This window comes from Amblyomma americanum, chromosome 3 (assembly GCF_052857255.1).
Source record: "Amblyomma americanum isolate KBUSLIRL-KWMA chromosome 3, ASM5285725v1, whole genome shotgun sequence".
Classification (NCBI taxonomy): domain Eukaryota; kingdom Metazoa; phylum Arthropoda; class Arachnida; order Ixodida; family Ixodidae; genus Amblyomma; species Amblyomma americanum.
In genome coordinates, this window is record NC_135499.1 from 97,076,176 (window position 1) to 97,148,050 (window position 71,875).

Genomic DNA, 71,875 nt, shown 5'->3' on the forward strand with positions numbered 1-71,875 from the left:
CATACAAAGAGTTGTAACGTAAATAGCAGCAGATACGTGCAAAGTTCAGTGTATGGTATTGATGTAAATAGTTGTAAATATATGTAAATAAATGCACGCAAACGTCCCCTTCTTTTCTATAGTCTGTGCAGCGAAGTTCCTCTGGTCCACATAAGCCAGCTTAAAAATGCCCACATCCCACAAAAAACTGTCAGCAGCAGCCGTACAGGATATAATTAATCGGCGCCATTGTAGTGCTGCTGCGAGGACACCTGTAAAGCGCCACAGACCCAGCGCTAGATTAATGGGGGGGGGGGGTGGAGGCTAAGGGGGCTGCAGCTCAGGGCCTCACCGCAGACAGTAGGAGAAGGGGGCCCATTTATTCTAACCTGCTTATTATATGGAACCATGGGCAACCGAACTTCGAGCGACGTGTATGAAGCGAGAAAACCAGCAAGAGTAGACGGGGCCCCCCGCCTAAAGTAACAGCATGCGTTTAACGTGATCATTTGGGGAGAGCTTGTCGAGGTGCAAAAACAGGAATCACCCGCCACACCGGCGGGGCCCTCTTTCTTACGAAGCCAGGTGCGTTTGCTTGGAAGAGTTTTCGTGGTTTCCTGTCAGTCCGTCTGTCCAGTGCTGTCTGGAGAGGAGGGGAAAGGGGCAAACACCTAAAACATGTAATGTTGGATGAGGACCTAAATCTCCCTTGCCCCTTGTCACCACCACGCCACCCACACACTCGGAAAGAGCTCCACCGCTGTTCTTCTCATACAAAGGATGCGCTGCAGTACAAAACAGTGCTTCCCATTCGACATTTCTTCATCGTGATGGTAATTTGGGGGGGGGGGGGGGATGAGTCTGATAGCAGATGATGATGAGTCTGATGGCAGAGCCTAGGCAGGAAAGGAAAGAAGTCGTCACACGTGCTTTTTGTCCGCGTGTCATGGGGCATGGAACATTCACTGTTCTGGCTAGGATGGTGGAAGAGTGAAGGGGGAAGTAGGAAAGCTGGACGCAAAGACCTGTCTCCAGGGCCCATTCCTGCAAAGTGGCTGCGCACTCTCGCCCGCGCTCGACGGAAAAAGTAGGTCAAACTGGCCACCGAACTTTCCAGAGAGAAGTTCAAAAAGATGGCTCAGAGGCGACAGAGGGCGAGTAACTTCGCCCGCGCTAGGAGTCACCTTCTCCCCTTCGTTCTCGCGCTCGGCGTCAACGGGCGGAAGAAAAATCGAGAACCTCCCAGCAGAGACGATTGCTCCTAGCCTATAGGAAGACGAGACCGAAACCGGAGAAGGAGAGAGTTCTTACGGAGAAGGAGGGAATTTGTACAAGGAACTCTATGCGTATGTGAACGCCTGCTTTGGCGCTAGTAACAAACAGACGCGGCGCGCGTCCGTGAAAGGAAGTTGATCGCGGGCTGCGACTCAGCCCCGAGCCGCCAGTTAAGCTTGCATAAGCCCGCTCGCTGAGGAGCTCCCGGGAGACGCACCACTCTCGGCCAGCCGCGGACCATCCAGGCAGCGTGCGCCAGTCATCGGGACGGCCACCGTTAAACACCTGCGGTCGCATTTGACTGACGAAGTGCCCGGTGCGGTTCACAGTTAGCATCCATTCATGGGAAAATGCTCGATCGGAAAGTGGTGCGTCTAAACGAAAGGCGAAGTTAGAGAGAGAAGGGCGTGAAAATAAGCTACCAAAGATGACAAAGTACCTACTGAATGCGCCTTTCGCGGAGCAGCAGTGTGATCGCTCTACCCAGAGTCCGTTTCAAACTCCCAATAGTACCGACTGCGCTTCTGTGGAGGACCTGCGAACTCCATCATCACGGTTTCCTGGCAAGAATCAAGGTTTGACTCATCTTGGTTTTCTGGATCCTGTAAAAACGGTGCCAACTTCGGTCGTCCATATTTCTGAGCAACCGATGCTGACCGAGCCCTGTCCTGTTCCTGAGTCAGCAACGTCTATGCTACTCGGCCGGGCCCCTGCCACAGAGCTCCAGGTGTCCGGTCCACCACGCCCGATGTCTACTACTGCTGATCAACAGGTGCCAAACCTCCCCGATGAGCTTCCTTCTACTGACGGGCGCCAGGAAACAACACTCCAAGAACCGACTCACTTGTTTACTGTTAGTTTGGCTTCAAATAATCATGTTCCCACCCACAAAGTGTGCCTCGAGGGGACGAATGAGACGGCTTCTCGTTGCGGCAAAAGAGAATTACAGACACCCCCGCAGCAAGAGGTACGTTGCGAGATTCTCTGAAATGACCCTGCTAAGTGGCCGGGCGGTATAAATGACACCTTTTGGAGTGTATGCCTTGAGAAAGGGCCATTGTATTTTCAATATCGGGCAGAAAGTTTTCGGTCTTCCAAAAGGTAATACAAAACTCAGAAGCACTATATGTCACCTCATCTTTTTGTGCGAAAGGCTGTAAATGGGGAAGCGTACGAGCGTACACTGGTTAATGTACTCGGAGTCCAAAGGTTCCGTTTACTCTTTCACATGAAAACTATTTTCGATTTCAAGCAATCCCAGTGCCTTCACCACGCACGGCTTTTCTTATTGAAAAAGAGCAGAAAGAAAGGTTTGCGCGCATGAGCGCCGAGCACCGGAATTACGTGGCAGCATGGCTCGCCCGCTCTATCTCGAGCAGCACAATTGCCAAGGAACAGGTTAAGCATTTTGTCACGGAGACCGCTTACTGGACAGAGGCGTTGAAGCGCGTAGGCGTTGTAGTTAAGCTTCTAGCTGAGCGCAACCTAGCGTTTAGGGGCAGTGAGGAAATTTTTGGCTCACCGAGAAATGGCAATTATATGGGAGTGCTTGAGGCCATTGAAAAGTTTGATCCCTTTTTAGAGGAGCACCTCGAATGCTACGAGAACAAACGAAAAGTTCACCCATGGTATCTGTCAAAAACCATTTGTGATAAATTTATCGAGCATATGGCAAATGCTGTCAAGGAACATCTCGTTGACGAAGTGAAACGCACAAAATACTTCTATTTAATTGTTGATTCGACTCCAGACCATACTCACGTTAATCAGCTGTCAGTTGTTTTACGATACTATATAAATGAGAATGTGTACGAACGCTTCATTGGATTTGTTCCAATCGAACCGCATGCCGGCTTGTATCTTTTCGATACCAGGTTGTTCCTCTTGACGACCAATGGCATCTCAATTGATGATTCTTGGGGCCAAGTTCATGAAAATGCGAGTAATATCTCAGGAAAATACAAAGCACTGCAAGCTCAAATCAAACACCTTAACGAATTGGCAGTCTACGTCTCGTGTGCTGGTCGTTCACTGAACTTAGTTGGCGCGTGTAGCGTTGAGAGTTTCCTTGAGGCAGTCAAATTTTTCACTGTAATTCAGAGACTGTATGTGTTCTTTTCTGCCTCACCTAAGCGATGGAGTTATCTTTTGGACAGCACGTGAGTAACTGGCCAGCACCTTGTTTTTAAAAGTCTCTCTGAGACCAGGTGGTCAATACATGCTGAATCATGTAAGGCCATTCTGAAAAATTTCAATGATGTCTTGTGTTGCTTCGAAGCTATATTAAAGAACGAGGAATAAAACGGTGACACTAGAAACGAAGCGCACTCTCCCTTCAAGAAAATGACAAAACTAGAGAATGCATTCATGGCAATTTTCTGGAGTGAAACCTTGGAGCGCTTTGACAAAACGAGAATAGCAATAAAAAAACCAGGCCTAGACATTCCAACTGCTGTAGACATGCTGAGCTCTCTAGAAGGCTTTGTTAATACTTTGCTACCTGTATATGATACCTTCGGAGAGAGAGCACGCACACTAAGTACCAATCAATGTTATCAGGATGAGCGCCAACGTATCGTTTTGAGTAAGCACCAGGACGTAAAAAGCGATAGTGTACTACAAGGTAGAAAAAAGTTTATTGTAGACATGTTGTGCTTGACAGCCTAGGCTCTGCTTTGCGAGTGCGACAGGCTGCCTACACTGAAAGGTTCGGATTCTTCAAATTGCCGACAGAAGTTGGGAGCGAGGCCTCTGTGGCACAGCAGGCTGAGAAGGTAGTGAAAACCTACAAAAATGATTTGGAGCCAGCATTTTCCGCTGCAATTGTTCAGTTTGCGAACTTTCTGCACAACTCTGTGTGCCAGCTAGGACACGAGACCACTGGGAATAATGAAGTTGCTGCACGAAAGAAAGCTTATTGATGTGTTTCCGAAACTTTCTATTGCTTTGCGAATTACTTAAGCATACCGTTCGGTAAATATCGACGATAGAATTCCGGACCATAAAATGATAATCATCTCATGTCCATTCCATATTTCACACAGCCCTGTAAAACCATCCGTTACCTTTCTCAAAGATTACAAGCGGGCTGATGATATTTCTGTTTTAGCTCACCTGGAAGCTTGTTGCCCAGAATATGAAACGTTAAGTGACATTTGCGCTTTATGGTTCTATTTCAAAGTTGTTCACTTCTGCGAGCAGGATTATATTCCTTTGCGAAAAAAACGCGTCAAGCGAGAATATCCGTGGATAACGCGAGAAATTATTCGCCTGAAAAGAAAGATTAAGCGGCGGCGCAAGCATCGCTCGTCAGCCGACCGTGTACACCTTATCAGTACGCTGCACGATATTGTTACGTGGCGGCCAGCCGAAGAAAGAGACACGATGATCGATGGCAATGAGATGATTTAATGGCCGGTAGCCTAGCGCGAGCGCTTCTGCCCGCGCCACTGCACAGTTCGTCTTCTTCGTCGCACTACCCGGGGCCACCGAGCGATCGTCTCGATCGGTGACAAAGAGACGCGCGAAGTGATTACTGGCTTAAGAGGATGGTTGGACAGGAACGAGAAAGGGGTGAGGTGCTGGCCGCCACGATGAATAAGATGGCTGAATGATTCCTGGCCTTGAAGCTTCCGGGCCGCAGGTCGCCAAGAGCTGACGGTCGAGTTCCCAGGACGCGCCGAACGGCCTGGGCAGGGGATCGGAGTCTTCAGGTGTAAGCGCCATCTCGGGTCGGTGGAGTCGATAGGTCAGGTCCTTGCGTCGGGTTCAGTCCGTCGTGTTGAGTGGTCGGGGCGGGGGACGGGGCGGGGAGAACAACGGCGAGGTCGGTTCGGGTCTGAAAGGCTGGGGCACGGCCGAGCGACGCACGCCAAGAACTCACGGCTGACGACCACGGCTGACGCAGGACGCCGAAGCTCCCCGGACCAGGATGTCGATGGTACCCCGCAAGCTCCACCAAATGTTACGTGGCGGCCAGCCGAAAAAAGAGACGCTATGATCGATGGCAATGAGATGATTTATTGGCCGGTAGCCTAGCGCGAGCGCTCCTGCCCGCGCCACTGCACAGTTCGTCTTCTTCGACACAATATAATTCGAAATGCTAAAGCACGGTTCTTATCGGAGACGCTGAAGTCCTTTATGAAGCATGAGCCACACAAGTTTTGGCGCTATCTTGCAAGCCAGCAATCCACAGCTTCCCAAATAAAAACTCCACGCGTTATCATTAGTGACCCAGACACCATTGCTACGAATTTTAACTCCTTCTTTCAGTCTGTCTTCTCACGTGAGGCTTCGGAAACTTGCCTACAAGCATACTCCATCACTCATCCTATGCCTGAAATAAGGATAAGCGAGGATGGCATTCTCTGCTCACTGCGAAAACTAGACACAAAGAAATCTACGGGGCTGGATGATATCTGAAATAGTTTTTCAAGTAGGTACACATAATTGGTTTCAATATATTTATTTAGAATATTCACACTGTCAATGCAAATCATAACAATTCCGGATTACTGGCGCTGTGCTGAAATAGTTATAATTCATAAGCGTTGTCCCAACAACGAAATAAATAACTACAGGCCGGTCTCGATAACAAGCTCTAGTTGTAAACTGCTAGAACATATTATTTACAAAGCACTCATTAATCACCTAGAAATTAATCATCTACTCTACAGTCGGCAACATGGCTTTCTATCCCAATTATCAACAACCACACAGTTGGAAGAGATAACTTACGGTATCGCAAATGCTCTCAATGTAAGGAGTCAGTTAGATGCCATCTTCTTAGACTTTTCTAAGGCATTTGACTTATTTCCTCATCAAGACTTGCTTACAAAACTCCAGGCTATAGGTATCAAAAATGACGTAATTTCATGGATTGACTGCTTTCTGAAAAACCGTAAACAGTGTAACAAACAGAAAAATTCCGTATCTGGCAACTTGGATGCTTATTCAGGAGTACATTATGGTTCAGTGCTTGCACCCTTGTTATTCTTAAATATATATATCAATGATATCCATTCATGCCTTGAGCCGGGGGTACAAATCCGACTTTTCGCGGATGACTGCGTAGAGTATAAGGTAATAGATTCTGTAGAAGATCAGATTAAACTAAACGATTCTTTATCATCCATTAATACTTGGTGCAATAATTTGGGAATGAAACTTAATGCCGTGAAAACAAAAAGCATAGTTTTTACCAACAAAAAACGCCACTAGATTTTTCATACACTTTAAATAATGTCCCACTCGTAAAAACCAATTCTGTAAAATACCTAGGGGTGACGCTATCAAGCAATCTGACCTGGGAACAACATGCAAGTAGCATATGCAAGAAGGCTCAGGGAAAGATGTATTTCCTCAGAAGAAGATTACGCAATGCTCCTCCTGCTGTAAAACTTAATGCATACAAAACCCTCGTGAGACCATCCTTAGAGTACGCTGATATTATTTGGAGTCCCCACCAGAAATATATAATAGGCAGATTAGAACGAATTCAGAACCTTGCAGTACGCTTTGTATACTCGAACTATTCCAGGCACTCCAGCATCTCTAACCTACTAAAGAAAGCCGATCTACACAGCCTAGCTCAGCGAAGAGTAGTATCAAAACTGAAGTTCTTGTACCTACTTTATCGCAGACACTTCAACATAAAAAAAGAAACATACCTTCAGGAACCATTCTACCACTCTTCAAGGACTAACAATACGAAAGCACTTCGTCAACCCATAAGCCACATTAAAGTTCACAAATATTCCATGTTCCCTTCAGCTATCCATTACTGGAATAAGCTACCATCCACTGTTGTGAACTGCAGCACAGTCGAATCTTTCTTACAGCATGTTAATCACGTTGATCCAACATTCTCACCGTGATGCTTCTGTAATGATGAAATTGTATTTTGTATTTATTTGTGCATATACCTGTCTGCCTTGTTCAATCCGCCATTGTAATTTTTTTGCGCCTTGTATCCACTTCTGCATGGGCCCGACAAGGGTCTGCAGTGTTCGCAGATAAATAAATAAAATAAAATACACGTCGCAAATTGTGAGACCGAACGATCGTTTTCAAAGTTGTCGCTGATAAAAAATCGCCTTTGTTCGAGCATCTTTGACGACAAGGTGAAAACTCGCTTTCTATCATGTCCATTTAAAATGACCTCCTCCGCGATCTATCCTTCGAACAGACTATATCTGATTTCGCCAACGCGAAGGCGCGAAAGCCATTTTATAAGAGGACTGTTTACGCTATACATGAATAGGTCCATTAAGTTCGTTGCCTCGCCTCCCAGCCTCCACGTTGCCAATGAAACGATCAGCAGTGTAATTCAAGATATGCAAATCTTCGTTGTTCGTTTCTTGTTTGTTCTTCTTGTGATATTTAGCGTGCTTATAAAGAACTGTATTTTTGTTGTTTTTGATAGTGCCACGTTTATTTGGTGTCATCCTTGCTTGTCTTACCTTTAACGAAAATATTTCCAAATAACGTTTTGTAATTACAATTGGTAATTTTTCTGTATTCTAGAGCATTTTTATGGTGTTCGTATTGACTAAAGTATTGTATATATCTATTGCATATTTATAGAGTAACGTTTATAACGACTACTGCAGTCTGATGCTTCAATTTTAATAAAGAAAGTTTTGGATACATTTATGCGTCTTCTCACGGGATTAAACTTTTATTCAGATACCCTAAAGGCCCTTATGGGCATTACATAGGGGAGGGGGGGGGGGGGGTTAACAACAGGATATTTCAAACACAATTAGGGGGGGGGGGGGGGCAAGGCAATATAGAACATCGCGGTAAGGATCACCGAATACAACAAGAAAATATAAAAAGAAAAAAGGAGAGAGAATTGCATACATGATGAAAAAAAACAAACAACAACAACACTCCGTACAAAGCATGTAGATACACTTACAATGCGTCAAAGGCATAAAGTTCTGCTTTTACCCAACATGCGTAAAACTGCGTTTCAAATTACTTACAAATGAGTCATGATCACGTATAGAAGCAATTTCTTTTGGCAGCTTATTCCAGTGATGAATAGCTAGAAAGAGCGGTGATTGTCGCAGGAGATTCGTACGCGCAAACATGGGACGCACTTTGAAGGGATGGTCGAGGCGGGAGAAAATTTTTTGTGGGGGTTTGATATGGATGCTGTAAAGGATGACGGGGCATGATACAATCTGTGGAAGTGGGAAAGTAGTGCTAACAGTCGTCGTGTTTCTAGGGACGGTAATTGGAGGGACTTTTTGATAGCCGTGATGCTGGATGTTCTAGAGTATGTTTTAGTGACGAAGCGTGCTGCTTTATTTTGTAAAGATTCCAGCTTGTTTATTAGGTAAGTCTGATTTGGTTTCCATATTATGGAAGCGTATTCAATCTTTGAGCGAACTAGAGCTGTGTAAGCTAATAATTTAGTTGACTGATTTGCTAAATATAAATTTCGCCTAATGAAACCAAGTGTTTTATTTGCTTTCGAAATTATTTCATCAATGTGATCATTCCATGTAAGTTTAGAAGTTAAATGGACTCCCAAATATTTTAATGTATACACATTCTCTATGCATATGCTGTTCATAAAATATGAACTTAAGTGAACGTTACTGGCTCTGGTAAATGTCATAGTTTTTGTTTTAGAAACATTAATTTCCATTTGCCATTGCACGCACCAAAGTGAAATTTTGTTTAGGTCGGCCTGTAAAATATTAGCGTCTTCAGAGGTGATAATTTGTCTGTAAAGCACGCAGTCATCTGCAAACAATCGAACTGTTGAGGTCAGGTTGTTACTGATGTCATTAATGTAAATTAAGAATAAGATTGGGCCAAGTACGGATCCCTGGGGAACGCCAGATTTAACTTGTGCTAAAGCGGAAAAGTGATCATTTACGGAAACAAATTGGTAGCGATCGGTTAAAAAACTTGAGATCCAATTAACAATTTTTACATGTATGTTAAGCCGGCTAAGTTTCGTCATTAAGCGAGAATGGGGAACTTTATCGAATGCTTTCTTGAAGTCAATAAATATGGCATCGATTATTATGGAATCGTGAACAGCTTGATGAAGATCAGTTATAAGTTCAAAAAGCTGCGTTTCACAAGAGCGTCCTTTCTGAAATCCATGTTCATTGTTAGAAAAGAAGTTATGTTCAGATAAATATTTCATAACTGCGGAAGATATGATATGCTCAAGTAATTTACATGGAATACTAGTTAAGGATATAGGTCTATAGTTTGAGGGCACTGATCGGTCACCTGATTTGTAAATGGGAGTGATACGACCGACCTTCCAGTCATCTGGTACGATTCCTGTATCTATTGCTTGCTGGAAAAGGGTGGCTAATACGGGAGATAATATAGGTTTAGTCATTTTAAGCATCTTTGTGCAGATGCCGTCTGGACCTGGCGCTGAGTTATTAGAAAGTCGATCGATGGCCGATTCTATTCTCTCTGGTGTAATTTTGAGATCATTCAGTGATGCAAACAAAGCCCAGCTTCATAAGGATCGACATTTGAGCTGTGTTGCCGTTTCTGCGTTATTCTTCGTCTTGAGTGCACTATACTTTTCCTTAAAGCTTAACTTTTGCTGAGTACAGAAGGCAGTCTAATGACAAAGTGACCATATGCGTTGGTATTTACAACAGCACGCGTTTCAAGCAAGTTTTGTTGTTTTCCTTATAATAATGACTATAATAATAATCCCGTTGATCGCACTTCGTTCTTTTTAATGTGGTGGAATTAAAATGAAACACGGCATATTTCCATTAGCGTAGCAGGCGACAGGGTGGGAGGGGGTGTCAGTATAAGGAAAGGGGGCCCGCATGCGCATTAGCCCAGGGCCCCCATTTTTCTTAATCCGGCCCTGCACGAAAAACAGCATTTACCCGCGCAAAACCATTTTCGCTAACTTAGCTTTGGTGGCACGAAACGAACGAACGTAACAACTTACAACACTCTGCCTGGCAAGGAACAGCATTAAGCGGCGGAAAAATCTGAAGCAGCACCTCAATTATGCCAGCCGCCACCAAGTGATAGGCGGAGCGAACGCCTCTGCCCACCTCTGCAAATGGCTAGCAATGTTGCTGCTCCACACGATTGTCGTAGGGAAAGGCGCCGCTCCACGGATGAAGCGAGAGTTCAAGAAGGGGTAGGAAGCAAAAGTCTGACAGACGCGTGGTGAAGGAGTAGGAGAGAGCTATCATCAGAACGCAAGCACCGTGCGATCAGGCGCAATACTGACGCAAACAGTCGTACCATCTAGGTAGCGCCGCAGAGCAGCAACTAACTGAAATGAGGTGTACCTGCGGTTGCTATTGTGAAGCCGGCGATGCGGCTGGCATTGTACCCGGAGCATGCGATACCAGCAGTGTGTGACGTCACGGAGGGCGTAAGCAGCACACCTGACATGCCTCCTTTCCTCCTCTCTGCAACGCGGTGACGGAGCGCACATCAGCCGCTCTCCATGGCAGGCGTGGCATCCATCACACCTAGAGTTCCGCTGAACGCATCAAAGTGCAGCGGCGTTTTAATAATAATAATAATAATTGGTTTTGGGGGAAAGGAAATGGCGCAGTATCTGTCTCATATATCGTTGGACACCTGAACCGCGCCGTAACGGAAGGGATAAAGGAGGGAGTGAAAGAAGAAAGGAAGAAGAGGTGCCGTAGTGGAGGGCTCCGGAATAATTTCGACCACCTGGGGATCTTTAACGTGCACTGACATCGCACAGCACACAGGCGCCTTAGCGTTTTTCCCCCATAAAAACGCAGCCGCCGCGGTCGGGTTCGTTTTTATGGAGGAAAAACGCTAAGGCGCCCGTGTGCTGTGCAGAACGCAGAACCCACTTTCATGAGCTGCGCATGCGACGACGGCAGACGCTTTCCCTCTCGACCGAAGGTCAAGGTCAATGTCAAGAAAGTTGCTGTAACAGCCGCTGGTGTCCCTGCCGTCATGTGTCGAACCTTACTACCACCAGTCATGCTTAAGCTTCGACCTTTAGCTACATTCAAGGTCAAACTTGCAGCCCCGCTGACGGCTCGAAAAGCTGGCGTAGTGAAGCTGTATAGGACAAGTTGTCGGGCTAGTTGGTGGTGAACCATTCTTTTGTTGACAGCACTTAAAAGACACGGACAGAAAACATGGAAGACGACGTAACAGGCGCTGACACGTGACAGTATATGTCCGTGGTGAAAGACAGGACAGTATATGGCCGTTGTGAAAGAGATGTGGCCTGCATGCATTAGCGCTGGCGATGTTGTGGCAGACGCGTGGTGGTGTTGGTGTAAAACATTTATTTATACAATTTACCAAAGAGGCATTGCTTGTTCCGGGCCTTGAGGGCCCGGCCGTCACCATCACTAGAAGGGATCCATAGTCCGGGACACCTGAGGCCTCCGCAGCGGCCCAGTCCTCTCGGGTGGGGTGGGGGTAAGTTCGGAAAGTAGGATTCGCAGAGCGTGCCCACACCATGTGATATGCGTCCGCAAACACTTCCGCAAAGTGTGGACACTCGCCCGAAAAGGCCGAATTGTAATGTTTAAGCACTGCCGGGCACAGTACCGTGTTGGTGTAGAGGCGAAGAAGCCAACGCTCCTCCGCCTTCTTGAGGCCTTTACAGGGGGGTGCGGGGTGGGTATCGGCTGTAAGCGGTTTGGTATAGGAGAGAGATCTCCCGAAAAGTAATCGCCGAATTGATATCAGGAGGCGGATCAAGCAGCTAGAGAGGCAATGTCCGGTGGTTAAGCGCGCGGGCGGTAGCGTCTGCTACCTTATTTCCCTCTATCCCCGCATGTGCTGGAGACAGATGATGGTGCGCCGGACTGGGAAACCCGGTACTCACAACTTGGTAAAATGTGGAAGGCACGATCTGTAATTTGTTCCTGTTCGAAATTGCGGCAAGCTCCCCTTGATTCGGTGTAATTACTCGGGACGCTGGATCCACGGCTCTAAGCGCGATAGCAACTTCCTCCGCGAATGTACTGTTGGGGGCACGGAAGGTGAGGCCCTGAACAGAGGTTTTTCGGTGGACAACGGCCGTCGGGTACCAACCCCTGTAGTGTGGACCGGCCGCGTCCGCGTACGCTGTGCAGCACCATACTGCTCGGAAATGGCCTCCGCTCGCACGAGGCGGCGGCCATCATGGGCATCATTTGTCATGTTATTTCGGAGGGGGCGAACGTGCAGGGCGAAGCGCCAGGCCTCGGGCCGGGAGATACGCTTCTCCAATTGGGTTGTGTAACTGATGTGAAGGCGGCTCAGAAGGCAGCTACCCGCACGTGTTTTGCTTAACCGCAAGTATGGATTGTTGAGATGTGCCTCGCGCAGCTCCCAAAAGTGTTTGTCATCCGAAGGCCGTGACACCCGGCGTGGTGGCTCAGTGGTTAGTGCGCTCGGCTACTGATCCGGAGTTCCCGAGTTCGAACCCGACCGTGGCGGCTGCGTTTTTATGCAGGAAAAAGGCTAAGGCGCCCGTGTGCTGTGCGATATCAGTGCACGTTAAAGATCCCCAGGTGGTCGAAATTGTTCCGCAGCCCTACACTACGGCACCTCTTACTTCCTTACTCAGATTAAAGGATGGCGTCCGTACAGGGTGCGTGTACACCAGCACTTAAGCCCAGCAGACAAAGCCCAGCGGGTCTCATTCTGTCGTTCAGAGCAGCAGAGACTGGCAGCAGATCCTGGACGCCTCGATTTTTTTATGTTCAGCGACGAGGCTGTTTTTCACCTGGACGGCCAAGTAAACCGGCAGTGCACACGTTTCTGGTCGAAAAACAACCCGCATTTCACTCACACCAGGGCCGTGAACTCGCCACGGACTGTTGTCTGTTGCGCAATTTGGCGAGAGGGAGTGGTCGGCCCGTTCTTCTTTGAGGACACTGTGACTGCTGACTCTTATCTGCGCCTGTTGAAGGAACGATTTCTGCCGGAGCTGGTGGAGTACCACATGCAGCAGCAGCTATGCATCTTCCAGCAAGATGGCGCCTCTGCTCACTACGCAAGCAAAGTTAGATAATGGCTCAATGAAGAATTTCCTGGCCGGTGGATGGGGCGTGGGTCGCCCAATATGTCTTGGCCACCGCGATAGCCAGGCTTGACGCCGTGCGATTTTTTCGTGTGAGGATACATAAAATCGCGCGTCTACAGGGCTGGACGCCGTCACAGTGTTGAGCGTCTTCAGGATCATATAAAAAAAGAATTCGACACGATAAGCGACGACATGAGAGCTTCAGTGTTCAGCGAATACGCTCACAGGTTGCTGCGTTGCATAGACGCTGCAGGAGGCCACTTTGAGGATTGATTGCTTTGCAGACTGAACGTCATTTACTTGCCAGCTTTCCAGCCAATGCAGCTGCAAGGGTGAGTCGGTGGCAGATCATTCTTAAACAGTTCAGAAAGATACGGACACCGGAACGTACACACGAGCGTACGGCGTGTACTGGCAATAAATTAGTATTGTTTCTTTCAACAGCTGACACCATTCCCCTTCCGACGACGGAGCGTCCTGCGAGAAAAGAGCCGTTTTAATAGGGCAAATGATGAGATACGCTTGGAATTGGTTTGTTTTTTAGTGCTATAATTTGAAAATACTTCACCATCATCACCATCATCATCCTTACTACACCCACTGCAGGGCAAAGGGCTCTCCCCATGTCTCTCCAATTAACCCTATCATTTGCCAGCTGCATCCACCCTTTGCCTGCAAACTTCTTAATCTCATCCGCCCACCCAACCTTCTGCCGCCCCCCTGCTACGCTTACTTTCTCTTGGAATCCACTCCGTTACCCTTAAGGACCAGCGGTTATCTTGCCTTCGCATTACATGCCCTGCCCAAGCCCATTTCTTTCTCTTGATTTCGACTAGGATGTCATTAACCCGTGTTTGTTCCCTCACCCACTCTGCCCGCTTCCGATCTCTTAACGTTACACCTATCATTTTTCTTTCCATGGCTCGCTGCGTTGTCCTTAACTTAAGCTGAACTCTTTTCGTTAGCCTCCACGTTTCTGCCCCGTAGGTGAGTACCGGTAAGATTATGCTGTTGTACACTTTCCTCTTGAGGGAAATTGGTAAACTGCCACTCATGATCTGCGAGAGTTTGCCATATGCGCTCCACTCCATTCTTATCCTTCTAGTTATCTCCCTCTCATGATCCGGATCAGCTGACACTACCTGCCCTAAGTAGACGTATTCCGTCACAATTTCTAGGCTCTCGCTGCCAATTGTGAACTGTTGTTCTCTTGCTAGGCTGTTGAACGTTAATTTGGTTTTCTGCATGTTAATTTTTAGACCCATCGATCTGCTCTGCCTGTCTAACTCATTGATCATGATTTGCAGTTCACCTCCTGAGTGACTCAGCAAGGCAATATCATCAGCAAATCGCAGATTATTTAGGTATTCTCCATTTATTCTTATTCCCAACTGTTCCCAATTCAGGCCTCGAAATACCTCCTGTAAACATGCAGTGAACAGCATTGGCGAGATTGTGTCTCCTTGCCTGACGCCCTTCCTTATTGGAATTTTATTGCTGACTTTATGGAGGACTATAGTAGCTGTGCAGTTGCTATATATATCTTCCAGTATTTTGACATGAGGCTCTTCTACCCCCTGATTACGCAATGCCTGTATGACTGCTGATGTTTCCACTGAGTCGAATGCTTTCTCGTAATCAATGAAAGCTATATATAGAGGTTGGTTATATTCGGCGCATTTCTCTATCACCTGATTGATAGTGTGAATATGATCTATTGTGGAGTATCCTTTACGAAAGCCTGCCTGATCATTTGGTTGATTAAAGTCTAACGTTGCCCTGACTCTATTAGCGATTACCTTAGTAAATACTTTGTAGGCAACGGATAGTAAGCTGATCGGCCTGTAATTTTTCAAGTCCTTCGCGTCTCCCTTTTTATGGATTAAGATAATGTTTGCATTCTTCCAAGCTTCTGGTACAGTCGAGGTCATAAGGCATTGCGTATACAGGGAGGCTAGTTTTTCTAGCACGATGTCCCCTCCATCCTTCAACAGATCTGCTGTTACCTGATCCTCCCCAGCTGCTTTTCCCCTTTTCATTGCCTCTAAGGCTTTCTTTACTTCATCTTTCGTTACTGGCGGGATGACGCATTGCTGTGCACTGCTGTCTTTCTCATTAACGCTCTGATTACATTGGCTACTGTACAGGTCTGTGTAGAACTCTTTGGCTACGTTAACTATCTTATTCATATTGCTAATGACATTGCCCTGCTTGTCTCTTAATGCATACATCCGGTTTTTACCTGTGCCTAGTTTCCTCTTCACTGTTTTTAGGCTACCTCCATTCTTTATAACATGCTCGATTCTCTCCATATTAAACTTTCTTATGTCGGCTACCTTGCGATTATTTATTAATTTGATAGCTCCGTTAGTTCTATTCTATCGGTAGGGTTAGATTCCCTCATGTTTTGGCGCTTCTTAATCAGATCTTTCGAGAAAGCTTCCCGGTATCCTTTCGAGCTGTCCTACCGCCTACTTCTACTGCGCACTCCGTAATTATTGATGTCAGATTATCGTGCATTGAACGAACATCAAGATCATCTTCCTCAGTTAAAGCCGAATATCTGTTTTGCAGCGCTATCCTAAACTCCTGTGCTTTCCCTCCTACAGCTAACTCGTCAATGGTCTTCTTCTTCACCAGCTTCTTCCGTTCCCTCTTCAAGTCTAAGCTAATTCTAGACCTTACCATTCTGTGGTCGCTACAACGCACCTTTCCGAGGACGGCCACATCCTGAATGATGCCAGGTTTAGCGCATAGTATGAAGTCGATTTCATTTTTAATCTCACCATTGGGGCTCTTTCAGGTCCACTTCCTGTTTTCTCGTTTGCGGAAGAAGGTATTCATGATCCGTAAATTATTTCTATCCGCGAATTCGACTAATAGCTCTCCCCTGCTATTTCTAGAGCCTACCCCATAGTCACCTACCGCGTGGTCGTCAGCCTGCTTCTTGCCCACCTTCGCATTGAAGTCGCCCATCAGTACAGTGTACTGCGATTTTACTTTATTCATTGCCGATTCTACGTCCTCATAGAAACTTTCAACGGGCTGGTCATCATGGCTGCATGTGGGTGCGTAGGCCTGCACCACTTTCAGCTTGTACCTCCTATTCAGCCTAATTACTATAGCTGCTACCCTCTCGTTAATACTGTAGAACTCCTCTATGTTGCCAGCTATATCCTTATTAATGAGGAATCCCACACCTAGTTCTCGACTATCCTCTAACCCGCGATAGCACAGTGTGTGTCCGTCCTTTAGTACTGTATACGCCTCACCTGTCCTCCTAACTTCGCTAAACCCTATCACATCCCATTTAATTCCGGCTAGTTCCTCAAACAGCACTGCTAGGCTGGCCTCACTAGCTAAAGTTCTAGCGTTAAACGTTGCCAGGTTCAGATTCCAATGGCGGCCTGTCCTGACGCAGCGATGGCGTAGAGGTAGAACATCCGCCTCGCGTGCAAGAGGACCGGGGTTCAAATCCTGGTGCCGCGCAATTCTCCACCGGGTTAAAAAAAAAATCCGCATGTCGATGGAATTGCATAACCAGGCCTGGAGTGCGGCCTGATCTCGGTAAGCAGAACCGAACGCACTCTCTCACCAGAGCAGGATTTGGCCACCCTGGTGTAGTACTTGGCCACAACCTTCTATGATCAAACCAATTTGAAAATACTTAAGATGATTGATTGATTGTAAAACATTTTATTCACCGGGAAGAGCTTGGCAAGAGGTCGCGTTAAGTGGTCGATAGTACATAGCCCTCGACGACTTTGTCAGCCCACTCCACCGCCAAAACTTGCGTTCTGGAGTCAGAGCTAGCCAGCACGGTCTCCCACAGCTCGAGAGAAGGAGCTGTAACTAGATCACCCGGAGGTGGCTCTATTTTGCAGTCCCACAGGATGTGATCGTAGGTAGCACGTTGGCCACAGTGTTTGCAGTTTGGGTTGTAAAGATCTGGATAAATGTGCGAGAGGAGTGATGGGGTGCGTATCGATCTCGTCTGTAGACGACGCCATGTAACCTCTTTTTCTTTAGTAAGTCTTTTGTCTGGAGGGGGGAAAATTCTCCTCTCTAGTTTAAAATGATTGGTGACATCATGATATGTGATCATTGAGTCCTTCGTGAAATTCAGGGAGCCAGACTCATCCACTGCCCGGTCGACGAAACATCGGGCTTTATTGTGGGCTGGCTCGTTCCCCGGATTCCCCGAATGGGCTGGGACCCATATCAATTCGGAATAATTTGGTGAGAATTTGGTTGCGTTAAGGATTCTAAGGGAGGTGTTTGTAATTCGCCCTTTAGCGAAATTATTGATACCCATTTTGGAATCGCTGAGGATGATGCTCCCTTGGGTATGTGCTAGGGCGAGGGCTATAGCCGCCTATTCTGCCGTTTCAGAGGATTTCATTTTGATTGTCGCCGAGACGATGTGGTCACCATTCTCGTTCACAACCACAACTGCAAAGGCATTTGTATTTTTGTATTCTGCCGCATCTACATAAAGTGTTGCAGCGCACTGTCTGTATTTCTTATGTAAGGCTTTGGCTCGTGCTTGTCTTCTACCCTCATGGTGTAAGGGGTGCATGTTTTTGGGGAGTGGTTTGATTAGTAGGGCCGTCCTATAGGCGCGGGGTAAGTCTACTTTAGCATCGTTATTCGTAGGTTGAAAGTTAATTCCGAGCCTGGTAAGAATACTCCTGCCAGTTCTGGAATTGGCTAATCGCGCTGTTTGAGCCATTAAATGGGCTTCTTTCAGTTCATTGTAGGTGTTATGTATTCCTAACCTCATAAGCCTTTCGGTTGAGGCATTTAGTGGGAGTCCTAACGCAGCCTTATAGGCCTGCCGTATCATGCTATCCAATTTGTCCTTTTCTGCTTTCGAAAATTTCAGATAAGGGGTGGCATAGAGTATCCTGCTCAGCGCAAAGGCCTGCACTAGGCGGCATAAATCTCTTTCCCTCACCCCTTGTCTGCGGTTAGCTATGCGGCGGAGTAATCGCGCCGTCGCTTCTACCGTGCGTTTTAGCTTAGTGAGTGTGTCAGTATTTTTTCCATTTGTTTGTAAATACAGCCCCAGTATTCTCATGGTCTGTACCTCTTTGACAGATCGTCCATTAACATAGACGTTTATTTGCGGGGGGGATGTCGTGGTACGCCTACCTCTTTGTTTACGACGGATCACGAAGAGTTCAGATTTTTGCTCAGAACAAGTGAGGCCGGAATCCCATGCGCATGCCTCGATGATGTCCACTGCTGCTTGGAGTGTGTCTTCTATGTAGCCTTCGCATCCTTTGGTTACCCAAAGTGTGATGTCATCTGCATAGAACGTGTGATGTAGGTCTGGTATTTGTGCCAGTTTGGGGGGAATTTTGATGAGGGAGAGGTTAAAAAGGAAAGGGGACAGGACGGAGCCCTGTGTTGTTCCTTTACTTCCTAGTTTGATTGGGGCAGACTCTATTGTTCCGACCGTTATCACTGCAGTTCTGTTAGTGAGGAAGGATCGGATGTAGTTGTACGTCCTTTCTCCGGGGTTGATTTCTGACAAGTTTGTCAAGATGGCTTTGTGGGTGACGTTGTCGAAAGCTTTAACAAGGTCTAAACCCAATATTGCTTTCGTTCCTGTTCCCTCGTCAGCTTCAATTATGTCCTTGTTAAGCTGCAAGACAATGTCCTGGGTAGATAGTTGGGCCCTGAATCCTAACATTGTTTCAGGTAGGAGGTTCATGTCCTCCGCATAGTTTCGGAGCCTATTGAGGATGACATGCTCCATGAGTTTGCCTAGGCATGATGGTAATGAAATTGGGCGTAGATTCTCAGTGCTGAGTTTCTTACCCGCTTTAGGAATAAACGTGATTTTCGCGTGTTTCCACTCTGGTGGTATGTTGCCTGTATGCCAGTATTTGTTCATAAGGTCTGTAACCGCCGCGATCGACGTTGCGTCTAAGTTCCTGAGAGTCTTATTTGTAACTTTGTCTGGTCCTGCCGCAGATGTTGTCCGCAGTTTTCCAATTGCGTACCAGACCTCTGCGTCTGTGATGTCTGCGTCTAAATTTGGATTAGGAGTCCCCCGGTAGTCTGGTTGTGTGGTACTATCATCCGTGTTTAGATAACGTTCTGCTAGCTCTTTGATTAGGTCTTCAGTTGTACCCTCATATTTATGTATGAGTCTGTACAGTTGACTTTGTTGCACGGGACGTGTTTGTTCTGGATCGAGCAGGTGTCTTAGAAGATGCCATGTCTTCTTATTTCCGAGCTGTCCATTGACGCTTTCACATATTTGGTTCCTTTGTTGTGTTTGGAGAGTAAGTGTATGTTCCTCGATTCGCCTCTCGATTTCAGCGATCTTTTTGCGTAGTCGCTTGTTGTGTTTTTGCTGCTTCCAGCGTTTTTGGAGGCCTTTTTGTGCCTGCCACAGGTGTAACAGTTTTGAGTCTGCAATCTGCTCCTCCTTCTCAACTGGCACCACAACGCTAGTGGAGCTGACATCCTCATTCAGGGAGATAACCCAGTCGCTAAGGTTAGAGATCTCCTTTGGAGCTGTTTTGTCGCGAAGTTGCCTGAACTTGTCCCAATCCGTGGTTCGTATTTCTTTTGCTTTGTTTTTAAGTTTTGTCGTGGGGAACGTGATGCTAAGGATGAAGTGATCACTGCCAAGGTTTTGCCCGGTGTTGACCCACTTTGCGTCCTTGACGTTTTTAGAGAGGGATAAGTCTGGAGATGTGTCTACACATACACTGTTACCCATGCGTGTGTGGTCGCTTGGGTTGTTTAGCGTTGTGAGCCCTAGTGACTGTATGATTTGCCAGAGCAGGTTCCCTTTCGGAGTTGCTTTGGTATATCCCCATGCTGGGTGTTGAGCGTTGAAGTCTCCCACAATTAATAGTTGAGCCCTAGCAGCCAGCTTTACTGTGTTTATCAACAAGTGTGGGAGTCCATTGCCTTTGTTTCTGGGAGGGTTGTATACATTAAGGATGAAGAGATTTGAGCCTCCTTTTTGCCTTGGTACTATATCAAGTAGGGTGTAATCTTCTTCCGAATCATTTATAAAATGTTGAATTGCGGTGATATTTCTATGCACCAGAGTGGCTGTGAAGGAGCCGGCTGCGTTACTAGTATCATAATGAGGTGGCAGATATGCTTTATAGCCTGGCAGTGTAGCCCTGCCGCTAGCTTCGTGCAATGCAATCACGTCTGGGGTTGGAACAGACGGTGCTTGTTGGATGTGGAGCTGCAAGTGGGCCCGCTTGCGGCGGAAGCCTCTGCAGTTCCATTGCCAAATTTCAAATTTTTGGCGTGGTGCCATGTTGGGTTATAGATGGTTGTGGCATCGTGGACAGATCCACGGTGGGGGGTAGACGGGCCTCGATAGTTGTAAGCCTATCCATTATTTGCTGCATGCAGGTGGCTATTTGGGATACCTGTCCCTCTAGTGTTGCAAAGCGAATATCTATCTCTGCAAATTTGGTAGTAACGAGGCCTTGGAAGGTAGCTTGTTCTGTTGATATAGCGCTAGTTCTCTCTGACAGAGTATTGATGTCTGCCCTGAGTTTGGTAGGCGCTTTCGACGGCTGCGGGGTGTCGGCTTCCGAAGCCTCGGCCTTTCTTTTGGATTCCTCGCCTTCTTTTGTAGGATGCGGTCTTTTAGTTGCTATTCTGGCGTCTGTGTCCGTCGCGTTATGGGCTGAAGACTGGGACGCGTTGGAGGGAGTGTGGCAAATAGCGTCTGTTTCCATCGCATTATTGGTCGAATCCTGGGACGCGGTGGGTGGCATTCTAGCCGCAGTGGCATTCTGTACCTGATGCGCTTGTAACAGGAGTTTAATGTCAGCCAACTCTTTTTTAAGGCTGGCAATTTCTGTCTCGGGATTGTAGTTGGATCTGAAACTCCTTCTCTCGAGCGTCAATAGATTGGGAGGCCTCTGCTGGCCAGCTCACCTTTTTATTGGAGCGGCTATCGCTGCGTCCGCGGCTTGAGCTTCTCTTGTCTTTCCCTGCAGGGTTCCCCAGGGGCGGGAAGGAGCTGGAGTTGTTCCGGCTGTGGCTTCCTCCTTTTCCGGTAGCACCGTGTTCCTTCTTCCTGGGCCTAGACTGGTGTCCGTGTAGTGATGAGTCGTTGTCCCCTTGCTTGGGTGTCTGGTTGCCATGGGGCGTTCCTTGTTTGTTCTTGTTGATCAGCCGGAATTTGCAGTTCCGGCTGCCTGTGTTGTGGCCCCCGTTGCAGACGATGCATACGGGTTGGCAGGTTGGCTGTTCTCCCTCAGGTGGAGGCGAGTGATTTTCTCCGCAGCGGCGGCAAAGGTTCGTTGTAGGTTTGTAGCAGACATCGGCCCGGTGTCCTACTCTCCTGCAGTTGTAGCATACCTCATGTTGCTCCCTGAAGGGGTGGACCCGAAAGACGCCGCACTGATAGATTACTTGGCTGGGTAGCTTCTTTCCAAAAAAGGTGATTTGTATTGTTCTGGATTTCCCGATCCTTCGGGCATCCACAACTTCTATTCCTTCGTTTCGGTTTCCGAAGCCTTGGCGAACCGCTTCGGGCGAGTCTCCCGCGTAGGCGTTGTAAATGACCCCTTTTACCGAGTCTTCGGGCGCCGCCACGTACGACGTTACGTTATAGGTTTGATCTTGGAGGTTCAGTTTTTCAATATTGGCGTATGCAGTCGCCCGTTGACGATCGGGCGTGCATAGCGTAAAGGTGTTGTTGGCCGTATTGACTCTGATAATGTCTTCATTCTTCACCGTATCATACGGCAGCCTGGCCACCTCGCAGGCGCAGAAGAGTAGTAGTCCGGGCGCAAAGTCCCTCAGATTCCAACCTTGTGGTCGGCAGACGATTTTGTAGTCGTCGGTCGGTAAGCGCGGGAGAAGGGCTTTCTTGCTGAGTGCAAGTAGCTTCTTCCCGTTCTTTCGCGATGGAAAATTGGAATTAGACTTGCCTTGGCCGTGCCCCTGCGCAGGCTCGTCGTCGGTTGATGCGGGCCCTTTATTCTTCAGGCCTCGTTGTCGGTCGCGGTAACGAAGAATGGTTTCCCATTTTCCGGCCTCGAGCTCCGACAGTGATATTTTCTCGCCTTCCACGGCGTACTCCATCTGTGCGGGTCCCTGAGCGCTCAGTTCCCGGCGGAGAGGTGACGAGCTAGGTCGAGCTCGATGGCTAGGCCGGCAGTCAGCCGGCAAAATCCCTAGGTGTCCGTAGATTGGCAAAATCCGGCTGCAGCAGGCACTGGACAATGGCCCGGATGTCGTCCAAAATATTCGAGCCCGAAGGCTGACTCTTTCTGCCGAAAAGTGGCTTCGAGGCGGGAGCCCATGCGAGACACGTCAGCACAGCTCCGTGGATTGGATTGGATTGATCGGAACAGATGAAGCAAATGCCGAACGGCATATTCAAACGGCCCGCGCTCCTTGCAACGCTCGCCACGGCGGCCTAGTCGTGACGGTTTCCGCTGCCGAAAACAGATGGCGCCACTGCCGGTTCTCAGCGAAAAAGCGTCGTCTGCGGGTTCAGGTGTCCAACGATATATGAGACAGATACTGCGCCATTTCCTTTCCCCCCCCCCCAAAAAAAAAAACAATCGCCGATCTCTCGTAGACGCTTACGTTTTCGCATCATGTGCACCTGAACTAAGTAAGTACCATTGTCAAACTTGCTACGATACAAAAGTTACCATAATACGCAAGCTCTGTGTGCAGTTTCACCCCAAAAGAGCAAACGGTTGAGGCGGGAAAATTTTTGAATGTGTCAGCGATAAAAACGCACAGCACTGTATAAGACATACGGCGCCATTTCCTTTCCCCAAAAAACCAATTGTTATTATTATTATTATCCCAGGCGGAGGAGACGTTGGTTGGCTGTTGCAATGGGTAGGTCGAGAGCTCTAATAGATTCTGCGGAGAATCACTTTGAGAGCTTTCTCGTAGCATTTGCAGCCGAATACAGGATTCGGCTGGTTACGAATGCATTGGCCAGCCGCCGGGCGTCTTTGCATCGCAGCCCCCCCCCCCCCCCGGCGTTTGTTTGATACCCGGCGGACCATTCGGCCCACCTGATCTTCCACCTTGTGGAGATTTTTCTGCGTGGTGTCAATCTTGCGGTTCCTCTATATGTAGGGTCCCAATACTCTGATTTCCTCGTGTTCAAGTATCGGGCCGCTAAGCATGGAGAGGGCATTTTTGGTTGTGCACTTTGGATTGGGGCGTATGTGCACGAATTCCGATTTTCTCGCGGAGCAATCAAGGCCGCAGCGGCGTGCATAATCGTCCACAATATCCGCCGCTTGCTGCAGGTTGGCCTCGATTTCTCCAACCGATCCGTGCGTTGCCCAGAGGGGGATGTCGTCTGCGTACAGGGCATGCTACACACCAGGGACTTTACCCACCAGGGTAGGGTGCATCATCATGCCCAGATTGAGGACAAGAGGCGAGAGGACTGCCACATGTGGAGTCCCTCCCGTACCAAGTTGATGCGAGCCATTTTCAGTCTTGGAGGCGGATATATGAATGCCGATCTGTGAGGAATTGCTTAACGTATTGGAATGTGTTGCACTCACAGTCCACTTGGAACAGGTGGAAGAGGATGATATGCGTCACATTGTCGAAAGCACCCCGCAAGCCCAGTACGAGGACCACCTTGTCGTCGCTAGGGTGCTCGACAGGATCAAGAATCTGTCTATGAAGTTGCAGCAGCTCATCTTGTGCGGACCGGTGCAGGCGGAACCCATACGTGGTGTCTGCAAAGGCGTTGAGCTTTTCTAGGTCGGTGGACAGTCTTTCACGGATCATGGCCTCCACAACTTCCACACACAAGTGAGAGAGATGAGCCGGAGGTTGTCGGTGTTGAGAGCTTTGCCTAGTTTAGGTATGAATGTGACGAGGGCAGTCTTCCAATCCACCGGGAAGGCGTACCTCTCGTCCAGATGGTAGTGAAATATTCGAGCAGCCGCTCGTAGGCCGGTTCGTGGAGGTTAGCGAGAAGTTTCACCGTCACCTTGTCCCTGCTCGGGGCTGTCCGTCGTTTCATTTTGGCCAGGGCCGCTTTGAGGTCGTGAAACTGGAACGTTTGATCCAGCTCTGCGTTCTCAGAACCTGCATACGAGTACGCCAGACCACGCGAATCCTGATCTGTATACAGATATTTATCTCGAAGCGCGTCAGCCAGTTTGGCTGTGTCTTCGTTGATGGTGTGAATTGTTCGTTGGAGATGTTTTTGGGTTTCGGTGCGGGTTTGGGTCGGACCAATGCACGTTCTCCGGTTCGACATTTGTCGAGCAGCGGTCTACAAAGTTCGAGTCGGCAGTTGGGCCGCGTATCTGCCGCTTGTTGGGTGAGTCCCGCGAAGCGGATTTTGAGTTGCCGATTATGCTTCGGCCGGCGTCATCACGGACGAGGCTGTACTGGGCCTCTCAGAGGTGAAGAAGGCGGTTCTCTACCGCCTGGTTCTCCTCAGAGAGCTGAACGTGCTGTTCGGTAATCTTTGAGTTGGCAGATGAGGTGTTGTGACCAGGTAGCGTAACGTTGATCCACTATAGGGGTAGGGTAAGTGTAGTTTGATCTGAATTTGGGCCAGTCAGGAAGGGTTGCTTTATTGCGAGGTCCTAGGGGTTTGGTGCGGATTGTGGCCGCAAGAATGCAGTGGTCGCTGCCCAAGGTTTCCTCGCTGTTGTGCCTTCTGCATATCTAATACTTTTGGCAAAGGTGAGATCTCGGCACGTGTCGCGTGCCACGGGGCTCCCAATGCGAGTGCGCTGTGCAGGGCCCATGGGAGAGTAAGGCCCAACGTTGACGCAAGTTCCGACAGTTTGCGTCCTCGTTTTTCTTCACGTATGTACCCCCCTAAGGGGCTGGATCATTAAAGTCCCCAATGATTATGAGCGGGTCCCTGTTCGCCGCCTTTACGCGCGACTGAATAAGTCTACAAGTGTGACGCTTGGAAGTTTGGGAGAGCTGTAAAGGTTGAGTACGTGTGATGGGGGGTCCTGTTTGAATAGCGGAAGGACCGTCACCATCACATACGAGAAAATCGCTTTGTAATCCAGGTCCACGGAGGAGGCCGTATCATTTTATGTACGCAGAGGCAGCTCTGCGCATCCTGCTGATATACTGAGTAATTTTTTAGAGTGGCTGCGTCCCCTGCTCTTGGAAGGCCAGGACAGCAGGAAGAGTTAGGAACGTTGTTAGGAAAAGCCGGAAGTCGGCCCGCTTAGTGCAGGCCTTGAAACCTTTGCAGCTCCAATGTAAAGTTTGTACGAGGGCCGAATTGCTGCGTGAGTACCATCGCGGTTCAGGAGTACCCGCCATGATTATAACTAGATTTTATGCTTACTAGGAAGGGGCCTACCTCTGACTCGGGTGCCCCAATGACAGCAGGTTCCGTCACGCTGGGCAGGTTCAGGGCAGGCTCCTGTTCCTTATGTGCGACTTTTGGTCTACCAGCCTTAATATTGTGGCTCCTTATACGATTGAGTGGGCCAGTGCACCTGGTAGTTAGAGTTTGCTTGGTCATGTGTGCGGCTATAAAGGTCAGAATTATGTCTAGAGCCGCCATGATGGTGGCTTTGATTTGATTTGAATTTCTAAGGCGCAGGATGCGGAGTTCATCTGGGGCTCCAGTGCGGGAGCCCTCGCCTCAAGCGCACACTGCACCGTTGCAGTCTGCGCGTTCGCCGGTGTGTCGTTGTGCATTTCCTCCGCCGCGGGGGGAATGGGCCTCAAGCAGAAAAATTTTTGGCGCGCCTCAGTCAGGGCAAGACGCTTCTGTAGGCTAGTGATTTCGTCTTTGAAGATGGAACTTTCGGCTTGCTCGGCCGCTTTCATCGACGGTTTGGAACGGGGGGTGGATGAGGAGGATCTGCCCTCCTCTTGCCGCTCACCTGGGATCCCTGGATCATGGTTCCGCCCACGTCCGCGAAGACCCTGGTGGGGGAGCACCCGTTCGTTTCTCCACGTCGGCTCGGGGTGGCGGCGGTACTGTCTGAAGCAACTCCGTCTTACCTGTAGATGGACCGCCTGGCTTGTTCGGGGGCTGGACAGCTGGCTCCCTTGTCGTTCGTTTGGCGGGGCCGCTGTTTCCGACATTTACGGCGGCCCTTCATTGGCCTCGGTGCCTGCTCCGGGCGCAGGGGCTGAGGGTTTGGTACTTTGCAACGCACGCGCTGGCCCTCGTAGGATGGGCTCCACCGCACAGAGAGCATTTCGGAACACACTCGTGAGGGACCCGTACCGCATCAGCGAGCTGGGCTTGCTGGCCGCACACTCCACCTGTGTCCGGTCTTGGGCCGGGGCAGGAGTCCATGCGGTGACCGACAACACCGCAATGACCGCAGGCCGGGATGGTGCGCTGATATTCATGGACATGAACGAGCATCAACTCGTAGTGGACGTAGCGCGGCTTCTGCTTCCCGGAAAAGGTGATTTGCGCTTAATTCAACGTCCCGAACTTATGTACCTCCAGAATTTCGCCATGGCGCCACTAGAGAGTTCAGCGGAGGGATTCCGCTGTGTCTGAGTTGCGTACGGTGATTACGCCGCAGCAGACGTTGCCTCCGCTTGCCCCAGGTGGCCCGTAAGTGGCACTATATTATTCTGTATACTGGTGTCGAAGTTTCCGATAATCTTGTCTGCAATTTCGACTTTTGTGTTTGGATGAGAATCAAGTTCTGCTCCCGTACCGGGAGAACTGTGTTGAATTGCGAGGAGTGCGGTCCGAGGTAGACTATGAACGCCGGCCCATATCCGTTCTCCTGAAATACCTCGTGCAAGGATACTCGAGTTCTCGGTTTGATGACAACCGCTAAGTCTTCGGGTGCCGGTTTGGGTAATGACCGAGGCATCCGCGTCGTAAGAGGCCGGTCTGTGCGGCCCGCTGTGCGTTGAGAGGACGCCGGCGATTTGGCGGACCGAGCGCCGGCGGCGGGAGCGGCAGGGGAGGCCGCGTCGACGGACGCCGTTGTTAGGGCATAGCAATGCGCTCGGCGACCTAACGCGGCAGCGAGCGCGGCTCTCTTGAAGCTTACTGCTATCGGCTCACTCACATTCTGGGGATGAACGGTGCCATCGCCTCCGGGTCATATCCCTGGCGGGCTGCAAGGCCATATCGTCGCAGAGCTGGAGGGGCTCCGCCGCCCAGCGTGGTCGAAACTTCGTAAAAGGGTGATCCCAACTCTTAAAAAGTTATCCGCTGATCCCCCGTGACATCCGGCGCACGGTGGTGCCGGTCTTGTTGGCCTGGGGTGGAAAAAATCCGCGGCTCCAGCACACAATCGGCAGAGCCGATGCGCACCTGCTGAACGCTCCCCAGGAACTTTTCCACTCGCGCGCGCTGCAGCAATAGGCCGCAGCGCTCATTGGGTGACCTACCACTCGCGATCAACCATTAACTGCCAGGGAAAACGCGCTGCCTAGCCAGTGTGCGGAATACACTCAACTTTAGAGACGCCAATTCGCCTCTACATGCCCCATACACCACAGCTATCGCTCTCTATCTACGTTCAGCAGTAAACTCGCAGTGTGTCACCTAATCTGTTTTTTTTTTTGGTCAATAGCGAAGTGGGTGTCCCGGCTGCCACCCGTTGTGGTGGGTAAGTGGTGAGAGCTCTCGGCTACTGATGCGGAGCTCCCAGGTTTGCCTGCATTTCTGTGGAGGGGAAACGCAAAGGAGCCTGTTTGTTGTGCAGTGTCAGTGCACGTTAAAGACCTTCAGGTGGCCGAATTTTTCCGGAGCCCTCCACTACGGCACCTCTTTCTTCCTTTATCCCTTCCCTTAGGGCACGGTTCAGATGTCCCTCGAGATGTGATGTGGATACTGCGCTATTTCCTTTCATCAAAAACCAATTTCCTTATTTTTCTGCCCGGTGAGAACGTGTTGCGCGACCGCAGTAATGACGAACTGCTTGCTGACATATCATCTTTCATTGTTCATAGGCTCGATATGGCTGGTCGTAGAGGTGGTGGATTTCTCGTGCTTACAAAATCGGGTTCACCTTCCCTCCCTCTTGATATAGGCGATCACCGTGAAATCCTGTGTGTAAATTTTTCGCCTCCCGCAAGCAAAAATATACTGACTGCCCGGTACCGCCCACCGGATTGTGATACCTCTTTTACCCGCGATCTGCACTAGGTCCCTCTTGAATTTAATTTTCGCCTTCCCCACACCGATTATAAAATTTGTGGCGATTTTAGCTTTCCTGATGTTGATTGGACCAGCTTATCTGCATCCTCCTGCCCCTCCAAAGAATTTATTGACCTGTCTGTGATGCTTAACATGCCAAAACAGTCAGCATGCCAACTCGCAATTATCACAAACTGAATTCATTTTTTTCCACCGATGCATATTTGATACAGTCAGTGCAAATGGTCAGTGGTGTGAGCGATCACAAAATGCTGTTATCCGACTTTTCTTTCCCCACCCCTGTTCGAACACCATCCATCAAATATATACGAGACTGCAAACCGGCAGGCATTTTGGTTTCAACAAACAGAAATATTTTATTATTCCTTTCGCGAATCTCGCACTTTAAAATCTGTGAACAAAAACTGGTTTTATATGCACAAACTTTTATCTCTAATTAAGAAGTAGGTTCCTCTCGTTTCTTTCGTGGCAATGCTGGAAAACACTGGTATTCAAACGCTTTGAGAAAGCTATCTCGAAAGAAAAAAATGCCTTTTTCTTGCATCTAGGACATCACATTCTGAACTTAAATGGAAAAAATACTTTACTTGCCTGAGGCAGTACACAAAACTTTTGAGACGCTCAAAGAAAAAGTTTCATCAGCAGGACCTACTCTGCATCCTCTGTGCCAACCCCCAAAAATTTTAGAATATATTTACTCCTCGCGAAGTAAAATCCACAAAATTTCCTTATTTAATTTGGACAGGTCCCCTGTGCCGACTGATTAGCGTTCCGATGTCATGAATTCATATTTTTATTCTATTTTCACATGTGTACCTGCCTTCAGCACACATACCCTGCCTCCTGTAAACATGTCCAGATGCCCCCCATTCATATCAGTTCTGAAGCAGTCGTAAAACTCATTTAGAACCTTAAACTCTCAAGAAGCCCTGGCCCCGACAATATCCCTGCAAAGGTACTTCAGTCCACTAATATTATTTTCAGCCTTAACCTAAAGATCATATCCACCCTGTCCTTGGCTAGCAGTTCGTTTCCGGATTACTGGAAAATAGGCAGGGTAGGCTCAGTGTTCTAATCTGGACACCGCTCCAATCCATCCAATCATCACTCTGTTTCATTAAATTGTCTGTAATATCCTGGAACACGTCATTTACTCCGAAGTTGCAAGCCACCTTGATAGTTTTTTAACGAGTCAGCATGGTTTCAATCCTGGCCTTTTATGCGAGACCCAACTTATTAAATTCACTTCTGACCTTCGCTTTAACCTTGACTCGTCTTTCCAGCATGGCGTCATTTTTCACGATTTCTCCAAAGCATTCGATCACGTCCTCCACCAAAGAATAATTTTTAAATTGCCTGTGTATTATTTAAATGTCTGTGTATTGGTCCGCTGATTTTATCCTGGATTAACTGTTTCCTCACAAGCTACTTTCAATACACAGTCATCCAAGGGTATCATTCCGCCACTCACCAAGTAATCTCGGGCCGTGGCTTTTCCTAATCTTCGTAAATGACCCTTCTGGCATAGCATCATCCAGTAGTCTGTTCGCCGAAAGCTGCATGCTATAGTGCCGCATTTCTTCTCACGTTCACCAGCTAACCCTTTAGAACGATTTACGCAGAATTGAAAATTGGTGCTCAGATTGGATGATGAAACAGAGCATAACTAAATGCAAATTCATGCACGTCTCACGTAAAGGTTCCAACATTTCCAATGCATATTCCCTCAACTCAACTATCATATCACAACTTGAGTCAAGGCGAAGTGCTGATTAGTTAACTAACATGGCATTAATGTGCATGTTACACGCTAGCTGCTGACACTTCAAGAACGCTGGGCTTCATTAGAAGGTCACTTTCACTATCACCCCATCCATTGGTAAACTTGCGTACGAAACTCTCATTCTCCCGAAGCTCGAATACACATCAGCAATTTCGTCCCCTCATCAGGCGCACCTAGTTAACGAATTTGAATCCATACAGATACCCGCTGTCTGTTTTGTTTTCAAATTATGACTTTCGCTACAGCATCAGCAGTATTAAGACATCTCTCGGTATCAGCCCACTAGCCCTTAGATGCATAATTTCCTGCCTTTGTCTGTTCCATAAACATTACCAGACTGCGCAAATCTCCATGATTCTGTACTGTAGTGCCACCAGTTCACACATCATCTTGTCTGTTCAACTTGAACACCATCCGGCGCTTACATGAATCTACTAATGCATTTAACGGATATTTTTAACAGCCGCAATTGGCGAGTGGAAAGAGATTTCTGAAAATGTAATCGAGCATGACCCTGATAGATTTAAACAATGTCTGACATGTCGTCTGACTTCATAGTTTGTTACTTCCTCTTTCTTTTCATCGTGGCGCCTGTATCATTCAGTGTGATTTTGTACAGACAAGAAGATGGTCACTTCGATGACCAGGTTTCCGCTGTAGGCGAAAAGCTGGGCCATGCTGCTGTCAAAGACGAGGCAGTCGCTGTTCACGATGACAGCCTGGACACCCTTTCGGATGATGCGTGGCGGGGCCTCCCAGGTGAGCCGCCGTTTGTGGCCGTTGAGCTCGAGCCGGTAGATGAATTTGTCTGCCTGTGCTTGGGACCCGATGAGCTGGACCATGGCGAAGAACTGCTGGTAGCCGTCGTACTTCTCCTGCTTCTTCAGCACCACCATGAAGCGGTGGCCAAAGCATGACTGCACCATTACCCAGTTGAGGGCGTCCGGCACGTTGATGTCTGCCGCCTGGAACACAATGTGCTCACCTGGCAGAAAGATGGACAGGAGAACACATTGTGGTGCATCATATTCTCTTAATTTCGGACTTGTTAGCACACGCTTCAAATCTTATGGGTGTTCACAGACTGAAGCCCATCTTCTAGAGCAAGACATTTGTCAATGTCCACATTAGAGCACTGCACGGGCCACATTGCGAGGCTCGAGCTCGCGACTCAAAGCTTGAGCCTTGGCCGAGCCCGTGGCATCAAGCCCGGGCCCAGGACGGGCCCGCTACATTAACACTTTACTGAGCCTAGGCCCGGGTCACCAGGCTCGATGCAAAGCCTGGGCCAGCCCGGGCCCGTTCCCTGAGCAATCGTAAATTGTTCACCTAGTGCGGATAGTAGACAGTGGTAGCGTAGTTAGACAGCCGTCCGGTGAATTCAGCAAAGCGTTGACGTTGCCCAGCCACAATTTGCGTACGGCAGCAGTTGCCGTGTTTACGGTACGGTGGTGTTAAACTTCGCCTATCTCAGGCTTCGCGAGTAAAAAAGCGGCGAGCAAAGGCGCTAAAACCGCTGTGACCATAAATAATAATGTCTAGGCAAATACAAAAAAGAACATAAAGGCGGGCTCGCCCGCTTTGTCTTTTGAACAGTAGTTTTTTTTCTGTGGATAGCGCCGAACTTAAGAGAGTCAAATGAAAAAGTTTGCATAAACGCGCGGTAAATTTTGCATTATGTCCAGATTTTTCATCAGTCATTTAATTGCCCGGGACGTCTAAATAATAAAACGATCTCAAAGCCGTAGCAATGACATTTCCTTTTTAATGAGCACGAATTAGTGTGCTGAATAAAGACCACGCTGGGCGCTCTTCTATCATGAAGGAAAGTAATAAAATCGTCTCTTTATTGGGTAGTAGGTTTGTATAGCCGATGTTCCCTAAACCAATATACTCTCCTCAATGGCGTTTCTCGTAGGGTAGAGATGTGGTTTTTGGGAGGCGACAATCGAAGATCATCTTGGGACAGCCACCCGTCGACTGTCGAACGAAAGCCCTTTCCAGCGCTTCTTATGAGACTTGAATTGCTCAAACGTGAGCAGTAACACAAAAATGAACCGACGGAGAGCACCTTCTGACAGATCTGATGGCGTCTGCTACTGGTAGCTGAAACAGCCAAGTCAGCGGTATTCGGAACTTCAGTACGCGAGCGCATTCGTGCCATGAGCTGTCAGTCACGCGTTAGAAAGCTTCGACAAGAACGCCGCTTAGTGCAGCGCACTGCTGGGTTCTGCAATTTATATTCTTATCTTTTGTATCGTTCAATGTGGCAAGACATGCGCGTCCGAAATTCTTTAGGCATAGCACAGTGAGTGACGCTGATAAAAGTTTACAAACGAGCTGAGCTTTCTCTCCTTCCGTGAGGGCAAAAGAAAAAAGGAATAGCAATAGAACAGCACTCGGCAGCTTGATATATTCGTTTTACGGCAAAACCGCGTCCGATATATAAAGAAAGATTTGAATAGGTTTGTTACATCGAGGTTTGACTATACCTGGCGGCAGCTTTTATTGGCAAAGAAGGAAAGGCTACAGGGGTGAAGCATCCGAACTGTGTCATTCCATCCAACAGTTCGGCCACAGAAAGGTGCGTGTAGCTGCCTGGCGCGTTGTTCTCTCCTCCACACAACTTTAGCATCATCGATGGGGCAGCTGGCGCCATCAACGGAGGCTTTTTGTAACTATTGTGCCTAGCAAAATTCTTAAGATATCAAAAACATCTTTCTTCCTTGGCTTTCAGCATTGAAAGCTGGCAGTTGCATAAGAAATATTGCAGAAACGCATGTAAAGGCCGGAGCCTGTATTCCAGAAGGAAATATTTAAAAAAAAGATCCCTGTAAGCGCCACACCCAAACTTTTCACAACCCACACGGAAATAGCCTTTGAATTGCACAGGCAAAGGCATCCGCGATCAGCTCCGGCTGCGACGAACGGTCCGCCCGCATTGTGGCCGCGAGCTCCCCCTATCTACAATGGCATTGGTATCACAGATCCAGCTTTTGTGGTTGCCAAAGGCACGGGAGTTGTGGTAACATGTTAGTTCAACGTAGTTTTGGCTTTTGCATGCTGCCGCCGAGCGTCACAATTTTAGCATGAAAGGCAAGCCCATCAATAGCTACACGGCTGGAAGTTTGCTCTCGAACACGGCAAGCGTGAGGCGGGCAGAAAATTTAACGTGGCCGAGAAGTGCGTCCGACGATGGTGCAATGAAAAGGATGCATTGAGGAACACAAAATGCTAAGAATGCACGTTCCGTGGCAAGCCGTGCAAGTTTCCCTAAATAGAAGAAACAGCTACGCGTTGACAGCAGACATGCTGCGCGACTTCTCGTGGGATGAGCGTACACCAGAGTTCAGCGCCAGCTCAGGGTCTGAAGACTCCGCGAGCGAAGACTGAACGTATAATAAATGCCGCTCATTCCCCGAGTGGTGTGTTTTTACTTAAAAAAAAGGGTATGAACATCGCGTGTGTGGTTCGCACCTCGAAATTGGCCCTCGAATCTGGGGAAAAAAAGTGCGGCCCTTACACTCCTTTGCACAGCAAGCCTTAAATAATGAATATTGAAAATACAAAGCAATCCACTTATAACGATACCAGATATAACTATATATCACTTCAAGAGAAAAGTAGCGCGAACACAAGACGATGGACGAAGACAGAACACACTGCACGAGCGCTCGCGGTGTTTGTTTTGTGCTCATCCGTCGTCTTGTGCTCGCGCTCTTTTTCTCATGAATCGATACCGCCTCGCCCAACTTTCCGCCCTTTTTCAGATATACCACCTATAGCGATCAAATTCTTTAGATTTATCAATTCTCCCATTGCGCTGGTGTAAAAATAAACCTATATAAAGATACAATTACTGGCGACATAATGGATACAAAGATAGGATTCTGGCCGCACGGATAGTGTTTACCGGCAAAATTTGTCTGAATTAATGCTTGATAAAAATCGTCTACAGTGAAGCAAATGAGGTAAAAACTGCCCGTAGGAACCGGCGTGGCGAAATCCGTGCGGGAGGGTTAAAAACAGCCTTGGGTACCAAGCGCTGTCTTAGTCACAATTGCTTTAGGGAGCAGCTTGCTTGGCCACTGCTGAGCAGCCCTCTAACACAAACGTACTAGTTTATGACCGACATGGCTGAGAATTTACTTTCTTTTAAGTGTTTGCTTTTGCGCGTTCCCGCGTTTCGCTCAGTCCGCATCGCAGTCCTTGGCAGCGCGCCAAGATGCTCTAGGCCGATAACATCGCGGCCTATTTATCTGTTGATGGGAGCTTCGGGGAAGGTGGAGGTGGCTCGCTCACCGAACTTGGCAGAGCGCCAAGACGCTGTGCGCCCTTGACAGAAGCACAGGTGGTGGTGGCTACATGCATGGGCCAATGTCTACATGCATGGGGGAATACAAGGGTGTGTTCCTTTTGCTTTTTTTCTGCTGGTCCAGCTAAAACGATAATCGGTTACAACGATCGGATTTTCCGATTTTCTCAATATTGTTAAAAGTGTATTGCACTATATACCGTGTTTTAAGAGGAGAGCAATAAGCAAGGATTATATTTCGCTCCGTAGGAAGAGAAAATGAATTTTGTGCTCAGTGGTTCCCACTCCACAACCAGAAAAAGTTGTCGTGGAGCATAGCTGCCGATGATTTCCACTAAAGTGACAAACCTAGTCAACAGTTTCTAGCCATGCAGGCATGATGAATGTAGCTGGTTCTACTCACTCACCTTCACATATCGGGGACTCGTGCCAGTGGACGAGGTGTGACGTCACTTGGTCGAGCGAGCCTTGCCACTTACATGATCCACCGGGGAAGGGGCACACGTACGGCCTGCGTCCGCATAAGGACAGAAACAGTAGAAGAAAGAACATGATCAGTTTAATGTCAAAGATGAGCCTTTGCAAGTTGTGACTGGTTCGTCATGTGCTGCTTCATGGTCATATGCAGCTCAGTCATAGTGATGCAGAGAAAGCAGACTATAAAACGAATTCCGCAGAGAAGGAAACAGAAGTGCCTTGCCTTTAGGCAAATTTTATTTTGTGTGTTCAACAGTGAAATAGTATGAGGCCACTAATGAATTAAAAAAGTCTGACATTTCAAATTACATACCAGTACCTACTTTGCAATAACAAAAAATGAAAAAAACTCAATCCTCAATGTTGACAAAGTAGAAAATGTAAACGTTCTCCTCTGTGAACATATAAAAAAACATATGCAGGTTTACAAACATCAAGCAAATTGCTGGCTTCGTGATGTCAGATTTTACTAGCATGTTAGCTTCTGACCAGGCTGAAAAAGAGAAGGATAATCAAAATACATTTGAGTGATGTGATTGGATGAGGTCCCTTTGCAGCAGCTTTTGGAGCAAGCAAAAGTGCCTTTTGGAGCAGAAAATTGAGCATTTGGTGCAGATATATGCAGAATTTTCTGGTGCATAAGTTGCGTTATTTGTTAGCTATTGCATCGGTGCGACTCACATACAGAGAAAAATGACACGCACAGTTTTTCGCCGTTCAGTATCTGTGTTTGAAAAGAAAATCGGTCTGTACAAGAGAAGAAGCTTGTTTAGGTTTAAGGGGGTTTAACGCCCCAAAGCGAATCAGGCTATGAGGGACGCCGTAGTGAAGGGCTCCGGAAATATCGACCGCCTGGGGTTCTTTAACGTGCACTGCCATCGCACGGTACACGGGCCTATAGAATTTCGCCTCCATCGAAATTCGACCGCCGCGGCCGAGATCGAGCTCGCGTCTTTTAGGTCAGCAGCCGAGCGCCATAACCACTGAGCCACCGCGGCGGCTAAAAAAGAGAAGCATCGAGTTGTTAGTTTTAGCACAGCGTAATCCGTTACCGTGATCCGAATCGACGGTGAGTTGAGGACCCAACTACGTTTGTGCAATGGTCGGTGTGTGTTCCTCAGCGCCATCTGCGCATGTGCATATAGCTAACCGTGGATGCTGTTAACAGTAGTGGAACGTATATTGCGCTATGCTAAAACATTTTTAGGTATTATCCTTCGGCTAGAATCACATAATTTCGCAAACTCCGGACAGAATTTGGCAGCGTAACAAAGTGCAAGGCAGTAATTACTCATGGGTATCTACCGAAGTGCAGCCTTACGGCTACAAAGGAAAGCTAGGCAGCTTTCTCAGGAACTTATAGTTAAAAAAATTTGTCCTGGTCCAGGGTTCGAACCTGGGGCCACCATTTCACCGGAGCATTCGCTCTACCAACTGAGCTAACCGGGACAGCAAGCCTATGGTAGGGCGAGAGAGAATTGATCAATAACTCGAATTCGTACAGAGTTACAAATCTACTCCACCTAGGGGTATTTCCTTAAACAATTGACCAGAACAAAGTGTGTGCTGCTGCTGTATCTAGTCCAGTTAGAGTCTCAAAAGTTTCGAATTCAGCGTCGCATCCGTATGGCTTCGCGCACATTAGGAGTTGTTCTTACTAACACGATGCTACCTGTGAGGCAAGGAAGCTCCAATGTAAAACTGAAGTTGAGTGCCGTTGATTAAGAGAACAACGCAGCAGGGATACAGTTTGAGGTGAGTGAGAAAAAACTTACCCGGACTATCCACCTCTATTTTATAGAGCAACAAAGCGAACCCCAGAATCGGCGCCCACTGACAACTCCGCGGTAGCGTGCTGTTTCCCCACTTCAGCCAAGCGTGGAAGTCAAGACCGGCGCTGTTTGCACACGACTCTGGAATGCGCATTTTGAGCACGGCCTCCACAACAGAGGATAAGCATACTAAATTCTTGCGAGCAGCAAGCCTATTTCACTTCTCTGTTGGTCTGGCCAGCATGACATGCAGCATGAGTACGTACGTTCACGTAGGGTCACACGTGGCGCCCGATAAGTTTGTTCTTAAGGAAATACAGAACATTGGCAAAGCTAGGCGCAGATTACTCGTAGTTTGTCATAATGTAGCAGCATGTAGCAGGCTTTGTCTTCCAGCACAATGGGCACAGCAATAACGCCACTGAAGGCATGCCTACCAGCTGTTGGCTACCTGAGCTCATTAACAGATGCCGTGAAGCCTGGCCGCTGTTTCCGCCACTCGAACCCTGACCAGCCACCTGGTTGCACCATGTGTGCACAAGTCAAGGCAAACATCCACTCCTGGAGAACAATGGCGGCCACAAGAACAAAAAGTTGGAGGTGAAACAGACCTGAACTCGCAGGCCTGCTCGTGTTCGGGCTTGTCGATGTATGAGAGCAGGGCAGCGCAGCCCTTCAGGGAGAATTTGCAAGGAAAGACCTTTCTTGCCAATCTGTCCATGGCCAGGTTGGGAATGTTGCCTGCACAGAAAACAGTTATACAGAAAAAGGGGGACAATTTTATTTTATTTATTTATTTCCGGCCCTCGTCACGAGGGTATTACATAGGGGGCGGTAAAACTTTGAACATGAAGATACACGAAGGAACATCTAACGTGAGGAACAGAACAAAAAAACGAAAAACGCAATACCTGATAGTCAGAAAGTATCAAAATTTGGCAGAACAACAAAACGAAAAATGGCCGACCCCAATGGCCGACAAATGATGCCTAGTGACAAGTCACGGCGAAGCACTTGCTTTTCTCCTGCAATTACAACGGTGCGCACACAGCAAAACATACAACATGTACAGTCTTTGTCAAAAGTAAACGGGCAATGATGTAAAAAAGAAGCAACCGTTTCAGCATGTTACAATGGGCCTCCTACTGCATTTCAGTGGGTCTCCTGTTACAGTGGGTCTCGTACTTCTCCACACACACAAATGGCGGCCACCAAAAGTAGACAGGGCACATGGTATACGAGCAAAATCAATGCTATCACTATGCCTAGCAGTGGGTGTGCGTCTGCGTTTCTGCACTGCACAGACAGCGAACAGTCTCTGTATATAGCGCTGCAGCATTCAAGCAGCAACACTTCCCAGCTGAACAATCCTGCCATGCTTACTAAACATGCATGCTGTTTATGTGGCGGCCAGAGTGGCTGTAGTTCTCGTCGCCATGCTTTCAGCCGAGAAGCAGCAGTAAGACCACACTGGTTTGTAATGCAGAGCATTACCTGACAACATTCAAAGCACTGCTACAAGACTGAAATAGGCAGTCAATGTCTCGTGCACGATTCCGTACTTTAAAAGGCATCAGAAAAGGAGGCCATCATTACGTATCTACTGCTTATGGTCATTAAACCCATCGTTACTAAGAAAAACACATTTCCACGCACAGTTTCCAGTTGACATCTATCAAAAAATACAATTACTGGCGTTCTCTGTGGCAGGCTAGCGTAGGTAAAAATGCGATTGGATTGGTATATTAGCACCTTCAGTCGAACGGATGTTTAGCCTTTACTAAAGCACTACATATCATCACGTGCAGATGAAACTAGTCAGAAGAAGTAAATGCAGAACCATTTTTGACATACAAGCTCACAAAAAAAACCAGCTTCGCCAACATTTCAAGACATTAACATAAGTAACAAAGAAAAAGATGACTTGGCACCACGGCCTATATTTTTGAAGTTGTTTCTCAGCTGCTTGTGAGGATTTATACATAAAAAAAGTTAATACGAAACATAATCTAGTCACGTTACAAGAAATATTTTATAGTCGTAGCTGTATTCGGGACTGTCTTTGGGGTTGGAAACGATGTAACGAGTATTAACTGAAACCACAAGGCGCTGCGTTTCACCCAGGGGCATTATTGTGCAGGCTAGAGACAGATACAGATTACAAATAGATGTGCCTAGAGATAAATACAAGACTAGAGATAGAGGAAAGATCGACCCGACAGCGGCGGCCACCTGTGCGTCTGGACTTGTAAGAGGGGGAGAGTTGAAATATCTACAACTTCATCATCAACTCCTTCGTGCCTTCATCGGCAATATCACTGTGCCACGTCAGTGGCCGGGTTGTATAAAATCCAGCCCGTAATAAGGCGTTCGTTCTGTAGACAGGCTGATGATAATTTGCTGGTAATCTGCCCAAGCATTTCAATGTATTCGACAAATGCTCCCACTTTCGGGTCAGATGACGTCTTTTTATTGACTTCACGTGCAAGAGCAGCAAGCTCAATGTCAATACCTGCGAACATATTTGAGTCTACTGAATCATGTCAACTTGAATGCTAATAGCGTCTCAGGCCCTTTCGCAAAGGAATGAATCGTCATCTGCAGTTGTGTTCAGTAATGCGGCTTACCAAAGCTAATGTTCGGTTATGAGGCTTACCAAAGCGAATCTGGCTATGTGAGACGCGTATAGGCCTCTGATAATTACTATCCAAGTGGTTTTTGACGTGCACGCGCATCGCACAGCCCTTAGGCATAACGGCATTGCATCATCCATCGAAATGCAGTACCCTCTCGCTGATCAGCAACCTCAGTTTCGGGGACTGCTGGCTTCGCTCTTTTATATTATCCGGAATCAGAGCGGATCCAGCACCAGAAAAAGCGACCAGCCTGGCAGGCTATTACAACGCTCTATGAATAGGGTCCTGTGAGTGATCGCTTGAGCTTCCAAATGCATCGTCACACAGCCCGCTTAATGCTGGAGTCAATGACATCGATATAAAGCAAAATTTCGTGATGAGTTAAACATATTCTGATTTCTTTCTAACTTATGCCAAGTGTTGATGATGTTTATCAGTTTTTTAATAAAAATGGATGTTGAGTGGCGCAGTCTGCGAACAGTTTCCCGCGAGACTCATTATGAGAGAACTGTGGTCAAGAAGAATGACATTGATTTTATCGGTCTCCACATAGATTAGCAGCTGCAGCAAAGTATCTCATCCGCCTCACACCGCACGCACATAAAATGAAGTCGTTCTCCGCTATCCACGTCAGTTGCATGGGGTCATTGCAAGCCAAACATCCCTGACGTTGCGCTCGACCATCTCCAATTTGTTCTAAAAAATCATGGAAACTTATCCTAATGTGCGTAATGAAACTCTGAAACACTTTTGCCGAAATAAAAAATTTCTTGAGGTGAGAGCGGTGTGAATATTTAGAAAAGGCGACAAAGCAGGCGCTGCTCAATAATTACTAAAAAATTGAAATTTTTGTAAAACACTTAACAATTGTTTTCATTGACATTTGCACCGATCCTGGCTTTCGATATAATTCAAAACATGCAGTTTATACGGTATATTTAAAAATCGAAGTAAGAAAATGCACCATTTTCGTCGTTTTTTGTTATAAATATCAGCTTCCTCTCGAAAATTCAGAAACCGCCGTTTTAATTCTCTAGATGTCTGGTATCTGTAATAAATGTTACAAGGATTAAACTGCGTACATCGAAGTAAAAAAAATAATAAAGTTGCACAAAGTGCGTTTTCAGCCAAACATTCGTTACTTTCACCCTTAGGTGTTGTAAGTAAAAATACAAACGATGGCGGTTTACATAGAACAGTTTATTGCCATTCATTTGTGAAATTTTTATCGAGTTATTTTATTTTAAGGCGAAAATTTTTTTTTGAATTTCAACTCTCTAGCCGTATTTTGCTTCACCTTTCAACGCCTTTTCATAGCAGAACACGCCACGTGGTATGGCACGACACTTACCGCCAGAGAGCATCTTCAGTTTTCCGTCGTTCGCTGTCGTGCATTTTTAGGTCTGGAGGTAAAGAAGTTATCTCGTGACATTCGGCGGATGGTATGCAATAAACGAGATCGTTATTGCTTTCGAAGTTCGAACAGACCTGCTTTTGTACGGGGCTGTCAAGAAAAGAAAAAAATGCTGGCAGTTCAGGTCCGGTTAACCCTGGTCGAAAGCGCAAAGCTGCATCTCCCTGGCTACGTTTGTGGACGAGCGATTGGCGGTTTTCACATTTTTTTATTTGTTAAGCATCTTCTTTTCATCCAAACGACATTGAAGGCGCTCACACAAGACAGCATAAATATTTAATATAGCTTCGGTGATATTTACAACTGTATTAGTGCTCGTTGTATGCGGAGATATGGAACCAAATCCGATTGCAAACGACCCCCAAAGCCTGCCGAAAATTTCAGACAGCCAAATTGAAAAATTCGCTTTTTTTTGGTGGGGGGAGGGGGGTAGATGTGGCGCAATGTGAGGCAGGCGTCATTTTCTTTTCTTAAAACCAACCTTGATTTTACTTCGCTTACGGCGCAGTTCGCGTGCCCACCAGGATACGTGAAACAGGCGTAAATTCCTTGTTTGACCTCTAGCTACAATCAAGGTCATGTTTGCGGCCCCGCTGGCGTCTCAAAAATCGGGCTTAGTAAAGCTTTTCGCTTCAAAACAAGGATATTCCGCGTGCTGTCTCGCATGGAAAACTTGGAGGGATGGCGAGCTGGCATTGCAGCCGTATCACAAGTCCTTTAGTTATACCCGAAAAATATCGCGAAGAGCGCGCGCCTCGGTCGGCACGTGAAGGAGCGAAGTGCAAAGCTCTGGCGAGTAAAGCCCCAACTCGATGGACACATCCTAAGGGTACGGCCTAGCGCACCTCCATGCACCCTCTGCTGGCGCGTTCACCCTCTCGAGCCGACCGAAGGAGTTTCAAGCGTGAAGAAAGGGGATTTGGGGGGCGATGAAAGGACCACTTAAACCGCGAAGTTCCAGGAACCTGAGAGAGCTTCAAGCCATGATGAAAAGAGTCCCCGAGAGCCTCGCTATCCTCCTATTGTTGTAAAAATTGAAAATTGGTTTTTGTGGAATGAAATGGCGCAGTAACTGTCTCTGATAACTCGGTGGACACCGGAACCGCGCCGTAAGAGAAGGGATAAAGGAGGGAGTGAAAGAAGAAAGGAAGAAAGAGGTACCGCAATAGAGGGCTCCTTAATAATTTCAACCTCCTGGGGATCCTCAACATGCACTGACATTGCACAGCACACGCGCTCCTTAGCGTTTGGCCTCCATCGAAATGCTGCCGTGTTCCACTACTACCTTTTCGCTTGCTCACCTCATGATCCGGCTCGCTTCTTTGCCTCCCCTTTGTAGACGGAGAGAGCGAATAACTTTTATCGAAGAAAAAAAAAAGAAAGTGTGGTGGGGGCCTAAGCCCTCAAAGGGAGGGAGACAAAGCTCACTGGTTGAGTGGTAGAAGAAAGAACGCTTATTAGGCGAAGACACCCATATTTTTAGCATTTAGTCTCATGACACCTATATAGGCCAATTACAAAGTGCACACCTAAAAAGGCAAAACAATCGACTCAACTTATACAAGAATGGAAACCATCTAAACCACACATACTGATTTGGTTGCAGTTGTTCTGTTGCCTTGACTATGTCTGCTGACTTGTCGCCAGACGCACTTCTGATGCGGACGGCGTTGCATATGTCCTCTCAACAAGATTGTACTACTGAGTCAAACACCGGAGCGTCCGCCACTATTTATTATGCGTCGCAATGCGGACACCCGTCTAGAACATCACTGATTATCCCGGTACCAATAGTGTTTCACGGACTCTCAAAGACGCCACTCCCATAATGAACTGGTCGCAAGGTCAGACGCGGCATAGTATCACGCGTTCACTAAGTCCCGCAGAGCTGTAACATACTCAGAAATTGCCCCCCCCCCCCCCCCCCCCTGGCTCTTGCCATCTGCGTTGAAAACGGTGGCACTCATGATGAAATGTGACGATAGGGAACATATCTGCTTCAGTATGGTGATCGTAGCTGTTCTTCTGTGGCGTCCGGGCTTGTTGCGTTAGTCGTCGTTACAGGTGGCTGAGTAGCTTTTCGTGCATAATAATTGACACCACCCTAATCATCGAGGGGATAAATGAGGAGTGCACCTTAGTGCTCTGCTGGCAGTCGTGAACCTCCTTACAGCGACGTTTGGTACCAACTGATGAGAAGGCCGGCCCCGCTTCAGTATGAACGCAGGTGGCGGCTACTTGTTGAGTTTCGGTTTTACCGCGTGGTGAGACATTTCCAGAAAACTCTGGAGTATTCCTCGAAGAAAAAAAAATGAAAAGTTACGGTTTTTATGAACGCTGACTTCCCAGTCTACTATGAAGCGTAAAACTCTTTTGGTTCCGTTAGGCCTCGCGTCTGACCGTTGCCGAAATGCGCTCTCTGCCCGTCGGGGAAGTGGACGCCGCTGTCGTGGACTTGCGATTCATGTCACTAAAGATATTTTTTGTTCCCCACAAAACTACTATGTTCTTGGCCCTATCCTTCCACGTGTCCCTCCATTATGCCATGAATTAAGACCGCTTGGCTGTATTTTGTGTCGATGAGAATGGATTGTAGAACTGGGATATCGCAAGCCCGTTCTAAGGAGACACCATATTGTGCGCAGTGAAGAAAACGTGTCCACGGACGACAGCTATTGGAATGAAGCACTCAACATTAATTTCGAGGTTTCCATTCAACATACTCGTAGCTAGACAGTATAGGCTTTCTATATATTCATTAGATTATTCAATTTATGCTGTGATTCGGATCTACTTCTCGATGTTCATCGATTTCGAAGTGATGCCTTCGCACCGTGGTTACCACCGAGTACGAACTGTGCTCGCCAAGGCAACCATGAAAATTTGAAGAAAAAAAAACTCCATCAAAAGAACAATGCCGATGAGCATGCCACATGAAACGGAACATCGCTGTAATGAATCATTTTGATTCCTGCTGGAGGGCGACGCTCAGTCCAGTCGAACAAAGGAAATAGACATTAAGGACTCACATTAGCTGGAGTTGTGTCGACGAAGCTTGAAGTGGCACCCCAAGACTACGGACCCAAGGAATACGTTGCCATTATTTTGCAGCGGCTTGTGCAGTACGACCAAATTATATAATTCGGGGCCAACGACGAGATTTTGAACGCAGGCCTTCGTGGTTAACGCGCTTTAGATGTGCGCTGCGTTGTTCGCCACTCACTGCCTGATTACTGCGTGCCCCGCCATCCGCAGACAAAATTTAATTTCAAAATTGGTTTTTGTGGAAAGGAAATGACGCAGTAACTGTCTCTCATAACTCAGTGGACACCGGAACCGCGCCGTAATGGAAGGGATAAAGGAGGGACTAATAAAGGAAGAAAGGTGTCGTGGTGGAGGGCTCCGGGATAATTTCAACCACCTGGGGATCATTAAAGTGCATTGAAATCGCACAGCACGTGGCGCATTTGCGTTTCGCCTATATCGAAATGCGCCCGCCGCGGTCAGGTTTAAACCCGGGTACTCCGGCTCAGTATAGCCGCGCCTTAACCACTGAGCTACCGCGGCGGGTGGCAAAATTTAGAAACTAATAAAAAATAAATGCTAAGCGTTCTACAGCGGTCATCGAATATGATGAGCTGAGCCGCGTCCGCGTGTATTTTTCGAGCGGCGCGTTTCTCCAACGGCCGCTTCTCAAGAACACGTTAAGCATTCGCGGAAAGCGTTTGTAACTGAACAAATCTTGAGCTCTTCTGCTATAAACGCCGAACCAGCGCCTCCTTTATCCTTTCAGAGGAGGCGCTGGCCGAGCACGATCAGGTTAACAGACAAGAGAAACGGCGATAAAATCCACAGCACACGTTGCTTTTGCTCAACACGCTCACCGGAAGCGTTCCCTAGAGCAACAACATCGTTGGAAAAGAAAAACACTGTGAATTCAATCATGGGGTTTTAAGGTTTTAACATCCCCAGCGACACATGGGCTACAAAGGATCCACGTGAAAGGTTCCGGATTAATTTAGACCATGCACCTAGGGTTACGTGCACCGACATACGTGCCTTGCGCGTTTCGGCCACCACGGCACGTAGTGACCCTGTTCCTCCAGCTAAAAAAAATAACAAAGTAAAAAATTCATGTGGATTAGCTCAGCTAATCCAGGATATACGAAGCGAAAGATGTCTGCGTTCACTGTGTTCATTGGCGTTGACAATGTTCTAGACGGCGATGTCTTTGAGGAATGGAAGGGCGCATAACTGGCTCACTGGATATGCGGACTCCTCATTCGTGCTTTGATACAAGGTCGAGCTCACTCACCAGTAGTAGTTGTCTATCAGCGGCAGACTAACATCCCTGCGGGAAGAATATGAACCTAGGAAGGGACGCATTGAAGGACCCGAGCCAATGGCACAATGACGGGACACGCGCGGGCTGCGGCTCCTATTTTTGCGGGAAAAAATTACAAGCCGATAAATAAACCTGGAACTGATTTCGCAGCAATCGCTATAGCGGAAAGTTGATCTGTTAATTTGCGGGTGAAATGTGTAATAGTTATCGAGGCAAACAGGTCAAGCTCACTCACCAGTAGTTGCTGTCTGTCAGCGGGACACCAACATGGCTGCCGGGAGAACCCGAACGCAAGACAGATGGATGCATTCGAAGGACCCGAGACGGCGCGGTTCGGGTGTGCACCGAGGTATGTGAGACAGTTACTGTGCCATTTCCTTACCTCAAAAACCAAACAAAACAAGTGAGCCGACGGCGTTCATTGGCGTTGACAACTATGCAAAAGCCGTTAATTTTCACGAAAGGATAGGCGCACAACCAGCACCGTGAGTACGTGAAAACCTCAATCACGCTTTTATGTACATGGCGTTGGTGTCCACCTGCAACAGCCTGCTTTGATTGCGTTCCGTACACATTGGATAGGCAGCGCGCCCTCCCTGCCACCCTGGGAGTAGGCTTGCAGTTAATGGCTGATCGCGAGAGATTGATCACTAAATGAACGCCGCGGCCTAGCTATTGCTGCAGTGCCGTATGTCAGCCACAACGCAGTCAGTGCTAATGTATTCAGGCCACAGCTCGCTCTCACCACCGCCACATGTTTCAAAGCACGAATGTGGCGTCCGCATATCCAGGGTACAGCTATGTGCCTTTCCTTTCATCAAAGACATCGCCGTCTAGAACATTGTCAACGCCAACGCCAATGAACACAGTGAACGCTGACATCTTTCGCTTTGTATATCCTGGTTTGGGTGAGCTAATACACATTATTTTTTTTATTTTTGCCGATGTGACCAGGGACGCAAGCTGCATGGTAGCTCCCGAACGCAGCCATCGAAGGCAAGCCGCTAGCACTTTGACGTCGTTTTTTTTTCGAGGAGCAATATTGGCGCTTGGTAATATTGTTTAAAATAAGGTTATACAGCTAGTGGATTTTCGCCTCGCTATCGGTGAAGTACCTATCTGTCCATTACCAAAACAGTGCAGGTCTGGTAGTGGTGACGGAGATTGACTTGATGACGCGCACGCTGACAAAGCCATCAGTGTACGTAGCAGCAATTAATTCCTGGAGTTGACAAGCATACAGATGGTTTTGACCATTTTCTGGAAAAAATGGTTGACACCATCTAGAATGCTAGGTGTTGCAGGCTGCCAGGAAACTTGTGAGGAAGTCGCACGCGCTGTATCGCTGTCTGACAAGCGATAGCAATTGCTTTAAAGCTTTCTATACCAGAGTTTAGGGGGTGCAAATTCGCAAGCACTCATTTCTTTTACTGTACTACAAGTCGTACTAAAAAAAGCCCAGACCACACATATGTGTGGGTTCAGTTTGAACATAACGAAGTAAATATTTTCATTCTTTGATCATGGAGGTTAGTTCCGAGGCCCACACAAGCAAAATACTCCCAGGAAAAAAATGTCATTTCTCCGGCTGTTTTTGCACTAGCAGGAAAGGGTTATAAGTTTCCAGCAACACATATATGTCACCAGCATCGTGGCACTGAGAAAACAGGCCACTGAGTTGCAGGCCGAAGCGAAGACAACGCGCTGCAATGAGATAAGTGCGCTTTCCCTCAACGCCGTGTCGGTGGGCTCGGACGCTGTCTCCACACAGTCTGGTGCGCTTCACTGCAATGCAAGCACAGTGCTCTTCTTCACCGTCGCAGACGACACGAAGCACTCCTCAGGGCCACTGAGCGCCTGCACCGCTTTGTTTAGATGCTCTGACGCTCCGCAGAGCGCGGCCACGCGGGGCCGCATTCGCAAATATTTTTGACGACCCTGTGCAACACATGCACACCTTGTGCCGGCTTCTCTACTACCGCACATTATTACAACCTCTTGACACAAAACCCTGAGGGCCTTTTTGCACAAGATGAAAATTACGTTGATTATAGCTTACCTTCTAGAAGGAGGGAACTTGAGCTTGATGATGTGTATCCTCGACCACGTTGTGACAGCTCGCACACAGATCGAGGGGTCGGACAGTACTAACACCAAACGCTACCTTCACGGCCTTTTTATAAGCACGGGCAAGGGGGGAGAAGGTTTCACCGAACGCCATCAGCAACGCGGTCTGAAACGCGAGCGCTGCAACCGGCGTCGCATAGAACGCTGAGTAGCGTTCCACCGAACGCGTGTAGACCGCAAAGCGCGGATGCAGCATATGTACCTCAGCACAAACTCGTGGAACAGCTCGTGGTTCTGCAATAGGCCACCACGGTGGAGAAGCGGAACATTAGAGCACACGCCATATCCCAGTAAACCTTGAATATTCAGAGGATATCAACAAATGGTCCTAACGTCCATTGTCCATGTATCGATATCCTCTGCATCTTAAGGCGACTATTGGACTCAAATATCCTCTGCATGCTAAGTGGAGAGGATATTCAAATATGCATCATGTTCTTACAGCCCATTGAAAGATTTGGAAATGTGCTAACAAATTACCAGAAACAGATATGTTTGTTTTTGAGGGTATGAACAAACTGAAATTGTTACCTTTGGATTTTATTTATTCCTGCGTTCGCAGTCCTGCATTTTCAGGAAGGAATTATTTCAAGCAGTCAACTATTACACGCTTTCATCCCATTTTATATGTGTGCGAATGCATGTACGACACGATTATTTGAATAATTTTCTCAATTTAGACCCACAGCCACAAGCGCGGCGATTTCAAAGCCAGAACAATAAAACACTAGAACATCTGCTCCTTCGCTGTCCCGCGTTCGCCGATGCTCGTCGCGATATGCTCGCGGCCTATAGGGCGCAGGGCATACTACCAGACTCCATCAAGACGCTATTGTGGCCGCAGGGCAGTGCGCGCACTCGTGAGCGAACTTTGGTGAGCCTCTGTGCATTCCTCGAACACACGGGCTTGACGTCCCGTCTGTTCTCCGTCAGGTAGTTACACGCAGTGACCGAACGCTCCGCGAGTTCTACCTTGAACGATTAATAACTGGACGCCCCACTCTAGTTGTAACCAACACTGTGCTGTGCGCGTGTGTGATTTGATTCCTCTAAAATGAACTAATCACGCGCACAACCTGGACACATTTCTTATTGTGTAAATAGTTTGTACATATTACTTCTCCCCTTATCCTCTATTCCTGTCCCCTCACCTCTTTCATTTCATTTCTCCATTCAGCCTGCTGTCCTTTATTTCCGCTGCCCCAGCTCAGGTGCTTCAGTATCGATGGCAGATGCAGGGGCTAGCAAAAATCTTTTCCTTCCTTTTTACTATTATATTTATTAAAACCACTACCACCACCGCCAGAACAATAATTAGAACTCTCTTGACTCTGGGCTGCCTAACGGCCATTGGCATCGCCATTACCCGCGTCATGAATCGTTAGTCCTACATCCAAATCAATCCAAGCGCCTCTACCAGGGGCCCTATTCTCGATATACGCCGATCCGCCCTGAGCGAGGCGTACCCGTGACGCGTACATCGGGGAGGTGGCAAGGTTCGTAAACGCAGAATCGCATGACGAAAGTGGAAAAGAAAGAAAAAAAATGTGTATTAGCTCAGCTAATCGAGGATATACAAAGCGAAGGATATCGGCATTCACTGTGTTGTTTGGCGTTGGTGTTGACAATGTTCTAAACGGCGGTGATTTTGAGCAAAGTAAAGGCGCATAACTGGCTCTCTGGATATGCGGACGCCTCATTCTTTGATACATGTGGCGGTGGTGAGAGAGAGAGAGATGTGGCCTGAGTGCATTAGCGCTGACAGCATTCCGGCTGACATGCGGCACTGCAGCAATAGCTAGGCCGGAGCGTTCGTTTGGTGAATCTCTCGCGATCAACCATTAACTGCAAGCCCCCTCGCAGGGTGGCAGGGAGGGCGCGCTGCCTATCCATTGTGCGGAACGCAATCAAAGCAGGCTTGTGCAGTTGGGCACCAACGCCACGTACATGAAAGCGAGATTGAGCTCTCCACTGACCCACGGAGCCGGTTGTGCGCTTTTCCTTTCGAGAAAATGAACGGCCCTTGCAAAGTTGTCAACGGCAATGAACTCTATAAACGTCGTCGGCTAACTTGTTTCGTTTGGGTTTTGGGGATATGAAATGGCACAGTAACCGTGGCACATATATCGATGGATACCCGAAACGCGCCGTAAAGGAAGCGATAAAGCAGGGAGGGAAAGAAGAAAGAGAAAATTGAAAATTGAAAGTTGGATTTTGAGGAAAGTCGCGCAGCGGCGGAACACCTTTGGCTTGGTGCTACTAGTGGCGCCTGCGCAGTAAGGTCTAGGGAGCGAGAGAGAGAAACAGCAGCGAAAGGTCAGGCGACGGAGTCGGCGGGGGTCACCTGCACCGTGCGTAACGTCACTCGTGCTCCGACATACGCCGGCTCGCGCGAAGCGCGGTGTTGACTAGCGTAGTGAAGCTTTTCGCTTCAAAAGTATGACAACAATCGATACTGTCGTCTGCTACTTGGCGCCAAGTTCAAAAAACACCGATGTCTTAAAGCGTGCCTGAAGCCGAGCATCTCCGGCGCGTACGCGTGGTTTACAGCCGATGAACGAAACAGGGAAATGCGTTGCGGCCTATGCTTATCAGCCCATACGTTTGTGTTGGCCAGCGAAGGAATATATGGATCTGGCGTTGGTTCTTAACGCGACGCAAATAGTCGCAAGAATAGTGAGGATAGTTGAGCGGCAACTGCGTGAAGCGATGTTCTTCGCGACGCTGCCGCTGCTATGCCCGCAGGAAGTGACGAAACTTGGCGGCAGAGCGCGAAAAACGCTATGACTGAGGATTATTTGGCGGTCCCTGACTGTCGCTTCACCAGCACATGCGGCGACAAGGGGGAGAGTCTTCGTGCGCCCATAAAATGAAGGCAAAACAAGTATATATATTGAAAATTTACCCCTTTTTAACTTAACTTCGTCGCATGAAAAAACTGTAATAAAGACAACTTAACTGAAAATTCTGTACCTCTGTCCATTCACAGAAGCACGAAATCGCGCCAGAATGAAAATTGACTCTCCAGACGGAAGCAGTGAAGGCGATAGCGGCACGGCGCTGCGGCGCTATTCAACTGGAAGCTCTGTTCAACTTTATGCTGAATCACCGAGCGTTGGCCCTCACGCCCGATGATAGTATATCGGCCGAGAAAAAGCGGGCGCTGTGGGTGCAGCTGGCAAAGGAGAAGTTTAATGGATACACATGGTAGAGGCCCTTGCCCTGCATTGGGCGTATTCAGGCTGATGATGATGATGACTGGTCGTTTGATGGAAGTTAACACCACAATGCAGAATGAGAAATAATACTTCTCACGCAGAGCCCAGTGATTCATTTATTATAAGGCTACCGTTATGCACCTGCTGCAGCAACAGCAAGCTCCTTTTAATGCAGCAACATTCCTAGTAAGAGAGAAAAGTTTAATGTCTGGAAAGGTGAAGAGGTCACATGGAAAAAAAGTATTCACATATGCTACTCAACCGTAGAAAACGGGACGAATACATAGGTGGAGGGTGAAGGTGGAGGGTTGTGCCATATTACAAACAGCTTCATGTGCAAGACACTTGGTTTATTCGCTTCATACTAGTTGATATCTTAATGTGCACATACACACGCATTATCTAGTGCACATGGCACATTAAGCATGAAAATGTGTCAGGGTGAGGCGAAGGAATCAAAGCAGAATAAAAAGAACTGTGAAGTTGCAAGCACCACAATTAAGAAGGAAGAAGAGCAACACGACAATAAAAAAGCACAAGCATGACAGCCGCAAGATAACACACAAAGAATGCAAGAAATGCAAGGCTAACGTGGCCTTTAGCACAATATTTCAGAGAGGCATCATCACACACAAGCAGTGGTATTCTGGCAAAAGGTTCATAAATGCTGCATGATAACACTGGATGTGTATTGGTTTTGGCAAGCCCTGTGCACTCCACTGTGAACAGGGCGGCAGTCAGTGTAGAACAGCGTTTTCTGCCGATAGAAAACCGGTTTGTGAAGAGACTGGAGGGTGACGTAATAGGTGACAATGCTAGGTCGCTGTCAGCGTGACGTCAGAGTCACTCAGCTCTGCTACATCTTTGTTTTCCTAAACAAATAGTTTAACGTCTCTCCGGCAGTGGGTAACGGCATGGCTGTAGACGTTGTCGTGTACTTCGCCGTAGCTCTGAGGGGTCGAGTGCGACGTCCGGGTCGCCAGACGCTGGAGGATCGTCTGGCCGAGGGGTTACGTCGCGTATGTGCTTCGGGGTCCTCCTGATCTCCCGGCCGTCTTCCGTTTTCAGGATTGCGGAACGCGGTGTCTTCGTTGCCCTCAGGAGGATAGCAGGTGCCCAGATCCGATGAAGCGTGTCGTACGCAGTTACCTGCTGTCCCTGCGATAGGGGAGGTAAGTGTCTGGAGCCACGGTTGCAGTAGCTTCTCTGGCATTGGCGTGTTTCCTGGAGTCTGCTGTGCACGGTTCTGCTGGGCACCATCTCTGGAACCATGTGTTGTGCCGGTACCGGCAGCAGAGTTATCGTCTGCCTTCCCATAAGCCTCTGCACAGGAGACTTCACCACAGTATCCCTGGCGGCATTGCGCCACTCGAATAAAGGCATTTGGAAGTCTGGCATCCCACACGAGCACTTATTCAGCACCATCTTAGCCTCTTGGACTGCCCTCTCAGCCATTCCGTTAGAGCGCGGATGATAAGAGCTCGAGGTGACGTGTGCAACACCTAGCGTGGCTAGAAATGCTTGGAATTCTGCGCTGTTGAACGGTGGGTCGTTATCACTGCAAAGCTTTAAGGGCAGTCCATGAACAGCGAAAATTTCCGCACACCATGATTTTAGCAGTTTCGCTGTCACATGTTGGAATTCGCGTATTTCAAAGAAGAATGCATAGAAGTCAACGACTATGGCATACTGCCTGCCACCGTAAAAGAACAAGTCCATTCCCACGGCTTCCCACGGCAAGATAAGTACTTCGTGGCTCAAAAGTGGCATCTGCGCAAAGCGTGGTTGATGCGTTTGGCAGATTTTGGAAGCTTTGGAGTACTGGTCGATATCTGCATAGATGCTTGACCAAAACATGACACTTCTCGCCCGCTCTTTCATTTTATCCGCTCCCGAATGTGCGGCGTGAAGAGGACACAAAATTTCTGCTCTCTTCAAATGTGGTATGATTACCTTGTTACTGCGAAATAAAAGGCCATCCTGGGTGTGTATCTCCTCCCGGTATGACCAGTATGGGCGGACGGCTTCGGGGACATCACGCTTGTCGTCCAGCCAGCTTGTTTCCGCATATACACGTAGCTGGAGCAGAGAAGGATCGTCATCGGTTGCAGTAAGGAGGTCTCCGAGACGTTCATTTGAAGCAGAAACGAAATCTAGCACATTCACTTGAATTTGCTTTTTCTCTTCCGCCATGCACTCTTTGCTGGGAAACTGCGACAAACCTTCTGCGAGAAATAGTTATTTGCCCGGTTTGTAGATAACATTGATAGGATAGCGCTGCAGGGTTACTCTCGTGCGTTGCAATCGAAGAGGACACTGATGCCACTGCTTCTTGAATATCGGCATCAAAGGGCGGTGATTGGTCTCAACGGTTACTCCTGGCTGGCCGTTAATATAATCGTGGAATTTCGTGCAACCGTGCACAATATCAAGCGTCTCTTTTTCAATTTGCGCACAGCACTGTTGTGCGCCTGTGAGCGACCGAGGCGAAAAAGCGACAGGGCGGCCTTCTTGAATAAGAAGCGCACCAACTCGCAGTTCGCTGGCATCGACTGAGAGGATGGTAGATATACTCCGGTTGAAGTACGATAGCACAGGTGCTTCTACCAAAGACTGCCGCTACCTCTTAAAACTTCTTTCCTCCTCTTCGGTCCACGCAATGTTTTGCGGAATGTTCGGAACGGGGCAGCCACATCAGACATGCTAGGAATGAACCGCTGCACAAAAATAATCAAGGCAAGAAATACTTGTACCTCCTTACTGTTCTTGGGCGCTGGCATTAGTAGTACATCTTGAACTCGTTGTGGGTCTACTCGCAGGCCTTCTGCAGTGAAGATGTAGCCCAGGTAACGCACTTGGGGCTGCGAAAACGCGCATTTCTTCAGGCTCAGCCTAAGATTGTTCTCTTGACAGCGAGTCAACAGGACTGTTAAGTGGTAGTTGTTTTCCTCTTTAGTTCTTCCCCAGAGCAATATGTCGTCCATAATTAGCACCACGCAAGGTAATCCTTCTAACAAGCGGTTTATTGCTGCTTTATTGAGGCGATTCCGAACGGCATGCGAAGAAACCGGTGGAAGCCGTACGGCATGCCCATCGTGCAGAGTTTTGAACTTGCCTCGCCCTATTTATTCTGTCGAAATCCTGATTCGGCATCTAAAGTAGAGAAAAACACAACCCCGGAAAGTCGCAGAAATACGTCCTCCATTGTCGGCATAGGGTATTTTTCTTGCAAAAGCGATTTGTTTAGCTCTCTTGGATCGAGGCAAATGCATACTTTGACCTTTTTTCACTACTGTGATCATGGAACTAGAGCAGTCAGTAGGCTCGTTTACTTTTGTTAAGACGCGCTGCTCTTCCATGCGCTGTAGTTCTGCTTTCACCTTGTCTTAACAGGCCACCAGAACTCTTGTAGCTGGCACGATGACACCCCGGCACCAGGCTTCAGCTTCATGTTGTACTCGAAGTCATTTAGCTGCAGAACCAGAAGCCTTTGAAGACTTCTGCAAATGGCTCTGCTGGTGGGTAGAGTTGGTCGTGCTGAATGCTCTGCAAGCGTCTGGTAAACCTGAAACTTTGGGCTGCTGTACCACTCAGTGTTACCGGAACGTCTTGCTCCACAATAAAAAATGTTTCGTCGTGAGCTTTGTCGTTTGCAGAAAGCAACAACCGTACTTTCCCGCGGGAAGTGGTTTTGTGTCCAAGAAATGCCGTAAGCGTGACCAGGCAGGTCTGTTCTGTCTTATCTGCCAGTTCTTTAATGTCCTTTCTTGAAATAACGCAGCAGTTTGCTCCCGTGTATTATTTGCACTTCATTGGTGTCCCTTCAATGTCCACAATCGCACTCCAGTTGTCTGCCGTCAGTGTGTGCACTGTCAAAGCTTCTAAGAAGTAATCCCGTCTTCTACATGCAGCTCCTGCAATTATGTTCTTCTCTGAATTGCACCTCGTGAATGCGGCTACGACTTGCATACTTCTGCGAAGTGGTTCCGCCTGCCGCATTTCTTGCAAGATTTACCGTTCGCGAGGCATATTCCGCTACAGTGCGTCTGATAACCGCATCTATTGCAGTCGTCATTTTTAGCACCTACGACATGAACTCTTATTTCATGGGTGGTTCCTGCCGCTTCGCTTATCTCGCGGAACTATTCTTTCCCTTGTTCTAGGGTGCGGCAGATTTCGACAGTCTTCTGATAAGACGGGTTCCCAAAGATCAACTTTTGCTGCAATTTTCTGTCTCGAATGCCCAAAATAATGCGGCTGCACAACATACGGTCTTCTAGCTCACCAAATTTGCAGTTCTTTCCTAGTATTCGTAGCTCTGTCAGCCATTCAATGAATCTTTCGCCTTCCTTTTGGTTTCTCGAGCCATAGCGGAATTTGTGAAATGTTTGGTTGGTTTTGGGCTTACAGAAATCCTCAAACTGTTTTAGCAGGACCCCGACGTCCTTTTTGTCTTCTCCTGCTTCAAACTTGAACGTGCTGTACAATTTTCTAGCTTCTTCACAACCCGTCACTAGCAGTGTGGCTGCCTGCACCTCTTTGCTCTGCTTGTTCAGCTGGGTAGCAGTAGAAAACAACGTGAGCTCACTCTTCCACGCTTGCCATCCTAGCCAAGCGTTGCCTGATGTGTTCAAGGGCTTCGGTGGCGGATGAAGAGACGCTGGAAGGGACGCTGGCGTAGACATGCCGACTATGGACCGCTGCCATCATGTGAGCAGGGCGCCAGTCAGTGAAGAACAGCATTTATTGCCGATATGAAACGGGTTAATTGAGAGACAGGAGGGTGAAGTAATAGGGGATGATGCTAGGTCGCTGTCAGCGTGACGTCAGAGTGAACCAGCACTGCTACAATAAGGAACCTACAACAGGCTTCAGCAATGATTGTTGCCTGGTGTGCAAGTGTATAACCTTCACTGTGTACACTCCTTATCACAAACATATTAGGGCTGTTTTTTTTTTCAAGTGGTATATCACAATGTGGTTAGGCAACTTTTACATAATACACTGATGCAATGAAGACCATGTGATGGCACTAATGTGCACTGCAGGAGAGTAATGCTTCAAGAATTGCGTTCACTTTCGAAGTAGTTTACTTTACTGTGCATTAAAATAAACAACCTAAACTCTCTATGCACGCTAAAAACACGATGTCCACAGTTCAATGAAGGCCACCGTGCCATGTGTAGGCGTTGCAATGTCGGCAAAAGTCTGAAAGAATGCTGAGGACAAATCTAAGTTGTTCTGTAACAATACATTACCACATTACAATAAGAGAGCCCCTGCCTGTAATGAAAACCAAGCTCCTGTGCAGCTCATATATTATTTGATCAAAGAAGCACTTGAAGTGCAAAAGATTATCGTCGTGAACTGCATTGGCAAGAATGCTAGTACAGTCCTTGACTACGTGAAAAAAAAATGGAAAACTTAAGATGCACAGCGCGGTGTGTACATGGAGGGTAAACATCGGCAGCGGCGGTGACATGGAGCGGATGTGCTAAAGACTGTTCTGTCATCTATTGCAGTTCCCATCGCTTCACCTTTGCCAAAAGCCGGAAAGGATCTTCGGCAGCTCTGTTTCTAACGGGACACCGAGCGCTGCAGCCTATCTTCGAGGTGCACGGGACGAGTAGCGATACAAGCAGGCCACGACCACTGGCGCCACTACGCTGCTGTTTTCTTCAACTTATCGCGCTTTGGCCGCCACGCCCACTTTACTCACATCGGCAGAGGCGGTGACATGGAGCGGATGTGCTAAAGACTGTTCTGTTGTCCATTGCAGGTTAGTCTTTTCTTTTACTTCACCTGTTGATTTTTATTCTGCTCCCGCCGCTGCCGAGCGTGCAACACTCAGCGTTCTTTGTGGTTATATGTTGTTTTTGAACTCCTCCTGTATTTCACCATGTCTGGCTCTGACAACGACTCTGCAGCATGCTCAAAAGTGCTCTCAGCTCAAGGTCGTTTTATGCAGTGCTCGGTATGTGCTGGTTCGTATCATCTAGGCAAGTGTTCTGGGGTGACAGATGCGGCGGCTAAAAACGAAGCGGAAACATTCTTTCAGACATGGTCGTGCACTAACTGCTATTCATCTCGACTTAGGGGAGCGGGTAGCGGGAAAGATAAGCAACCTATGGACACTCGCCAGATTTTGACGGCAATCCATGCTAAACTAGAAAAACTAGAAAATCTCCCTGAAAAGGTTGATGGCATCGAGAGAGCTGTCACACTAATGTCAGACAAATACGATGAAGTACTGCAGGCAGTAGCTCGGCATGATGCAGAGCTGAAGGAACTCCGGAAGCGAGTTGAAGCTGTGGAGGCCCGTGATTATAATGTCGAGGTTCAGCAGCTCAAATTGGAAGTAAATGATTTAGAATGGCGTAGCAGACGCCACAACTTGGTTGTTCATGGCGTACCGTTCTCTGATTATGAAGACTTGCTCTCGAAAATCAATGAAGTTGGTAGCACAGTAGACCTTCCAAATCTGAATCTGCATGAAGTTGAGGCCTTGCACAGAGTGCCATCGAGGCCAGATGAGGTTCCTGGGATAATCATTCGTTTTTCTCAGCTACAACAGAAAGACAACTGGATTCAGAAATGCAAGAAACTGAGAGACTTGCAATCCAAGGTATCTGTCACTGAGAACCTTACTCAGCGAAATAGGTCGCTTCTCCTTGTTGCCAGGAAATGGGCTAACGAGAATGGCTTTGAATACGCTTGGCACACCAACGGTAAAGTTCTAGTCCGAAGAACTAATGGAGAATCCGCACATATTGTTCGTGTGGAGGATGACCTGGCAAAGCTCGTCTCGTGAGAGCACTTGCTTGTAGTGTTTCTTTTAAATAGAAAAACTGCTAACCATCATGAACAGCTACTTCAAACCAAGTGACCTGAATGCGACTGTTGGAAAAGAATCAGCATTGTCACTTTTGCATAATAATTTGCAATCGGCAAGAGGTAAAGAAAAAACTTTACATGAGTTTCTAAACGAATTTCAATTCAATTACACTGCAGTTATGATCACAGAGACGTGGCTTAACGATCATGGAGGTTTTTCTTTTAGCGGTTATCATACCTTTCACCTGAATCGAGTTGGTAGACGGGGCGGGGGCGTTTGCTTGCTAGTGTTAGATAGCATGCATTGTGAGAAGGAAGATGAAATAACTGCGTCAACAGCTCATTACGAAATCCTTTCTGTGCGCACTGGCAGAATTCTATTTGTTGTTGTTTATCGTCCTCCAGACGGCAATATCGATGACGTTTTTGAATATATGGAGAATGTCCTTGAATTTGCACATGCTTGTGGTTACACTATTTTTGTAGGCGCGGATTTCAACATTAATACAGACGAAAATTCTCCCTCGACGAACTCGTATGCTGCTTCTTCTGGAATCTTATTTCCTTCAAAATATCATTAAACTGCCCACACGCGTAACTCCCTCGTCAGCAGCAATGCTCTACCTGTTAATTGTCAGCAAGTCGACTGCACTTATATCGGCAGGAGTCATTGACAGTTCCCTCAGTAACCATCTTCCAGTTTACGCAATTTGTACTTATGATGTCACACATACTAACCCTAGCATGAAAATACAAAAGAAAATACAGCATATTAATTGTGACACGTTAGATACTTTCAGAAGTGCTGTTATCAAGTTTGACTGGGGGTCTGTACTGAAATATAAAAATGCTGATGAAGCATTCCATTTTTTCTTAGAACAGTTCATTTTAATTTATAGAGAATGTTTTCCATACAAGACGGTTAAAGCAGCTAAAAAGGCTCGCAAGCCCTTGGTCACGGCCCATATTCTTAAAACGATTTCAAAGAAAAACAAACTGAATCAGAAATTCCTTAAAAGTCGCGACTCAGAAGACTTCTTAGTCTTCAAACGACATCGGAATAAACTAAATGCTGTCCCAAAAAAAAGCGAAAAATGACTATCGCATCAACCTATTTTATGGCATCAAAGATCAAAAGATCGTTTGGAAAAGACTAAACACACTGTTGTGTAAGGAGCAATCTAATGTGCCTAGCAGTTTAATTATTGATAACGAAACATTTACCGGTAAAGACCTAGCTGACAAATTCAATGACTACTTCGTTTCTCTTGTAGATTCTGGACATGATCCTAGTGCTATTGATTACATAGACAATTATAAGTCCAATACTCTCTTCCTTACTTCGTGTGACGACACGGAGGTACTGTCAGCCTTCAGGCGTATGAAGGTTAGTAAATGTGAAGACCCATTTGAAATTAAAATGCAACCAGTTATGCATGTTATAGATGTTATTTGTCCAATTCTAGCTCACATTTATAACTTAGCTCTAGATACAGGTGTATTCCCTTTTGAAATGAAAAAGGCAAAAGTGATTGCCTTACACAAAGGCGGTTCTAAAGGTTCTCTCAATAATTACAGGCCTATATCTATTTTGCCAATATTTTCCAAGGACTTAGAGCGAATAATATTTGTACGCCTGTCTGATTTCCTTCAAAAATATGTCATTACAATGAAACAGTTCGGATTTAAGCAGCACTCACCTACAGAACTGGCACTGCTCCGACAAAAAGAATTCATTCTCACGAACATCGAGAACAAAATGATCACTTTAGGAATATTTGTAGACTTCTCAAAATCCTTTGACAGAATAAATCATACTACCCTTCTCTTAAAACTTTCTGCATACGGTATTAGGGATAAGATGCTTAATTTAATTTTCAATTACCTCAGTAACCGCGAACAGTTTGTCACTGTCGATAATTTTCACTCTGCTTACAGGCCTCTTAAGCATGGAGTTCCCCAGGGAAGCTTACTGGGTCCGCTGCTATTCAATATATATATTAACGATCTAATAAATATAGAGAATGAAGCTGAATATGTATTGTATGCAGATGACACCACTTTTTTTTTATCTGGCTCAGACGTAAATGGCTTAGTGGCAAAAGGAAATGAAGTCTTGGATAAACTGCATCTATCGTCTATCAAAAATTCTCTCTTAGTTAACTCAAGTAAAACAAAAGCTGTATTTTTCAGAGCCAAAAACACGAATTATAACATAGAAAATCCTCTGAGATTGGGGGTGATTGACATAGAAATAGCTAAGGTAGGCAAATCCCTGGGTGTTTACTTTAATGAATACATGCTGTGGGATGCTCATATTGAGCATCTACAGACCAAGTTGTCTCGTACAGTTGGAATTCTTAGAAAAATGCAATATATGCTACCTGTTAGAACCAAGCTTCTTCTGTATATAGCACTGTTCGAATCCAATATAAGATATTGTAACTTAATCTGGGACAGCACTACTGCCACCAATAAAAACAAGCTGTTAACGGTACAAAAAACCGCGCTGAAAGCAATAGCAAATGTGCCTTCTTATTCGTCTTCTGGGCCTTTATACTCAAAATATAATATAATTAAAGTTTCCTCGTTTTATGATTTTCGCCTCCTCCAACTGTACTCTTTGTCCGAACGTCGAATGCCGTTCTTAGAAGAAACTATCAATTTACGCGAAAATACGCACTCCCATCTAACTCGCCATCATGAAGATTGGTATGTTCCACGTCCTCGCACTAATTACGGATTTCAGACACTAAACTACGCCTTACCTACTTTGCTTAATCAATTTCGCCTACCCAGCTCTTCCGTTAGTTTACCTTCGAGCCAACAGATGAAAACTTTATTTTTATAATTTTTGCTAGCCTCACCTTTGCGATGCCTTGATTGCTCTTTGTGTTGGAATGTGTTTGCTTTGAAATGCCTTTTCTTTTTGTATATGATGTAAGATATATTATGTTGATTGCTTTTCCAGTTGTGGATAAACCGTACGTTCTTATTTTTTCGATTTCTTTTTTGTCATGTTCAAATTGTGAACTAAGTGCTTTGTATGTTTGTATGTATGCTTTAAATGCTTTCATTATCCCTGCCGCCGATGTAGTTTAGGGGAAGGGAACGTTGTCAAGCCGCAATATTGCGGCTTTTTTTTCCCTACTCATCAGCCGTGTGATTTTCTTTACATGTCTGGAATAAAGTTGACTTGACTTGTTTTGCAGCATTATTAAGGCAGTTTGAAACATGGTAAGCAAGTTTGACTCTTAGTTTCCAAGAGGCAAGAACAGAAAGTATTCATCTACGAATATAATGGTAGAACAGGCTGCAAACTGACGATATTAGAGTCATTTAAATTGCTTGTGCATTAAATTTATGCTTCCTGAAAAATTACCTTGTTGTACAGCTTTTCTGGCTTTTCCCTTCAAGTTCAAGCAGAAGTATGAAACCAAACCAAGTAAGGTGGAAATAGGCTGCTATTTTTGTTTTGGACTGCCACAAAAAAAAATTATTTTCTTAGCGATTAGTACCAGGAAATACCTTTACTGGTGTGTGGCATGTGATGGCACCGCAATTAGTGTTAACATTTTATTGGGCGATATGTGCAACCAGAAAAGAAAGGTATCGAAAGCTTGCACATACCACTGTCAAGGAGAGCTTTATAACACGGCATCGTTAAGGCTGCCATTCAGCAAAATCCCAGCTTTAGCCAGCCGGCATTGTGTCAAAAAACCGCGCCACGGGGGTATATCTGCAATAAAAGTCACTGAAAACAGGATTTGTACTTTAAATCAAATGTCTGCATATGTCTCAAACTACTTCACCTCATAAAGCAATAGATTTCAGCTACAAGATTTATGATTAAATTTTAGTCTGGCTACAAAGACCCTTGGGTCGCCAGCCAGGCACACACTACCAACCACACCGTGCTGGCACATTGACTGTACTAAGGTGCAAAAGAGGGGGGGGGGGGGTGAAGCGTGTGTGCTGTTGGCTTCATTTGAAGCTTAATAATGTAATTGCGGCAGTGAACTAGATAAGTGCTAATCAGTGAGAAACCAGTTACAATAATATTATGTAGGTGAAGTGCAGTGTACAAGAGTTCAAGGACAAGAGTGTGAAACCTGTGTTGAGGTAATACTGATATATGTGCGAACATGAATGAACAACAGTGAGTGTGTGTTGAAGAGAAACCACTGCAGGGAGCCATTAACAAAGTCATTAAATGCCCTTAAATTCTGAGCTTACGTGTCCTCCTACTACATCGGGAAGCGAGACAAGTTCCTATGCCTTTTAGGTGTAGCAACTTGTCTGAGCAAGGTGTGTTTTATAAGTACAGCGAAAAGTTACTGGAAGCCTGTATTGCAAAAATAATTCATTTTCATCACGGTCCTTCATAAATCCTAGAATTCATTATGCAGCCATACTGCGAATTATTACCTAGTGCAACATTACATATTGAACAATATGCCTCGTGTACAAAGATATTTTCTGACAGACCCTCCTTTCAAAAACGTTCAACAGTGGTGTATCCGCACATTATTGTTGCCTGACATGCAAAGAGGAGTACCCAGTAGTCACCTTTGCCAAAAAAAAGGTGGAAGCACGTAAACTGACGGTCCAGTCACACTGACGGTGTAGAGGGTAAACAGGTTGTCGGGGATTTTTCTTAAGGCCGCCGAAAAATATCCCCAATATAAATGAAGCAAAATGCAAATAGCTGAATCAGTGAAAATGAGATTTTACACAGTTTCACTGGGAGTTTGATAGCCCAGCACAGAAATTTATCCTGGACCCCAGATCACGGAAAGAGAAAAAATCCCGGACCTGGCAACACCACAAGAGTAACCCAGAAAAATCAATAACAAAGTTCAGTACTATTAGTATTACAGTCAATTTCCAGCTGGATTACTAAACTTGATCATACCCTTCCATCTGCAAAATGCCATTTGGAGCATTATTATTGAAATTACGTCCACCTGTATAATTTATACTTCCAGTTACATTCAACTGAATTAATGTAGAATTTGTAGGTTTTCGTCACGGGTACAAATTTCAGTTCGAAGATGGGAATGGGCAGCCTGACAAAACTCTGCCCAAGCCTTGCATTGTCACCTCGAAGATAATGAGCATGAAACAATCGCCTCACTTTTCCGTCAAGAAAAACACCATTTCTGTATTACCACATGAAGCATTTGAAAGAGACAGTCGAAAGCAAGCACACAGAGGCAACTAAATGCCATGAAGTAAAGCACGTTGCAATCTTACCACACAAACAGTGCCACGCAGGGTGTGTTGCACCCTGAAGAGATGCTGTAAATGACTGCAGACGCAGGGACCGTGCTGTAGGTTGAGCATGTTATGGACTGCTAGCTCTCCAAAAACACCAAAGCAAACAGAAAAGCACTGGTGAAAGCATGTCCAGTCAACACTGTGATACTAGAAGGAAAACATTTTGGTGTCTTCCTGTCTCTAACTGAAGCACCAAATAAAATGTGTGTTGTTCACAAACAGAGCATGTACGGAGGCACTACAAGGAACGGCATTTCTTCAAAATCACCAAAGCCTCTGTTGAATTGCCCACTCAGGAAGTTAGCGGACGGTAGGCAGAAAGTACTTGGGACACTTCTTGACTCACGAAAAAACTGCAGCACCTAAGAAAAATTCAGGAGGTCACTTTGTCGACCTACAGTGGGGTGAAGCGAAAACCTTTAGCGTAGTGCCGTGGCTTGCGTCGCTGATGTGTGGCGAAGGAATTGATTAACGACTACACAACTGTTCGCTTCACAACACTTTCGCATTAGCACGCGCACGCTTGATTTCTGGAGACACATGAGAGCGCTTAGGCTGCATCCTTCGAGATCAGCATTCAGGAAGCATCTGGAAAGATTGCCTGGGAAGCGCTCCTTTCGAACGATGGTGTCGCCACTCAGTGCCGTCACACGCATGCGCAGTAGGCTGAAGCGCAGGTATTAAGAAGTAGTCTTGCTAATTAAATAATAAATATTTAACTATGAGGACACTTGCCTGCTTACGTGGAGGAATGTGAAAGCATGTGTTTTGAAGAAGACCCGCCGCGGTGGCTCAGTGGTTAGGGCGCTCGACTACTGATCCGGAGTTCCTGGGTTCGAACCCGACCGCGGCGGCTGCGTTTTTATGGAGGAAAAACGCTAAGGCGCCCGTGTGCTGTGCGATGTCTGTGCATGTTAAAGATCCCCAGGTGGTCGAAATTATTCCGGAGCCCTCCACTACGGCACCTAATTCTTCCTTTCTTCTTTCACTCCCTCTCTTATCCCTTCCCTTACGGCGCTGTTCAGGTGTCCAACGATATATGAGACAGATACTGCGCCATTTCCTTCCCCCAAAAACCAATTATTATTATTATTATTATTATTGAAGAAAGAAAAGGTTTTTGAGGGAAGGACCCAGAGATCATATCTCGAAATCTTGGTGGAGACCTCAATCACGTTTGATCGATAGGTATACTGTAACACTTTTCTGAGAATATCCCTGCTTGCAGGTAATGGGCCTATAAAAGGCTTTCGCCTTGAAAGTAATCTCTGTTGTCATGCATACCACTAATGAATTGAAAGCCAAAAATATGGTCGTGTTTATAGAAGAGAACCAAAATGAAGAAGGGTTGACGAGCTTCTTAGCAGTATGCTGTTAAACTTGAAAAAAATAAAAGGTGCACTGACTGCTTGTGACAAAGCTAGATGTGAAAACCATTGCAGTGAGTGCGATTCCCACACGCAGCTGATCGTACACTTCCTGTCTGTCAGGTAGAACCTGAATGGTCTGTTTCCTCCTCCTTGTTGTAGATGTTGATGCTCCTGCTATTATCACCACTCGCCGGTGGTGTCAATATCCTGCAGCTGAGTGTGCATGAATGCGTTCGGTTGCACAATGCAAGCTGTGCTGATCTTCGAATAGAACTCTTGACCATGCCGTGCAGCCCTTGACATCTTTGCAAAAAGCTGATGTAATCATTCAGGAGCCTGGCATGGCCACCGAGCTAGGTAACCAGTCCAGCTTAGACGTGAGCGAAGGTGGATTTGGCATCAGGGCTTTTGAGCACGAGATCTTATGGTGAGAGTGCTCCATCACATCTGCATTTGACGCACATCATCACCAGCAAGTTATGTTGTACACTGAAATCTTCGAACAAGCTAGACATTGCGTTCCCAAATATGTGAAACTGTTGAAGCTGCAAGTCCAACTGCAGTCTAGTTTCACGTATGACTAAAATATGCTCTGTGCAAAACCAATTATTACTACCAAAATAACTGTTTCCATAATAGCTGCATGAACTTGATTGCAGATTTTCCAAACTGATGGCCACAAACGATTTCATATTAGAGTCTATTTATATTCAATAAAAGAAATCACTACAAAATATGTTGCAAGGAAGGGTACAAGTTCAATTTTTTATGACTGCCTTCAGTTTTAGTATATGCATGATTTTGCATTTTGCACCTATCAAAATGAGGCTACATTGTGGTCAGTAAGAGAAATCCAAAATTACTGAGCAGCACTGCGTGTAACCCACACCTATTTCTGCTGTCATCTGAAAACTATAAGTCATGATTCATTTGCATTATTTTGATAAGCAGTTCTATTTACACTGTCCTTCCTTGCTCAATAAACTATGTATAAATGCAATCAGACATCACTAGCTGTATGCAATCTTACTCCTTGTAAACACGTTAAACCTTCACGCCTGCCACAATACACTAAGCACGTGCTCACCAGTTTGACGATTTCCATGCGAGCAGTAAAGCATAATGTAAATATTCGACACAAATGGATCATGGATGGATCCCACGCAGACTTCCTGTGTGCTGGTGCCTTCACCGGCAGGAGGAGCACACCTGTATAGAAAATGTAAAAGACTCATATATATTTGTTTTCCGCGTGGCTTTACAGAAATAATTACATTAAAGAAATTTCGCCCTCCTGCGGTCATTTACACGTGACTGCTATATATCTGGTGCTGTAACACTGCTATGAAAATTTCAGCTTGAGTAGCGAAATCACCTTTATCTACATCATTACTAATGCTTTGGCCGGGTTACAGTATTCTTTTAAGCTTTCACGCATTTTTTTTCACGCTTAAGAAAACGAGTGTGTGCTGCACATACTCATTTGCCTGCTTTGAAATCATTTTCAGCCGGCATGCAAAAGGAATGAGAATGATGCTGCACAAGCTTTCACCGTTATAGCTTTCGTTTAAATTACCTCAATCATGCTGGAGGCGTCTCGTTGTACCTTTCCCACAGACGCTTACGTTGTCTTGCTGTCTTGCTGACGCCGCCGTGATCATATTGTCACGTAGTAGTGACGGCAGTAGAAGCAGCGATGAAGACGGACAGAAGGGGTCTTCTAAAAGAAAACTGTTTATTGGGCTTACTTGCGCCCAAAATGGACTGAATAACTCGGTGGCGTCGAAGCGAAAAGTGTGCATGGCGGTCGTCGAACAGAATGCCCGCCGCTGTCGGTCGTGCTCAATTTAAAGATGATAGCGAACTTTCGAGATAAAGCGTGCAAAGTTACTAGAACATTCCGGAACAACGTGGAATCAACTCTGCCTGGCTGTGATCAGCCGAGATAATTCTAGTCGCGTCTTGCGTCGCAAACAAAGCGAAAAGTTGTGTGGCAGCAGATTTGAAGAATGAACAAACACTGCAAATTTTCGTGGCATTATTCCCCTCTCAAGGAAGCATCGACCCGGTGAATTAGACCAAATAATGCGGCATTCTCGCTCTGGTGAAAACAAGCCTTTCTTCTACCCCAGTTGATATCAATTGCCATAGCGAAATACTCTGCATCAAATTTAATTTTCCCTCTTGCACCAACATTCTAATTGCATGCTATCGAGCCCCCGACACGGATCCTTCCTTCATAAGCGACCTTCACTCTGTTCTTGAAGATTTGCAGTCTAGATTCTCTCATGCCAACTTCATACTCTGTGGCGACTTCAATTTTCCAGACATCGATTGGGATAACTTGACTGCGTCATCTCGTCCATCAAAATATTTCTTGGATCTGGTCCTTACGTTTAACCTTACCCAAACAGTGTGTGCACCAACTCGAGGCTCAAACATACTAGACCTCGTCCTTGTATCCAATCCAGAATTAGTTCAATCGCTTTCGTGTACTAGTGGTCTAAGTGATCACTGTATCATAACTTTCAACCTGTCCATTGAAATTCCTATACGCCAACCGTCTGTTAAATACATCCGTGATTATTCTAAGGCTGATTTCCCAAGCATTAACTCCCACCTTGAAGAATTTCTTCAGACTTCTCAAATTTCCATACATAGCAGATCCGTGAATAACAACTGGTGTCTATTTAAAGAGAAAATGTTATCGCTTATAGAAGCTTACGTCCCGCTCATCTGCATTCGTGGGGATGCCAATAAACCATGGTACTCAAATGCGCTGAGGAAGTTGTCGCGAAAGAAAAAACGCCTATTCCGTAACGCAAAGAAATCAGGATGCGCTAGGAAGTGGGACAAATACCTTGCAAGTCTGCACGAATACACGCAGTTATTACGATCTTCAAAACGAAAATTCTACTGTCACGATCTCAGTGAGATAATGCGGGTAAACCCCAAGAAGTTTTGGAACTTGCTCACGCCCAATAAAAACAGTTCGCACAATATTTCCCTGAAGGCACGAGACGTCTCCGATGTCCCAATTTCCGAGCGCTCCGACGTCATGAATTCCTATTTCACGTCCGTATTCACCCAGGAGCCAACAGCAAGCATTGTTTCCGTGCCAAGTCTAAACTATGCACCTATGCCACCTGTTACCATCACAGCAGAGGGAATTTTAAAACTCATATATCATCTAAAGATATCCACTTCCCCTGGACCAGACAACCTCCCTGCTAAGATTTTTAAAGCAACTAAATATTTCACGAGCCAAATCTTACAACTCATTTTTGCCCAGTCTCTTAACACTAGTCAGATTCCAGACGACTGGAAATTAAGCAAAGTTGTCCCAGTTTTCAAAGCTGCAGATCGCTCCGAGCCCCGCCGCGGTGGCTCAGTGGTTAGGGCGCTCGACTACTGATCCGGAGTTCCCGGGTTCAACCCGACCGCGGCGGCTGCGTTTTTATGGAGGAAAAACGCTAAGGCGCCCGTGTGCTGTGCGATGTCAGTGCACGTTAAAGATCCCCAGGTGGTCGAAATTATTCCGGAGCCCTCCACTACGGACCTATTTGTTCCTCTCTTCTTTCACTCCCTCCTTTATCCCTTCCCTTACGGCGCGGTTCAGGTGTCCAACGATATATGAGACAGATACTGCGCCATTTCCTTTCCACCAAAAACCAATTATTATTATTATTATCGCTCCTAACCCTCAAATTATCGACCAATTTCACTGACATGTATCTCTTGTAAACTTTTCGAACATATAATATACTCGCACATCGCATCTCACCCTGACCACAACCGTTTCTTCTTTCCCAATCAGCATGGTTTCAGGGCAGGTTTTTCGTGCGAAACTCAGCTGTTCGAACTTACAACTGATCTTCACCTAAATCTAGACTCCGCCTTCCAAACCGATATAATTTATTTAGATTTCGCCAAGGCATTCGATCGCGTCCCTCACCAGCGTCTCTTTTCCAAACTCTCAGCTCTGTCACTTGACCCGCTTGTCTTATCCTGGATCCACTGTTTCTTAACCAACCGCTTGCAATTCACCGTCATCGCCAGTCATGCATCTCAAACTACTACAGTAATCTCCGGGGTTCCCCAAGGATCGGTTCTTGCTCCATTACTCTTTTTAATCTTCATCAACGATCTGCCATCTGGTATTTTATCATCTGTCCGTCTCTTTGCGGATGACTGCGTCATTTATCGCCGCATCAACAATAGCAGTGATCAGGAATTATTACAGGATGACCTAAGCCGAATTCAGAAGTGGTGTTCCGACTGGCTAATGCAGCTCAACGTTTCTAAATGTAAGTTCATGCACATCTCACGTAAACGTTCGATTCTTCATTTTTCGTACTCCCTGAACTCCATAGTGCTGTCTCAAACTAATTCATACCGGTACCTCGGCATCGAGATCACTTTCCATGTCCACAGCAGCCACCAGACAACTAGCATATGAAACGTACATTCGAACTAAACAAGAATACGCCTCAACAATATGGAATCCCCACCAAGCCTACTTGATAGATTCACTCGAAGCCATCCAGAATCGGGCAGCACGCTTCATCACCTCACAGTATAAATCTCAGCTCAGCATCACAGCGTTGAAATCATCCCTCGGCATCAAGTCATTAGCCTTTCGCAGGAAAACTTCAATTCTTTGTTTTTTTCACAAACTGTACTTTAACTTTCCAGCACTTCGAGAAAACCTTCTACGAGCTCCGGTACGATCATCCCGTCGTTTATTTAACTCCTTAAGCATACAGCGTTTGCACGGCTCCACCAATTATTTCAATAAATCTTTCCTTTCCAGTGCTATAGAAAGCTGGAATAACCTCCCCGAACACATTATCATTGAGACTAATCCTTCCAGATTCAGACAGCTCCTAATCGACCATCTCAACGACAAATAATTTTTTCCTGCACCCTATGCCAGCTTCCAAGCCCTGCTAACTGACCATCCTGTGCTACTTCCAAAGTTGCAATTTGTTTTTGTTTATATTTCTGCTACACTCTGTCATGACGTGATTATTTGAATTTGTTACTTCTGTCTTTTTTCGTCTTGTTCTACTTTTTTTTCTATTCTATATTTTCTATATTTTTCTGTATTTTTATATTACTTCTATATATATATTCATTCTATTTATATTCATGTATGACGGCTGAACACCCCTGTACCACCCCCCCCCCCCCCTTATATAATGTCCCTGACGGGACCCTTAAGGGTTAATAAATGATGATGACTAGTAAGGAAAAAAAACGGATCTTGCGAAAATAGAGTATGGAAATGCAGCGTCGTTTAGCGCGCATAATGCGGTTTCAGGCGGACTACATGGACAACTTCTGGTCGTACGCGGCGTCGCTGGGATGCAGTCATTGCGTCAGAGAGGACTTCATAATCCAGCTCACCTAGCCGACGAAGAATATTGTACGGGCCGAAATTGCGGCGCAAAAGCCTTTCACTCAATCCACTTCGGCGAGTGGGCGTCCAAACCCAGACTTGGTCTCCTGGCTTGTATTCGGCGTTGCGTCATCGTAGGTTGTAGCGTCTGGCATCGGACCGCTGCTGATCTTTGATCCGTAATCGGTCAAGCCTTCGAGCTTCTTTTGCGCGTTGAAGGTAGGTGGCAACGTCGACGTTCTCTTCTGTAACGTTGGGCAGCATGGCGTCTAGCGTGGTCGTGGCATCCCTGCCATGGACGAGCCTAAAAAGCGTCATCTGAGTGGTCTCCTGCACTGCGGTGTTGTAGGCGAAGACGACGTAAGGCAGGATGACATCCCAGGTTTTGTGTTAGGCATCGACATACATGGCGAGGATATCGGCGATGGTTTTGTTCAGGCGCTCGGTCAGTCCGTTGGTCTGCGGATGGTATGCAGTTGTCCTTCGGTGTCTGGTTTGGTTGTAACGCAGGATGGCTTGCATTAGTTCCGCCGTGAATGCTGTTCCTCTGTCCGTGATGAGCACATCGGGGGCGCCGTGTCGAAGAAGAATGCACTCCACGCACAATTTGCGACTTCTGCTCTGTTCCGTTCGGTAGGGCTTTAGCCTTGGCGTAGCATGTCAGGTAGTCGGTCGCTATGATGATCCACTTATTTCCAGACGTTGACGTCGGAAAAAGGCCAAGCAAGTCCATGCCGATCTGCTTGCTGAAAGGGTCTTGAGGGAGGTTCAATGGGGTTCACAGAACCTTCTCGCCGTGTGGCAGGGGTCTTTCGTCGCTGACAATCTCGGCAGGTTTTCACATAATGTGCGAACTCGGCATACAGTTGGGGCCAGTAATACTTGTCTTGAATGCGTCGGAGGGTGCGAGTAAACCCGAGATATCCAGCTGTCGGCTCGTCGTGTGAAGTGTGTAGAAATTCCTCGGGGAGACAAGCAGGTACAACAAGGAGATAGGCTGTTTTGTTCGCTGCAAAGTTCTTCCCAAGGACCTCATTCTGCACACAGAAGGAAGACAGTTCTCGCTTGAATGAAGCGGGGGGTGAAAAAACCTTGCCTTCCAGGTACTCGATGAGGCGTTCCAGGTCGGGGTCCGAGCGTTGCTGCTGTGCAAAAGAGCTGGGGCTGATGGGTTCCAGGAAGGCGTCCTCATCGTCGTCCGGCGGCGGTGTATCTACTGGGGCTCGTGAGAGGCAATCGGCGTCAGAGTGCTTGCGTCCGGGCTTGTAAACGACGGTGACGTCAAACTCCTAGAGAGGCAGACTCCATCGAGCGAGTCGGTCAGAGGGGTCCTTCAAATTGGCGAGCCTGCACAGCGCGTGGTGATCGCTGACCACCTTGAACGGTCGTCCGTACAGGTAGGGGCGGAATTTTGACGTAGCCCAGATGATGACAAGGCACTCCTTCTCAGTTGTCAAATAGATAGCCACGGCCTTGAAAAGGGAACGGCTAGAGTATGCGATGACCTTCTCCAGCCCGTCGCTTTTTTGAACGAGAACGGCACCTAGGCCCACGCTACTTGCGTCGGTATTAACTTCGGTATCAGCGTTCTCATCGAAATGCGCGAGGATCGGTTGGGACTGTAAACGGCGCTGAAGTTCCCTGAAGGCTTCTGCTTGCGGCGCTTTCCATTTAAACGGCACGTCCGCTTTCGTCAGTTGGGTCAAGAGCCCGGCTATGCGTGCAAAGTTTTTCACAAATCGTCGGTAATATGCGCATAGTCCGAGAAATCTGCTCACTGCTTTCTTATCAGCCGGCGGTGGAAACTGTTCAATAGCAGCTCTTTTCTTCGGGTCCGCGCGTACTACCTCCTTGCTAACGATGTGGCCTAGGAACAGAAGCTCTTCGTAGACAAAGTGGCACTTCTCTGCTTTCAAGGTTAGGCCAGACGACTTGATGGTGTCTAGTACTGTTCCAAGACTTTGAGGCGCTCTTCAATGTTCGAGGCGAAGACAACGACGTGATCTAATTATACCAGAAAAATTTGCCACTTCAGGCCTGCCAGCACTGTATCCATTACTCGCTGAAACGTCGCTGGTGCGGAACAGAGACCAAATGGCATCAATTTGAACTCAAGCAGCCAATCCGGAGTGATGAATGCTGTCTTCTCGCGATCTTTTTTGTCGACCTCAATTTGCCAGTAGCCGCTCTTGAGGTCAATAGACGAGAAATATTTGGCGTGGCAGAGGCGGTCCAGTGTGTCGTCAATGCGGGGAGGGGGTAGACGTCCTTCTTTATTATGTTGTTCAAGCGGCGGTATCAACGCAGATTCGAAGTGCGTCGTCTTTCTTTCTCACTAGAAGAACCGGTGCCGCCCATGGGCTGTTTGAAGGCTGGATGACGTCGTCGCAAAGAATTTTTTCGACTTGGTCCGGGATGGCTTGCCGTTCTCGCGGTAACACACGGTAGGGGCTTTGACGGAGAGGTCGGACGTTTTGGTCCGCTATAATGCGATGCTAGG

At 47.0% G+C, this 71,875-nt stretch overlaps 2 protein-coding genes across 2 annotated transcripts; both read right to left on the bottom strand.

Annotated features, from left to right (window-relative positions):
- Positions 1 to 30,415: 30,415 nt before the first annotated feature.
- On the bottom strand, positions 30,416 to 47,256 carry LOC144123156 (E3 ubiquitin-protein ligase Siah1-like). Its single transcript, XM_077656039.1, has 4 exons — positions 47,205 to 47,256; positions 37,362 to 37,491; positions 34,909 to 35,012; positions 30,416 to 31,171 (listed from the first exon to the last, which is right to left on the bottom strand). Exons 2-4 carry the CDS (start codon positions 37,469 to 37,471, stop codon positions 30,783 to 30,785), a joined length of 603 nt encoding a protein of 200 aa, XP_077512165.1. The 5' UTR covers positions 37,472 to 37,491; positions 47,205 to 47,256; the 3' UTR covers positions 30,416 to 30,782.
- A 4,119-nt stretch (positions 47,257 to 51,375) lies between these two features.
- Positions 51,376 to 52,683, bottom strand: LOC144123911 (uncharacterized). Its single transcript, XM_077656624.1, has 2 exons — positions 52,444 to 52,683; positions 51,376 to 51,825 (listed from the first exon to the last, which is right to left on the bottom strand). The coding sequence occupies exons 1-2, from the start codon at positions 52,681 to 52,683 to the stop codon at positions 51,376 to 51,378; spliced, it is 690 nt and encodes a 229-aa protein (XP_077512750.1).
- Positions 52,684 to 71,875: the final 19,192 nt, after the last annotated feature.

Coding starts and splice junctions, on each gene's coding strand:
- LOC144123911 (XM_077656624.1), bottom strand. CDS start 52,683: ATGGCGGAAGAGAAAAAGCAAATTCAAGTGAATGTGCTAGATTTCGTT. Junction 51,826..52,443: donor TTTTATTTCGCAGTAACAAG/GTAATCATACCA, acceptor ACTGTGGTGAAG/TCTCCTGTGCAGAGGCTTAT.
- LOC144123156 (XM_077656039.1), bottom strand. CDS start 37,471: ATGGACAGATTGGCAAGAAAGGTCTTTCCTTGCAAATTCTCCCTGAAG. Junction 35,013..37,361: donor GAGCAGGCCTGCGAGTTCAG/GTCTGTTTCACC, acceptor ATGCGGACGCAG/GCCGTACGTGTGCCCCTTCC. Junction 31,172..34,908: donor CGAGTCCCCGATATGTGAAG/GTGAGTGAGTAG, acceptor TCTTTCTGCCAG/GTGAGCACATTGTGTTCCAG.